Source organism: Hyperoodon ampullatus (genome assembly GCF_949752795.1).
Source record: "Hyperoodon ampullatus genome assembly, chromosome: 6".
Lineage (NCBI taxonomy): Eukaryota > Metazoa > Chordata > Mammalia > Artiodactyla > Ziphiidae > Hyperoodon > Hyperoodon ampullatus.
This window is the reverse complement of record NC_136919.1, coordinates 116601570-116673658: the sequence shown is the minus strand read 5'-3', so window position 1 is coordinate 116673658 and position 72089 is coordinate 116601570. Positions and strand designations below refer to the sequence as shown.

The window sequence follows — 72089 nt, the reverse complement described above, 5'->3', positions numbered from 1 at the left end:
CACCGATTGGCTCTGTCACCATATATTAGTTAGCATTTTCTAGAATTTTATATAAATGTAATCATACAGTATATGCTCTCTTTTCCCTGGCTTTTTTTACCCAGTGTAATTATTTTGAGATTCATCCATGTAACAGCAGTAGTACATCCTTTTTTTATTGTTGAGTAGTATTCTACTGTATGCATATAATACAGTCTGTTTATCCATTTATCTGTTGATGGACATTTGTGTTGTTTCCTGTCTGTATGAGTGTATGCTTTCATTTCTCCTGGGTAAATATGTAGAAGTGCAATGGCCGTATTATATGGCAGCATATGTTCAACTTTTTTAACAAACTGTCAAACTGTTTTCCAAAAGGGGTTGTACCATTTTACACTCTCACCAGTAAAGTATGAGAGTTCCACTTGCTCTACATTCTTGTCAATACTTGGTAGGGTCAATCTTTTTAATTCTAGCCATTGGAATAGGTGTATGATGGTATCTTATTGTGGTTTTAAGCTGCATTTTCCTAATGATTAATGATGCTGAGCATCTTTTCACGTGCTTATTTGCCATCCACACATCTTGTTTGGTGAAGTCTCCAAGAAATTTTAAAAGAAAACAAATTGTAAAAACTAAACCTATTAGGGAAATCTTTTCATGAACGTAATTTCTATTCTTTACTCCACTATTTAAAGTGGAATATCTATAATTTTTCACATTTAAAAATTGTGGTAAAATATACACAACATAAAATTTACCACTTTAACTGTTTTTAAGTGTACAGTTCAGTGGCATTAAGTACATTCACGCTGTTGTGCGACCATCACCACCATCCGTCTCCAGAACTTTTTTCATCATCCCAAATTGAAACTCCCTACCCATTAAAAACTAACTCCTTGTTTCTCCCCACTCCTCCCAGCCCCTGGCAACCAACATTCTGCTTTCTGTCTCTAGGAACTTGACTACCCTGGGCACCTCAAATGAATCAGACAACACTTGTCCTTTTGTGACTGACTTACTTCACTTAGCATAATGTCTTCAAGTTCATCCATTTTGTAGACGTGACAGCATTTCCCCCTTTCTAAGGCTGAATCATCTTCTTTTGTATGTATATACCACATTTTGTTTATCCATTCACCCATCAGTGACCACTTGGGTTGCTTCCACTTTTTGACTATTGCGCATAATGCTGCTATGAACATGGGTATATAGATGTCTGAGTCCCTTACTAATTGCATTTTTAATTTTTAAATATAATTTTAATTAATTGCATTTTAATGGTTGTTTACTACATTGCCTGCAACAGTGCCTGACACATAACAAGCATTTAATAAATATATATGAAATTGACAGCTAGACGAGCGAATGCATGAGCGAATCCCAAATTGGACATCAACTCAGACAGAGCTGTATCATTTGTCCTGTGGGTGCCAGTCACAGTGTCCTAATGTCAGGATGCTGCATCAGTTAAGAAACTGATCTCTTTGGATCCCATCCAAGAAGTGAGGAAAACACTTCCCCTGCTTTAATTTGTCACCCTTGCTTCTGCTTGATGTCCCACGGGAGGCTCAGCTGCCTGAGGTCTCCGGGTTAGTCACAAGATACTCACTCGGGGGAGGCATAGCTGAGGCTAGTCTTTCCTCTGAGACATCTGAGGAACCACTCACTACATTCTGTCCCATGGAATAATAATAACATTAAAAGCTAACATTTTTGTGTGCTTACCCTGGGTCGGTGCTTTAGAAGCATTATCTCATTTAATTGTTAAATACCCCTGAATTAGGCACTGTAAGACTCCTCACTTCACAAAACAAAAAGCGAAAGCACAGAGAAGTTCATTAACTTGCCCATGGTCACCCAGCTAGTAAATGGCAGAGCCAGAGTTTGAATCCAGGCACTCTTGACTCCAGAACCTACCAGGCAGAAGAAAAAGGCACAACCAACCACTCAGGCTGAGAGCAGTTTTCATTTAGTTAGGCTGAAGTTAAGCAGAGGCCTTCTAAAATGTTTCTGTCTAAGTCTGAATAATATTTATTGAATACATTTTGGAAAACACATTAAAAAATGTGAAGTCAGGGCTTCCCTGGTTGGCGCAGTGGTTGAGAGTCCACCTGCCGATGCAGGGGACACGGGTTCGTGCCCTGGTCCGGGAAGATCCCACATGCCGCGGAGCGGCTGGGCCCGTGAGCCATGGCCGCTGAGCCTGCGCACCCGGAGCCTGTGCTCCGCAACGGGAGAGGCCGCAACAGAGAGAGGCCCGCGTACCGCAAAAAGATAACCACTCAACATATTGGATGTTCCCTCCCCGTTTCTTCTCCTTACTTACTTACTTGAACTTAGCTGATATAATGAGTGTCTTCATTCTCTTAAGAAAGAGTCAACAGTCCCCCCGTCTTGATAACATCTGCCATTGGCACCCATTTCTCCTGCTTAATTCTCTTCTATAGGTCTCCACTGTATTCCTGCCAAATGATGCAAAAAAATGGGAACGTTAATTTATAGTAATAATGATGGGCTCTGACACTGAGTGCTGGCAAGCCCTGTGCTGAGGAAGCACTTCTGTATGTTACCTCATGTAGTTCTCACCGTAACAGAACTGTACTAGGTGGGCACCATTATTAAGCTCATTTTACCGATGAGGAATCTGAGACTAAAAATTTAGCATGTGCCTCTTCCTCTTACCTTTTCATTCCTGAATAACTTGGTCCTAAAGCCATTGGGTGAAGACTAGAAAAACAGGTGTCCACATGGGGGTTGGAGGGGTTTAGACTGGGGCCCCCACCTCACCCCAAGCAGGGGGAAAGGACGTCTGCATGAGGGTAGCAGGGCAGCTAAGTTTGATACCGAGCAGGACCCTGCGGCGCTCCTGGGCACAAAAGCCTTTCTTGTCCCCCATTTCTTTGATTACAGGAAATAGGCTTCACTCAGCCTCCATGACTTTCCCTGAGTTCCAACAGGCAGGTTCAAACAGTTGTTGATCAGGGAAGGGAGGGGTTGGGAGACAAGGGAGGAACAGTCAAGAGAAACAATAGTGCAGCCTCGGGGCAGGGTCCTGGTTCCCCATCAAGGGATACACATAACAATGTCTTTGAGCTGTTTTGCAGATACTGAAACCCCAGCTAAGTGGAGAAGTGAACGGTTTACAATGGTATGCTGCCCACAAGCATGTAGACCCCAGACCCGGTTGGAACCAGAAGGTTGATGATGCCGACTCCCACTTACCTCCCCACCAACCAGTCAGAAGATTGTCCATGAGCTGATCATGCCCTCTTTGAACCATTACTGTAAATCTCCTCACTACCCCCTCCAGGTCAGGACACATGGTTTTGAGGGCATTAGCCCACTGTGGCCCCCCTTTGCCTGACAAGCAATAAAGCTATTCTTTTCTACTTCACCCAAAACTCCGAGATTCAACTTGGTGTTGGGGTTCAGAGGCTGGATTTGGCTTCAGGTTCAGGGGGTGACAGTGTAAGGTCTCAGACACTGAGGAGGGTGAGGAGAACCCACGGGGGTATTGAGGAGTGCCCCAGTGTGGGATGTCAAAACCCAAGCATGTGGAGGACAGAGTCCAAGCAGGAAGGAGGGGGTGTGACACAGAGTATCAGATCCTGAAAAGGGTGAGGAAGGCGACTGTGTGTGAGTGAGGTGCTGGAGTTCAAGGGGGTGAGGATGGCATCCATAGAGGGAAGGGGTACCTGTGGCAGTGGGAATCAGTTACATAAAAAGGGGGTGATCAGTAAGTAGCCATATTACAGATAATGTGAGCCAGATTTCTCCCTGTTGGAGAAAAGAGTTACAAATAAAGAAAGGGAGGAAACTAGAATGAATCTTTTGATGCCAGATTGGAACTGGAGGTATTGGTGTGAGCTCCTTCTTTTCACCAGTACATTTCAATATAGAAATAAATATATATGTAAGGATGCAAATATACAAATGTATCCTCGTGTATATCCCTAGCTCTGTCCACTGAGAAGGCATGGGAGTTGCAACACTCCAACTGTAATAAGCACACCTACAACCCTAATCTTGGTTTCTAAATCATTCTCTGCTAAAAAGAATTGGTGTTGCTAGGACAAATGGCTCAGAGTACAAAATGTGCCTAGAATACTCTTATACTATTCTTACAATAAGTAAGGAAATGCTTAAAGGTTGATGGGAACATTTCCAAAGGACATAAACACAGATATATCTGGTAGCATCTCTGCCACCAGGAAACTCACATTTCAGATAAGGAGTTAAGATTCAGAAACATAAAACAGTGGCAGGCACTCATGATCATATATAAACACGTGAAATGATTCTGAATGCTATTTGAGCTCACAGAACAAGGCTGGACCTGTCAGGGAAGGACTGGAGATGGAGGTGGGGCTGCACTAAACCCTGAGGATGAGAAGGATTGACTGCAGTGGGAGAGAATATTCTAGGTGTGTGCATGGGGAGGCGGGTATCCTGAGAGCTGGTATAAAGATATAAATGAGCCTGCTGAAGAGAGGGGCAGAGGTAATGCTAAGAAGGACGGTGGGCAGGAGACAGTGGCCTGGCCACAATGAAGAGGGGCCTCACAAGCCACTACACTCACTCAGAGCTGCCGCTAGGTTTCACTGGGTATTTCAGTGACATCAAGGGCTGACTGCTCAGCCTCCCATTACGTAAATCTCTGCGGAAAAAGCTTACCTCCAAGAATGAGCCTGTCATCAAAGCAGAGCCCACCTGGAGAAGGAAACGAAGGCGAAGGCGGGAGCCAGGTTCAGGAGGGTTGGGTTGACTACTGCTGTAGGAGAGAGGAAAGAAGGTGCACACTTATTTGCATTTATGGCCACATTCTGTGGCTCAGCCCTGACTGTCCCATTACTCAAGCTACTTCCTAAATCACAGTCCCACAAGGGGAAGCTTCACCTGTCCTGGCCATTGTCCAGGGCATATTCACACAGCCCGCCCTGCCCCTGTCATGGGAGTGCATTGACATCTCTCCCTGCCAAGTCCGCCACACCTCTGTGCCTTCCTCCTCCCCTCCCTCTGGGCTCTTCCACCCTCCCCACCAGGCTCTTCCATGCTGCTTCAGCCGTGCCAGAGCACTGATCTCACCAGGAGGCTGCACCCACTCTCATGCCACAAAAATGACCATCCCACCCACCACTGCCTTGTCGTGGGAGGAGCTATTTAAGATTGCACCTAACCTAAGGGAAGCTAAACAGCCAGTTTTCTCACTCCCAGGATACAGGTGGAGAAACTGAGTCATGGAAACTGCTTGCCAAGGCCTTCTCAACTCCTCCGCGACTCAGCGAGGTCCAAATTCCACAAAGCCCAACGCACAAGCTGTGTGACTTCAGGCCAGTCACCCTGCCCTGTGCTTTATCATAGACACCGGGCCTGGCTGGTGCCAGAAGTTTGGCCCAGGGCTCATCAGTGACAGCTCTGGGATCCTGCCTCTCAGACCCATTATGTTGAATCCTGAACCCAGCATAGACTTGCAAATCAAGGAATTCTGGCCAAAGATAATCTGGATGGTTCTATATCCCTTTGAGAGAGAGAAAGTCACCAGCTGTGTGTGTCTGTCCATTCTAATGCAATCAGTGCCAGTAAACTCCCTCTGTTGTGCTAGGTAAGGATCCCCAACAAAGCCTAAACAAGTTGAGACCATAGTCCTAAGGGGTGTGCATCTCAGAAGCAGAGGGTGGGTCAGGCCAGGCGCCTATTCCTTTTGACTCTTAAGACATCTATTCTGTTGAACTCTATTTGGCTCTGAGCTGTGTTTGTAAAATGTCCAGCAAAGCCTCCCAAGTTCACTTTCTTCTCCTTCCAGGAGGGAAAAGGACTAAGTTTATTAAGCAGAGCCATGCTGGGAGCTGCTCCAGTTTCACAAACATTATAAATCTTCACAACAGTGGGTCACTGTCCCACCTACAGATGAGGACTTGAAGGCCCAGAAGGGAAGGGCTACCTCAGCGGGTCACTCTGCAGGCACTGGACGGGCCGGGACCTTTCCAGCTCGCCTCGGACTCTTCCAGCCCTCGACCCCAGCAGGCCTGTGCCCCCATCATCGCATTCTCTCGGCCTGTTGCACCCACATCTCCACTGGCCAGATCGCCCCCATCTTTCAAGGCTCACCCCTCCTCCGCCCTGACCCTCGCAAACCCCGAGGTCAGACCCCCTTCAAGGGGCGTCTGCCCCTTGAGAGGGGGACCCGTCTCCCGGGGTCCTCATGGTGACCTTGTGCTCCAGTTCCACAGCCCACAAACCCGCACCACGCCCACGGGAGGTCCCGCTGTGGGTCACTGAGAGACCCCACCTCTCCGCCCCGCCAACCAGCGCCGGGGACACGACCCCGACGTCCCTCGCCTCCCGCACGGGGCAGCAGCCAAGGGAGGGACGGGCGGCGGCTGTGAGAACAGCCGGTCCGGGAAGAAGCCACATGCCCAGAGATGTGGTGTGACCGGAAACCTCCCGGCGCAGCGACGCGAGGAGCCAAAGCTCTGCGGGCGGCTGCACACCCGCCCCCGGCCTGGCGCCCCCGAGGGCCCTTCCCTCTCCCGCGCCCCCTCCTCCTGCAGCTCAGGCTCTGCCTCTTCCCCTACTGGACCAGAGAGGATTCACCAGGGACACTGTCCTCAGGGGGACGCGGCGACCCGGCCCGGACCAGGTCTCCGCCCCGGCCGCAGGAAGGCGCCCCCCCTCCCCCATACTCCCCTCTCCATCCAGGCCCTCAGCCCTCTTCCCACCCCGCCCCTCCCCTCCTTCCCTCCAACCCCGTCCCTCTCTCCCCTCCTCCCCTCCCCCCTCCCCACCCCGCCCTCTCCCCTCTTCCTTCCGCCCCTCTCCCCCTCCTCTCCATCCTGTCCCTGTCCCCCTCTTCCCCCCCCAACCCCGCCCCGCGACCAGTCCGCTCCCTTTCCGCCCCGCCCTCTCCGCGGCCCCGGCGTCCCGCGCACCCGCGGCGCAGTCTCCCGGGCTCCGCGCGTCACCGCTCGTCCCACCTCCCGCCCAGCCAATCAGTCCTCTCCTCCGCACCAGGCCTGCCCTCCCCGGGAAAACCTGTGGCCGGAGATGCAGAATCGAGTACGTCGTGTGCAATAACCTGGCGAGAGGGCAATTCCAAGTGCAGAAGAAACAGGAAGACGGCTGGGGGAAGGGGAGAGTCCAGACATCAATCATTTAGCCGCAATCCGCGAGCTGAAGTTAGTGCAGTGTGTTTAGCAGCCTGTCACTTCAAAATGCTTTTCTACAAATGCTCTCTCTCGGTCCCCAAACCAACCCGGTGAGGCGGATGTTATCTCCTTCTCACAGCGGAGGAAAGGACAGGGTGGCGAGACCAAGTAACTGCTCCAAGGTCCCAGGCTGGGCGGCGGAGCCCGGCTCGGTCAGACGCGGATCCAGGCCGGACTCCACGTCCTCCTGCTCAGAAACTGAGGGCCAGTGGAGGAACAGGTGATTCTCTCAGTCTGCCCCGTTTGAGATCCACTTGCCTGGACGACTCTTCTAAGAGTTTCGATGGTACAGGCGTGGAAAAACAGGGGAAGATAGCAGGGATGAGAGGAGGAAGTTAGGGCGGGACGTTTAGGTAGAGGAAGCTGAGAGAAAAGGGTAAACTCGAAGGGTTGCCTTGGTATTTCTCCCGTTACTAGCCTGGCTAGTGTAAGGGGAGGGGCGGGGCGGGGTCGCATTTTAAAGAGAAAGTCTTGGGAGCTCTGCTGGAGCGACAGAAACCCTGGGCAAGCAAGCTTTACTCGCCAGTGCCCCCGAGTTAGCACAGCGCACGGCGCTCCTAGCATCCCAGCGCCGGGAGATGTTGCAGCGCCGCCAGGGCACACCCAAGGCCGAGCGAGGATGAGTCGGCTTCTTCGGGAGCCTCCTGCACCTGCTCGCTCTGCCTTACAGTGTGCTGCAGCTTCTTCCTCCGGGTATCTGCGGAGCTCACGTCCTCTGCTCCAAGGCCCCCTTCCCAGCGAGGCCTCCCGACCCCTTTCACTGTCTACTTTTTCTCCCTCGCATGTATCAGGGTGTAAGCAGTGCTTCTCCATCCGGAATGTGCCGGTGGATCCACCTGGGAAACTTGTTCCAACACAGATGCACATTCAGTTGGTCCAAGGTGGGTTCCCACGTTTCTAACCCGTTCCCACCTTGTGCCTCTGGATCTGTGGGCGACCCTTTACATAGGAAGGACCTAAAACACTAGACCATGGTTTTCATATTTATCTCGCTTTACGTTCTTTCTCCCTGCACTAGAATGTAAGTTCCAGGAGGGTAAAGATTTGGTTTATTTTGTTGCCTGCTCTACCTCAGCACCTGGAACCTGACACACAGTGGGGGAACATGGTTATTTATTGAAGGAAGGAAGGAAGGAGTGAATGAAATATAAGCCAAAAGAGAAAGCCAAGATGATAAATCCAGTGTCATACAAAGTGGAATTCAAGGTGAAAACTGTAAACGGAACAAAGGAAATGGGGGAAAAATACATTTTTTTGTATTTATTTTAAAAATGGGAGGAAATAACAGTCACAGACCCTTAGGTCTTGAGTAGTATGATATACTTATTTAAAGTAAAAACCATCCAAAGAACAAGGAAAATCGCAAATATCACGTTGAGATTAGAAATTTTAACTCTGTCTGTCTTGGTCACATCTCATAGGAAAATGGTGACATAGAAGAACTGAAAAAAAACATTAACTTGGTATCAGAGCTCTGTATTTACTTTTTTATTGTGGCAAAATATACATAACATAAAGTTTAGCATTTTAGCCATTTTTATATGTATGGTTTGATGACATTAAGTATGTTCACATTGCTGTGCAACCATCACCACGATCCAGCCACAGAAATTTTTCATCTTCTCCAACTGCAACTCTGTACCCACTAAACCATAACTCCCGTTTCCCCCTTCCCCCCAGCCCCAGGCAACCCATAACCTAATTTCTGCCTCTGAATCTGACTACTCTACCTACCTCACTTAAGTGGAATCTACAATATTTGTCCTGTGTCTGGCTCATTTCACTTAGCATAATGTTCTCAAGGCTCATCCATGTTGTAGCACGTGTCAGAATGTCCTTCCTAGTTAAAATTGAATAATATTCTATTTTATGTATATATCACATTTTATTTATCTATTCATTTGTGGATGGACACTTGGGTTGTTTCTACCTTTTGGCTACCATGATAATGTTATGAATGTGGGTGTACAAATATCTGCTCAAGTCCCTGCTTTCAGTTCTTCTAGGTATATACCCAGAAGTGGAATTGCTGAGTCATATGGACCATTCCTTGTTTAATTTTTTGAGGACCCACCATACTGTTTCCCACAGCAGCTGTATCATTGCCCACATGCAATGTACAAGGATTCCAATTTGTCTATATCCTTGTCTAAATTTGTTATCTTCTTTCTTTCTTTCTTTCTTTCTTTTTTTTTTTTTATAATAGCCATACTTTTGGGTGTGAAGTGGTGTCTCATTGTGGTTTTGATTTGCATTTTCCTAATGATTAGTGATGCTGAGCATTTTTTCACATGCTTATTGGCCATTTGTATATCTTCTGTGGAGAAATGTCTATCAAAGTCCTTTGCCCATTTTTGAATTGTATTGTTTGGTTTTTTTTGTTGAGCTGTAGGAGTCTGTTACATGTTCTAGATATTAATTCCTTATCAGATATATGATTTGCAAATATTTTCTCCCATTTTGTAGGTTGCCTTTTCATCTTGTTGATACTGTCCTTTGAGGCACAGACGTGTGTAATGTTGATGAAGTCCGATTTATCTAAATTTCCTTCAGTTATCTGTGCTTTTGGTGTCATACCCAAGAAATCATAGGCAAATCCCATGTCCTGAAGCTTTTTCCCTATGTTTTCTTCTCAAGAGTTTTATAGTTCATTATTTTTAGGCTCTAATCTAAAATGTTTTTGTACCCACATTTTTATTGAAGTATAGTTGATTTACACTGTTTCAGGTGTATAGCAAAGTGATTCAGTTATAGATACATATATATTTATTCTTTTTCAGATTCTTTTCCATTATAAGTTATTACAACATATTGAATACTGTTCCCTGTCCTGTACAGTAGGTCCTTGTTGCTTATCTATTTTATATTAAGTAATGTGTGTCTGTTAATCCCAAATTCCAAATTTATCCCTCCCCCCTTCCCCTTTGGTACCATAAGTTTGTTTTCTATGTCGAGTTTAATAGTTTTAAGAGCTTTCTATTTACTTTTACAGAGAATATATATTCTTTTTGAAAAGCTTTATGCATTTCAAAAGTAGAAATTGTACAGGTCACAATATCTAACAGCAATGCCATAAAAACTAGTAGTTAATACACTAGTAATTGTATATTTGAAAGTTGCTCAGAGACTAGATCTTAAAAGTTCTCATCACAAGAAAAGATTTGTAACTATGTGAGATGAAGAATGTTAGCTAAAGGTACTGCAGTAATCATTTCACAATACATACATATATCAAACCACGTTATACACCTAAAACTAATACGATGTTATATGTCAATTATATCTCAATTAAAAAAATGGAAACAAAAAGCCTTGGAAGCTGATGCAAGTAACCGAGACTTGATTCTCTATAAGCGTTGCCTTACCTGCCTCTGTGTTTCCTGTGGAGTTCAACATATGCCCTCACACAGCTGATGTCAATTAATGCGGGTCAACTAAACAAGTTTCTCCTAAATACACACAAACACACTTACACAAATAACCTTCCCGCCCACCTCTATCCCACCATCAAAACACACAAACAAAAAAAACTAGTCATTAGTCAGGAAAGGTTAACCATTTGGAAATCTTAAGAGCCCTCTCTAACTCTTGGGTCAAAGAGAAACTCAAGCTGCAATGATAGATTCTTTAGAAAATAACACTGAGAACATTTACATTTGAAAAAGAAACTTAAGGGAATCCAAAGGAAGAAATTAAGGACGAGAAGGCAAAAATTAATATTTCAAAAATTAAAAAGCAGTGAACAAATTTTAAAATAAAGTTTTTTTTTTTTCTAATTAAGAAAAATGCCTATAGGACATGGCCAGGAACAGGGGACAAATGCAGGTGATGCCAAGGAGAAGACAGAAAAGGAGCCATAGTCATATTCACCTCTTTCCCACTGCCTGCGTGGCCTGAGGCCACCCCCTCAGAGTTCAAGTCTGACAGTCCTTTCACACCCTAGGTTTATGCACATGGACCTATTACTCAACCCCTCTCTGAACTTCAGTGTGTTCATCTGAATAGTAGAGATATATTACAGGACTAAATACAGGGCTTGGCACATGGGGATGCATATTATTATTATGATGATTATTTTGTTAATGATGATATTGTTCATGAGAATAGTCGTATTTTGTTTCACCCTATGGGAGGTCCTAAAGAGGAGAACATGAGTAGTATCAACCTTAAAAAAAAAAAATTGACAAATAAGAAAAAGCAAAATGAAGTTCATTCGGGAAGAACGGGAATTGCCATGAAGGACAAGGAAGCTATGGTGACCCACGGGCAAGTCAAAAAAGACAAAGGGAAGGTCAGCTTTTATTAAGGTTACAGGAGGAAACTGGAGAGGATTGTTTTAAGCGAAAGTTTATCTGAGGAGAACGAGAGTTCAAGGCTGTGGCAGTTTCTCATCAGCTGCCCGTGGTGGCTGGAGCGCTCTTGCTGGAGCAGGGAGGGATCTTCCTTCTTATTCTTAAAAACAGGAGATAAAATCCCCGGGTGGAAAATGCCTTCCCTTGTCAGAATAATTCTCATCTTTTGTTCTCCCTGCTGGTGACCTAGGCTAAGTGTGTGAGACCTCCCCTTTCCGAGCTGCCCGATTCCATTTTAAAGGAGGTCTCCTTTATTTATCTTTATGGCGGAAAAGCGAGTGCCAAGTGGCGAGGTGAGGGGAGAAGGGCTGTTCACCTGGGACAAAGGGAAGACAGGCATCCAGGGGGGCCGCGGGTCATCCCGGTCCAGGAGGCCCATGCTGGTCAAGGCACGGCAAGGCTTCCCTTCCTCCATCGCCCCACAGGCGAACGAGGGTGAAAATGAACATCTCACCACCGTCCATACCGGGAGGGGCCTGGACTAGTTGTCCCTGAGGCTTTTCGTAGTTCTGTTGGCCTATGGTCAGGGAACTCTTAGGCTGAGCAACGTAGAAGAAAAGCCAGCTGGAGGGAAGTACGGCAGTTTTCCAGCTCAGATGCTGAGCGCGATGGCGGTGGTGGTAGCAGGATGTTTATGGAGCCATGACCCAGGTATGGACCTCAAGATGTTTTTAGCTTCTTGCTTGCCTGTGCTGAGAGAGGTAGGAGCCGGCCAGTTGGGAGCAGACTAGGTTCCCCGCACCCCCAGGAGGCCTGTGAAGGGAGAATGTGATGGGTGGTGGGCAGTCCCAAAGGACATGATGCAAGGAACAGTGCCCAGTGGCCAGCCACCTCCAGCGTCATGGCCCTAGAGGCACTGACAGCAGACAGCCTCTAGGTACTGAGCTCAGCTCATTCATTAGGCAACCTCTCCCACTGGCTCTTATCTCTTGTGGGCAGGTGAGGAAACGGGGACAAATGCCAGATTCCTGATCAGAAAAAAGGCTGGACAGAGATGCATCCATCAGAACCACATGAACAGAAGTCAACAGATGCAATGACTATCCATCATGTGGGTTGCCCACAAAATCAAGATGGCCAGGAAGCAGCTGGTATTTACAGCTGGGGCTCTCCCCTTGGCCTCACTTGGGCAGAGGCAGAGAAAGAACATTGCCCAACAGCACTTTGGGGAATTCCCCCTCACACACACATTCCATGATAATCCTCTTCAGTTGTTATGATTTGGGCAAGTTGCCTCCAAGGATGGGCGTGTGACCCATGACTCCTGTGGAAAGGTGGCCATGGATTTAGGGGGGAGATCTTTTTTCCGAGATTACCTTTGTAAATCTGGATGTGGTCAGGGTGGGTGGAGGGTAATCTTAGCCACCCACAGGAGAGATTCTTCTGGACAATGAAGCAACACTGAGGACGGCAGAGCCATGCCCTCGTGCTTCAAATTACGCAAGGAGGTCAAGTCCCTCTCTTCCCCTTAAGCCAGAGGGGAAACTCTGAAACTTTCAGCTGAAGTAGGCGTAACACACCTGTGTGGATTGAAGTGTGTCTCCCGGAAGGACGTGTCCAAGTCCCAACCTCTGGTACCTGTGAGTGTGGCCTTATTTGGAATTAGGGTCTTTACAGATGTGATCAGGCTAAGATGAGGCCCCATTAGATTAGGCTGAGGACGAAGACACACACAGGAGGTAACACCGCGTAGCGATGGAGGTAGAGATTGGAGTGATGCATCTACAAGCCAAGGAATGCCAGGAGCCACCGGAAGCTCGGAGAGAGCCGTGGAAATTCCCTCCGATTCTCTCTCAGAAACTCCAGAAGAAGCCAACCCTGCTGACACCTGAATTTTGACCTTCCAGTTTCCAGAACCCTGGGAGAATAAATTTCTGTTGTTTCGAGCCATCCAGTTGGTGGTGCTTTGTTACAGCAGCTCTAGGAACCTAATACAACCCCTCGCTGGTGGTGTTGGCCATGGAATCACCTACCCTTTCCTTCTGAGAAACACATGCAAGAGACTTTGAGGAAGTGCTCTCGGTGGTGCCCCCTATTTGACCTAAAGATGCAGTTTGGGGAGTTGTTTGCATCAGATCCCTGGCTTTTTGGCTCTCCCGCTCAACTCTCTCCCCAGCACCTATGCTGAAAGACATCTTAGTGTAGGCCCTCACCATATCTTGCCTAACTTGCTACAAATCGTCTGCCATCTTTTTCTCTCTTGGTTCATACTCCATACTGCCACTTTCCCCCAAAACCAACCGATTCCATCATTCCTCTTGTTAAAAACCTCCATTGGTTACCCAGGCCCTACAGAAAGCTCTATAACATGTGATCGGAGAATCTGAAGAATCTCATGTCAACTTATCTCTGTCCTGTCTGTGCTCATTCCCTTGCCATGTGCCCCATCCCTTTGTTTTTTTAATGAAATGACCTGCATGTATTTGTTTGTGTTTTTTTCCTTTTTTTTTTTTTTTTTGTCTGTTTGTTTGTTTTTTGCTTTTTGGCCACGCCATTCGTTATGTGGAATCTTAGCTCCCCAACCAGGCATCGAACCCATACCCCCTGCATTGGAAACACAGAGTCTTAACCACCGGACCGCCAGGGAAGTCCCTGTGCCCCATACTTTGATGACACTAAGTGTGCACTAAGGGACTCTCTCCAGGGTTGTCACTCAGCAAATAGTATCTCCGGGAGCGGGGGAAGGTGGGCGGGGCAGACAACATAAGGAGCCGGTCTGAGAAGGCAGCACAGGCAGCAGGCTGTTGGGAAAAGAGCCCCATCCTCAAGTCAGGAGACCTGAATCCCAGCCCTGATTTTGTCACGCATTCGACGCACACCACAAGCATGGCACCCACAAGGTCTGTCCACCTGCAGACCAGATGTTTTCCAACTTCCCTTCCTGCTGCCCCACTCTGATTTTTCACATCTGCAGACTGAACACCAGGCCAGGTGCACGGTGAGTTAGGAACAGAGCAAATGGCCACTGGGAGTTGGTTCCCTAGCAGCCGCCACCTCCCCTGTCTTGCCAACCCCCTCCACGCTTCTGCCTGTGCTGATTTGGTAACTGCTGTGTGACGCACAGGAAGAAGAGGAGGAGGAGGGAAGTTATGGGGAAATGGTGTTGGATGCTGAGCAATCAAACCACATGCGTGAAGCGGAAGCTGTGATGCCCAAGCCGGAACCACCGCTGGCCAGAGCCCCCAGTGTCTGGAGAATGACCCCTTGCTGACACGGAGGGGAGTCCCCCAGGGCCACGAACTGAGTGGTACTGTGTACACAGCTGACCCCTTGCCTCAAGGTGGGTCAGCTCTGCAGTGCGGTTTATATTCTAGAACCTTCGCCCTGGGGATTAAGCCAAACCTACACTTGACTTGAGACTGCATCCTGGCTGGGCCCCAGCCTTTCCCCCTCTCCATCCCGCATCCCTCTCTCCCTTAGGTTTTTTTCTGGAGAGCATTCTCTTAATAAATCACTTTCATAAAAATCTCTCTCTCAGGTCCTGCTTCTGGGGACTTGATCTAAAACAGTGTGCTTTTAGTAAATAAAAGTCAAATACCATTGATGGGTAAAACATGAATGGGGGCAAAACCTATATGGGAATGTGGGACGGAAACTCCAGTTTCATTTTAAAAAGGAAAAAAGAAAAGGCTACGTGAGTCCATTTGTAGGGGAAGGAAGCAGAGCTTCCTGTTTGTCCCTGGAGGGCAGTAAACTGAGTGGTTTCCCTGGTATTGAAACCCTATTTCGCCTGGTTCATTTCCTACATCACAGGGCAGCTGACAGCTTTCAAAATAAGGATCGGTCCCATGTTCTTGAAAAGCAGCAGTGTTGACTCATGCAAGAAAGCATATCCTCTTTTGAAGGTATAGTAAAGGGGCCAGAAATTCCTTTTAATGAAACGCCAATAGCAAATGCGGTCCTTTTCCTTTTAGAGAACAGATTGATCTGTTGAATCCAATTCAAAAAGTTCATAGAGGCCAAAACTGGCCAAACTCACACAGCCCGTGGCGGCCAGTCGAGTTCCAACTGAGATCAGGCCTCATGAAAAGTTTTCCTGGGGGCTTGAGAGTCTGCCTGCCGATGCAGGGGACACGGGTTCGTGCCCCGGTCTGGGAAGATCCCACGTGCCGGAGAGCAGCTGGGCCCGTGAGCCATGGCCGCTGAGCCTGCGCGTCTGGAGCCTGTGCTCCGCAACGGGAGAGGCCACAACAGTGAGAGGCCCGTGTACCGCAAAAAAAAAAAAAAAAAAAAAAAAAGTTTACCTGGACCCATGCACTGCTCTCAGGCAAACCAGTCAGATCTTCTAGCACGGTGGCTAAGGGCACAAGGTCTGGAACCAGAATGCATGTGTTTGATTCCTGGCTCTGACCCTTAGTGGCCCGACCTTAGCACCCCCATTGGTCAAATTCAGGGCTCATGTGTTATTAAATGCATTAATACAGGAGATGAACAGAAAACGGTGTTCAGCCCTCCGTGAGATTCAATATGTGTTAACTTGTTATTATCATAATAAGCAGTGGCTCATTCATTTGAGGGCACCTGGGTCTCCACCACTAAGTAGTTCTACATATCTGAGCAAAGCACTTAAGCACTTCAAGCTCTTAAACACCAGGCTCTTCAGAGGATGCCCTCTGAAGTCCTTTCTGGACCTAAAATTGAGCTCAGCCTGGTTCCCTTTCCAGGTCCTGAACTGTATTTGTAAACCAGAACATTTTTCTTGCTGATTCATGTGAGATTCGTGATGGATGATTTTGTGCGTCCACTTGATTGGGCCACAGGGTGCCCGGATATTTGGTTAAACATGACTCTGAGTGTGTCTGTGATGATCTGATAAACAATACCACTGGGATCCTTACAAGAGGATCTGAGAGCCAGGAAGAGGGGTACCACACAGACCCAGCAGGCCTTGAAGCTGGAGTGTGCCTCCCAGGCTCCGCCCTCTGCAGGCTGGCTGGGATGTGTCCCCTGACATCCGGGGAGACCTGGATGACCCAGCTTCCTTGGACCATACAATAAACAAGTGGCTGGGGCACTTCTAAGTGTTGTCAGCTGTGTCCTGGCTCAAGTTTTGTCAACAAAACGGATGGATTTATAACTAAGGTTAAAAACTGCTGGGATCTAGTTAAACAATTCTGTCCGTTTTCCCGAGAAAAATGAGAGACACTTCAGCAGTATTTACGGTGGCAATTGGAGGGCCACATACGGGTCATGCAGGGGACGTGCCCAGAGGGTGGACTCTTGAGAACAGCTGTCCATAAAGTGATCAACTTTTTTTTTTTTTTTTTTTTGCGGTACGTGGGCCTCTCACTGCTGTGGCCTTTCCCACTGCGGAGCACAGGCTCCGGACACGCAGGCTCAGCAGCCATGGCTCACGGGCCCAGCCACTCCATAGCATGTGGGATCTTCCCAGACTGGGGCAAGAACCCGTGTCCCCTGCATCAGCAGGCGGACTCTCAACCACTGCGCCACCAGGGAAGCCCAGTGATCAACTTTTTAAGGTGAATGTATTCACAAAGTAACAGTAAGTGCCATTCATTGGGCCCTGCTCCATGGTCTTTACGTGCATCAGCTCAGCTAGGCCTCCCAGTAAACCTACCAGGCACATATTATTATCCTCCTTCCTTGTTTTTCCACTGCAGTAAAATAGACATAACAAATTTTACCATTTCAACCATTTTTAAATGTACATGTTAAAGTGTACACATCACCATTTTTGAGTGTACCCATGTGGCATGACGTTCACATTCTATACACATTCTGTTCCCATTAAACGACAAATTCCCTTTTCTCCTGCCCGCAGCCCCTGGCAACCACCATCTACTTTCTGTCTCCATGAGTCTGACTACTCTAGGCCGTCATATCAGTGGAATCATACGGTATTTGTCCTTTCGTGGCTGGCTTATCCCACTTGACATAATGTCGACAAGGTTCATCCATGTTGTACCCCATCTCAGAATTTCCTTTCTTTTCCAGGCTGAACGATATTTTGTTATATGTATATATCACATTTTTTAATTCATTCATCTTTTGATGAATGCTTGGGTGGCTTCTGCCTTTTGGCTATAGGGAATAATGCCGCTGTGAACATGAATGTACAAATATCTCTTTGAGTCCCTTCTTGCAATTCTTTAGGACATATAACCAGAAGTGGAATCGATTGATATTATTCCCTTTTAAAGAAGAATAAATCGGGTGCAGAAAGCTTACTTATCTTGCCTACGTCTACGCAGCTAAGTGTCAGAACAAGGATTCTCCCCAAGCAGCCTGACTCCGGTATCCAAGCTCTTGGCCGCCACGCTGCACTGCCCCTCACCCATGACCCTTACATTCTGATACAACCACACCTAGAAGGTTACAAAGCCTGGCTGTACTGACCAGAGGAAAGATGCCTGGGGCCTCCCATGCCCCCCTTATTCTCTGACTCCACACCCCTCCTACCATAGGCTTCCAGAACCCCAGACTGACATGACAAAATCTCCTCCAGGGGCTGGACATTCCAGGTTCTTCTCTACCCGTATCTGAGTGTAAGTTAAACTATTTGCTTTGACTGGTTCTTGTGTGATTATGAGCGTTCCCCAGGCAGTCCCTCAAACAGGATAGATGTGTGTTGATGACAGTGGTCCATCTCTTTGACTGTTGGCTAAGTTTTGGAACATCTGAGGGTCCAAACCCGGGCCCCCTTCTCTTCTTAAGCCACGTTCTCTTAACGTGGGAGGGAGGGCACCTCATCCAGAGCTACAGCTGTATGTACCATCTATCACAGATGACTCCCAGATTTACATCTCCAGACCTGTATTTTCAGCCACTTGTTGACTTCTCCACTGGATGTCCAATGGGCATTTCAAATTCCAAACAGTCCCAAGAGAACTTCACCCCAATGTTCACAGTATCATTGTGTACAGTTGCCAAGATATGGAAGCAATATAAGTGTCCATCAGATGAACGGATAAAGAAGATGTGGTGTATATATATATACACAATGGAATACTACTCAGCCATAAAAATGAATGAAATAATGCCATTTGCAACAACATGGATGGACTTAGAGGGTATCACGCTAAGTGAAATAAGTCAGACAGAGAAAGACAAATACTATATGATCTCACTTATATGTGGAATTTTAAAAATACAACAAATTAGTGAATATAACAAAAAAGAAACAGACTCACAGATATAGAGAACAAACCAGGGGGGAAAGAGAAGGGGGGAGGGGTAAGATAGGGGTAGGGGAGTAAGAGGTACAAACTATTATGTATAAAATGAGCTACAAGGATATATTGTACAACATGGGAGTATAGCCAATATTTTGTAATAACCTTTAAATATTGTGAATCACTATATTGTACACCTGTAACTTACATAATATACATGTACATGATATACAACACATATTATATAATATATATAATGTACAACATCAACTATACTTACAAATACTCACAAACAAATACTTATAAATAAACAAAATAAATATTAAGAAAAAAAGAACTTCTCTTCCCACAGCCGCCATATTTGTTCTTTGCCCAGACTTCTCCCCCAGTAAATGGAACCACCATGCACTCTGGCTCAAGCTGGAAACCTAGAAGTTATCTTTGATCCCTCCTTCCACTCAACATGCATGTTAAACCCATCAGTATGTCTTGCTGGCTCTGTCTCTAAAGTGCATCCCAAATGACTCCATTCTCCATCTCTATCACTATCTCCTTCCAGGACGACTACAATAACCTCCTAACTCATCTTCCTGCTTCCCATCTTTCCCCTGAGTGATGCATTCTTCCCACAGCAGCTAGGGTGATGGCCTTCAGACTTAAATCGGTTCATTCCCTCCCCAGCGAGAACCTGCCATTGGGTCCCATGGCTCTTACAATAGACATCACTCCCCAGGGCAGAGCAGACCTTCTCCCTTGTCCTCAATCAAGCCATAGTAGGCTGACTAACCACCACCCAAAGATACGAGATCCTAAGCCCTGGAACTTGTCAATGTTACCTACTAAAGGGTCTTTGCAGATGTGGTTAAGAATTTTGAGATGAGGCGCTTGTCTTGGATTATCCAGTGGGCCCTAGAGGCTACCACGAGTGTCCTGATAAGAGAGAATCAGTAATAACTATACTGATTAGGTGCACACATGGAGGAGAGGGCCTGTGAATGCCTGGAACTTCCAGAAACTGGAAGAGGTAAGGAGGGCTCCTCTCCTGCCACTAATGGAGGGCGCACGGCCCTGCCAGCAACGTGATTTCAGACTCCAGAACTGGGAGACAATACGTTTCTGTGGTTTTAAGCCTTTAAACCTGCGGTGAGTTGTTACATCAGCCACAGGAAACTAATGCGCAAGCCAAACTCATGGTGCCTCTGGGCCTTTGCACGGCATGTGCAGACCCTCTCCGTCTGACCTTTGTGTGGCCAGCTCTTTCCCGACTTCAGGTCTCAGCACAGTTTAGGTCTTAGTTCCTCCGAGAGACCTTCTCCGACTCCTACAGCCTTTCCTGATAGGCCCTCATCACTTGCTATTACATCACCCTATTTATTTTCTTTGTAGCACTAAATGTTATTTATTTAGCTTATACGGCAGTTATAACAAGACACATATATAATAAAAGATGATATACAATAAATTATATATCTTATTTATTTCTTCCTGCTCTAATTCATAAGAGCAAGGACTTTGTCTTATTCAAATGCTTAAATGCCAGGGCCCAGAACACGGCTGTGTTAGTTTCCTAGGGCTACCACAACAAAATACGACAGACTGAGGGGCTTAAACAGTGGATATATATTTTCTCACAGTTCTGGAGGCTGGAAGCCCAAGATCAAGGTGTTGGCAGGGTTGGTTTCTTCTGAGGCCTCTTTTCTTTCCTTGTAGATACCACCTTCCCCAGAGTCCTCACATGATCTTCCCTTTGTGTGTGTCTGTGCTCCGGTCCCTTCTTCTTATAAGGATACCAGTGATGTTGGATTAGGGCCCATCCACATGGCCTCATTTTACCTTAATTATTTCTTTAAAGGGCCTATCTTCAAATACAGTCCATTTCTGAGGTACTGGAGGCTTCAACATATGGATTTTAAGAGGACAAAATTCAGCCCATAACATAGAGTAGGCATGCAACAAATGCACTGTTGCGTGAATGATAAAACTATAAGAATAGCAATGAAAAACAAATGAAGGAGATAAATTGGAAAATCGAAAAGAAAAGCTCAAATGGACAGTAAACACATAAAACTATGTCTGATCTCACTAGAATCAAAGAAACACAAATTAAGACAACAAGGAGCTACTATCATTTGCCTATCAAGACAGCCAAGGTTAAAAAGAATGGACAATAGCAAAATGGCTAAGATTAAGAAGAATAGACAATGGCCACCTGTAGATGTGTGGACACAGGGAACTCGCCCTTTGATGTCTGGCTGGTGAGGGTGTACTTGGAACACAGCTTCTGCAAAGCAGCTTAGCATGACGTACTTTGCAGTGTTCTGAAGGATGTGCAGACTTCCTTAAAGAAGCGATCTGAAAGGTACGTCTCAGTCAAGTGAAGGGAGAGAAGGGAGCAAACGAGGCAGAGACAACAGTTTGTTGAAGGCCTAGAAGTCAGGAAACACGGTGCCTTCAAAGACGTGGAAGAGTAGGGAGGGGAGGTGCCCGATTACGTTGTCCCTCATAGACCAAGATCAACACCAATGTCATCTTCCTCCCCAAATCACACCTCTACCAACATCTACGTTCACATCTAGTGCATCACTCTGTTTTATTTTCCTGTTGCGCTTATTGTTATGTAAAATGGCCTTTTTAATACAATTTATTTAAACATCTTTATTTTTTAAATGTATTTACTTTTTTATTTTTTATTTTTTGAATTTTATTTTATTTATTTTTTTATACAGCAGGTTCTTATTAGTCATCAATTTTATACACAGCAGTGTATACATGTCAATCCCAATCTCTCAATTCATCCCACCTCCCCCACCACCACCGCTTTCCCCTCTTGGTGTCCATACGTTTGTTCTCTGCATCTGTGTCTCTATTTCTGCCCTGTAAACCGGTTCATCTGTACCATTTTTCTAGGTTCCACATATATGCGTTAACATACAATATTTGTTTTTCTCTTTCTGACTTACTTCACTCTGTCTGACAATCTCTAGGTCCATCCACCTCTCAACAAATGACCCAATTTCGTTCCTTTCTATGGCTAATATTCCATTGTATATATGTACCACATCTTCTTTATCCATTCGTCTGTCGATGGGCATTTAGGTTGCTTCCATGACCGGGCTCTTGTAAATAGTGCTGCGATGAACATTGGGGTGCATGTGTCTTTCTGAATTATGGTTTTCTCAGGGTATATGCCCAGGAGTGGGATTGCTGGGTCATATGGTAGTTCTATTTTTAGTTTTTTGAGGAACCTCCATACTGTTCTCCATAGTGGCTGTATCAATTTACATTCCCATCAACAGTGCAAGAGGGTTCCCTTTTCTCCACACCCTCTCCAGCATTTGTTGTTTGTAGATTCTCTGATGATGCCCATCCTAACTGGTGTGAGGTGATACCTCATTGTAGTTTTGATTTGCATTTCTCTAATAATTGGTGACGTTGAGCAGCTTTTCATTGCTTCTTGGCCATCTGTATGTCTTCTTTGGAGGAATGTCTGTTTAGGTCTTCTGCCCATTTTTTAATTAATTAATTAATTAAATTTTTTTGCAGTATGCGGGCCTCTCACTTTTGTGGCCTCTCCCATTGCGGAGCACAAGCTCCGGACGCGCAGGCTCAGCGGCCATGGCTCACGGGCCCAGCTGCTCCGCGGCATGTGGGATCTTCCCGGACCAGGGCACGAACCCGTGTCCCCTGAATCGGCAGGCGGACTCTCAACCAGTGCGCCGCCAGGGAAGCCCACGATGTGTTGGATTTGAAGTACTAGGAGATCTCCGCATGGAGAAGTCCCAGGAGGCAGTACATATAAAGATATTATCTACATAAAGTCAAACTGGGAGCCAAAACTTATAGTTGGGATGAGATCACCCAGGTATGGGTGTGAAGACTACCCAGGACTGGGACTTCCCTGGTGTCCAGTGGGTAACACTCCGGGCTCCCAATGCAGGAGGCCCGGGTTCAATCCCTGGTCAGGGAACTAGATCTCGTGTGCATGCCGCAACTAAGAGTCCGAATGCCACGACTAAAAGATCCCGTATGCCGCAATGAAGATCCCTCATGCTGCAACTAAGACCCAGCGTGGCCTAAGTAAATAAATAAATATTATATTAAAAAAAAAAAAAGACTACCCAAGATGTGTCCACCAATCCCCAACCTCTAGGGTCCTCAAGCAAGAAAGCCAGGCAGGGTCAGCGGGCTACCAGAACCTGGGGGATGTTACAGGTTGCATGATGGAGAAACACCATGGAAGTTGAGCACTGTCCCCACAGAAGGCTGATTCTGAGAGAAGGGTTTCACAAAGATTTTGTGAACTACAAACTTTATCATACAGCATCTTCCTTAATGGCCCTTCCCCAATCCTGGTTCCTCCCTTCTCCGCACTGTATCCACTTACGTGTAAATGGGAACAGGGGAGGGGGGCTGCCTTAGAAGAAGAGGCAATTTTTCTCTTTGTCATATTTGTTGAACAGCCTTTTCCAGGTTTATCATTTATCTGCTGACTTTGTTTATGGTATTTTTAATACACAATTTACATGTTTTCGATAATCAACTTTAAGTCATCAAATATTTTCCTTAGGATTTTTGAGGTTAAGACTGGGGCTCCAGAGGTTCAACAGAGCCTTTTTCCTTTGTTTTTTATGAGTCAGTTCTGAAGATTATAAAAAAAACTAAGAGCTCACAAAGACAAGATCAGCAATATCTAAGGAAAGGGCTCTTCGACACAAGCCAGGCTATGGTTTGCTGGTTCATTGATTTTTAAAAAATTCAGTATTGTATTTATTCTGGAGATAACTGTTGAGTATGCAGGCATTGATAGGACACTGTGTCCTTTTTAAAATATTTCTCAGGGGGGAAAAGTCTTTCAGGCATCAGTAATCAGAATTACACAATGGGCTTGTTTTAATTTTTTGGACTGTGCGTGATGTATTGGATTATGTTTCCCCCTTTACACTGGGTGCTAGGATGCTCAGATCCAACTTTTTTTTCACACTTCCTTTAATAAAAAGTATATCTTCACAAAGCATGTGTTTGGGGAATTAATATTTGCTCTGACTTTAAATTTTTCTCCTTTTTTTCTTTCTCTTCCTTCCAATGTATCTTTTAATTTTTTAAAATTAATTAACTAATTTATTTATTTTGGGCCGCATTGGGTCTTCATTGCTGTGTGTGGGCTTTCTCTAGTTGTGGTGAGCAGTGTCTACTCTTCGTTGCAGTGAGCGGGCGTCTCATTGTGGTGGCTTCTCTTGTTGCGGAGCACAGGCTCTAGGCACACGGGCTTCAGTAGTTGTGGCACACGGGCTCAGTGGTTGTGGCACACGGGCTTAGTTGCTCCGCAGCATGTGGAATCTTCCCAGACCAGGGCTCGAACCTGTGTCCCCTGCATTGGCAGGTGGATTCTTAATCACTGTGGCACCAGGGAAGTCCCATCTTTTAATCTTATACTAATCTTTGATATGGTATATCGAGTCCTTTTTGAAAGGGGGTGGGAAAGAAAAGAATGAAGGAGAGAAAGAAATGGAAGAGAGAGAGAGAGACAATTCTCCCAGAACATGTACTTAGCAATCACACTAATTATTTACACTACCAAATTACATTTAACTTCACCATGGGATTCCTTCATGTAGAGTTCTCTGAAAATATTTACATTTTCATTTGCTTTATTAAACAACAATTCCCGATAGGCACAGTATCCCTTCAACAAGTCTGCTGTGTAAAGTGAAGTTTTTTTTTTTTTTTTTGGCCATGCGGCATGCAGGATACTTAGCTCCTCAAACAGAGATCAAACCCCTTCCCCCTGCAGTGGGAGCACAGAGTCTTAACCACTGGACCACCAGGGGAAGTCCCATGCATAAAGTGAATTTTATCTGTATTTCAAAATAGAGAAAACCATCCATTTCCAGCAATATCTATAATGTGAAGAACTCAGCTATGGGCTGCACTTGGCTGTTATCTAGCCCAGTTCCCTTTGGTTGTTTCTCTTTGTTTATTCTAGATGGCCTTGTTGTTAAGTGTTTGATATGTGTCAGCCCCTTTTCTTTTACATGTATATTTCTTTTAATCATCACTATGAAGAGACTGAGACCCAGAGAACTTACATGATCACTCACGAAACCCAAGCCAATGGCAAAAAGACAAGAATTCCTGTCTCCACTGCCTGGGCTTTGGCTACCACATGACACTGAATCCTTCCTTCTCAAATAATTCCAATTGTATTCTCTGTGCTAATTAGCAAAAATAGGCAGTTTATACGTATTCAGTCTGTCTCTCTCTCTGTCACACACACACACATACAAGTGACTGTTAACTATGTTGTATATCTAACTTAACGTAAATCATTTCCAGATAAAAATTGAAAACTTAAGTCATGATCACCTTACACCCATTTAGGACAGCCACTGTCAAACAACAAGAACAATAAACACAGTTTTCACTTGGCAGTGAAAGTGCGGAGTCCTAACCACCGGACTGCCAGGGAATTCTCCGAGATGGGTGTTTTTCAAGTGGATCAGATTGGCCTTTTAATCGCCAAAGCCAGTGTGAAGTTACGGAACCTGCCCAAGATGCTGAGGAATGTGTGGCCCAGTGGAGAAAGAAGAGGCAACAGTGAAAAGAGTCATTTTACTCCCAACACAGTCCCGGGAACCCCTGATGAGAAGGTCGGGAGGTGGGAGCCAGCCTGCAGGACGCATGTCAAGGAGGTCAGCGCGTGTGAGCTGCAGTGAGCACGTGGGAGGGAAGCATTGCATCAAGGGAGCAAGGTAGGACCTGCGAGGTCACAGTCAAGACTTCTAAATTTTATCCAGAAGGAAATAAGAAGTCACTGCTGGAAGGAGGGGGGGCAGTGAGCAGAGCAATGACTGGTTGGAGCCTTGGACTAAGGTGGTAGCGGTGGAAGTTAGATTTGGGATGTATTTTGAACGCAGAGGCTAAGATTTGCTGATGGGTTGAATATGGGGGTGTTACAGAGACATGGGCGGAGAGGGAGGAAGAGGTGACCTAAGCCACTGAACGGACCACGTTGCCATTTAATCAGATGGAGGAAAATGCAGGAGAAATGAGTGGTCTGTGTCTGTGTGTGGAGAGGAAATGTATTTTAGACACAATAAATTTGAGATGCCTGATAGCTGTCCAAGTGGAAGTGGGAAGCAGACGGATGTATGAACCTGGAGTCCAGGGGCCAGATCGCAGCTACAGACATAACTTGGGAGTCTTCAGTAACGAGATGCCATGAGATGCTGGGTGCTCATGTCCAGGGAGCACTCTGGGGTGCGCTGGAATTAGGAGGCAAGAGAGGAGAGGCGTCCAGCAAGGAAGCCTGAGAAGCTGCTCCCGGGATGTAGGAGGGGAAAACACAAGAAGGCAAGATCCTGGAAGCTGAGAGATGAAAGTGTGACCCATGGCATCAAGTGCTGATCGGATGTTACAGGGGACAAGGACTGAGCAGGAACTATTGAATCTGGCACCATGGAGGTCATAGGTGACCTTGACAAAGGATGTTTGGCTGGGTTGATGGAGAAGCCTGACCAAGGGAGTTTAAGAGCAAAAGAGAGGAAGTGAAAAACGGTTCCACTTTTCCAAGGATGTGTGCTGTAAAGAAAGGCTGAAAGGAGATGTGAAGTTCTCCCCGCCTTTAAATAAGAGATACTTGAGCATCACATAGAAAGCTCTCTGACGCTTAGTGACGCATTGTGGTGACTATTATAGCAGCATCTTCCAACTTAGTAATTCTCTCCTTAATTCTAGGTTATCATTCACCCTGTGTCTTTTTTCAGTAACTGTGTAATTCATTCTCAAGGTGTTTTTTTCTCATATCCGTTTGATTTTGTTTCATTTCTCCATATTTTATTTTAGATTTTTAATGGCTGTTATTCCTTCATTTATCTCCTTGGGGATCCTAAACATAAGTAATTCAAGGTAAACTAATAAATACTTACATGGCCCTGTGTGCCAGGCACTGTTCTAAGCATTTTAAGTATATATAAAATCTCATGTAATTACAACAACCTTCTAAGGAAGATACCGTTATCACCCTATTGTACAGGTGAGGGGACCCGGGCACAGGAAGAGAAGTTAAGTAAATCGACCGAAGTCCACAAATAACATGTATCAAACCCAAGCTGTCTGGCTCCAGTCTGGTTTGTAATCATTATGCTATGCTGCCGCTTTAAAAACAAACAAACAAACAAAACCCTGCCGTTTACAGAGATTTGTACACCCACGTTCATAGCAGTGTTATCCAAAGGCGAAAAGGTGGAAGCAACCCAAGTGTCCATCAACGAACAATGGAATACTATTCAGTCTTGAAAAGGAAGGAAATCGACACATGCTACGTCATGGATAAACCTAGAAAACATTATGCTAAGTGAAATATGACAAATATTATCAAATTAATAGAGATAGAAAGTAGAATAGTGGTTGGTAGGGGGAGGGACAGGGAGGTGAGAATGGGAAGTTAGTGTTTGATGGGTACAGAGTTTCAGTTTGGGAAGATGGAAAAGTTCTGGAGACGGATGGTGGTGATGGTTGCACAGCAATGTGAATGCATTTAATGCCACTGAAATGTGCACTTAAAATTAATGAAATGTGCACTTTAAATTAATGTATATTTAACCGCAGTTTTTAAACAACTGTCTTTCATTTGCATTCTCTCTGGAACCCATCATCTGAGGGCTGCTTGTGTTGGCCGCAGCACAGGGGCCTCCACGCCAGCGTAGTATGCGGAGTCTCCTCCACTGTGACCTTGGCGGTGCCCGCTCGGCTCCCTCGGCTGCAGCTTGGCTGTGAGGCTGGCTCCTCCTCCTTCGGCCTCAGCTTCCTACCAGCCAGGGCTGATGCTGCAGTGTCCGCAGGGGCTGTCCTCTGCATTCTCTGCCCCGCAGACACCAGCTTTCCAGAGCTGGCTGACCTTGGCCCTGCACGCACCCCCTGTGAGGGCTGCGACTCCCCATCTCCAGCTCCACTGTCTGCTTTTGAACTAGAGCCCAGAAGTCCCTGCAGCTTCCATCTCTGCGTGGGTCTCTGTATGTTATCCTGTTTTGAGAGTGGATATAGCTTTCCCTTCTTTAAAAAAAAATTTTTTTTTCTATTTGATTTGCTTAGAACAGGTTGGAAAGAGCTCCTTATAATATCACTTAAGCCAATAAATATTGATTGTAAAGTGATTTTTAAAGGCACGTTTGCAACTCCATTCAACACTTGCAATTACCCCAGTATAACTTTTAAATCCGTGTTAACTTTCTTTGCTTGTTCCTATCATTTTTGGGATAAGCAATCAAAACTACCATTGACTGAGGGTGTTTCCAGTTTTCCAATCAGGATTTGTTCTTAACATGAGGGTAATATGAATAGTATGAGGATGTGGGAATTTGGGGGATGGGGGATGGAACTGTTGGGTATCTTGGTTACGGTGAGGGTTACCTAACTCTGTGCATTTGTCAAAACTCGAAGAACCGTATACTAAAATGTTTTACTTTATGTAAATGAAGCCTAATTTTTTTAATGGAGAAAAACAAGTTATCCGGTAAGTAGAGCTTTCTCTGAATTACAATTTTGACCCAGTTGTGAAATACAACATCTCTTTGAGTGCCCCCCAAATAATCCACTTAGTCTCTGGAGCAAGCAGGGCAGACTTCCCTGGAGATTTTGTTTGGGAAAAAGAGATTTACATTCCACAGTCCCTCTCAGCTAGAGAATATCCGTGGGCTCCTTCCTCTTCCTCCACCCCCTAGGGATCTGACCTCTACACTCACCCCAAATTCCTCTGCCTGGATTATGAAGACCAGTTTAGTTTTCTGCCTTGTGCTCTCAAACTTACATACCAGGTGTGATTGCAAGGTTGGATGTAGTTTCACACATGCCTTTAAAAAATCGCTTTAGGGACTTCCCTGGCGGTCCAGTGGTTAGGGCTCCGTGCCCACATGCTGCGAGGTGCGGCCTCCCCCGCCCAAAATCGCTTTACAAGTGATATGTATTGGTTTAATGGTGTTGAAGGTAAGCGCATCACTGCGCTCAGGAAAAGTGCCCCACCCCCCAAGGTGGGGAACGCGTCGGCCTTATGCAATAGGGGCTTGGAGGAGAGGGTCTCAGGGAGGCCTTCCGAGGCAGCTTCCTCCTTCTCAGGGCCATTGATCTTAATGGAGCAAAAAGAGACTAGAGCAAAACCCTGCCCACTTGTATCTCTCCTTCACCTTCTTTTTTTTTTTTTTGCGGTACGTGGGCCTCTCACTGCTGTGGCCTCTCCCGTTGCGGAGCACAGGCTCCGGACGCACAGGCTCAGCGGCCATGGCTCACGGGCCCAGCCGCTCCGCGGCATGTGGTATCTTCCCGGACCGGGGCACGAACCCGTGTCCCCTGCATCGGCAGGCGGACTCTCAACCACTGCGCCACCAGGGAAGCCCCCACCTTCAACTTCTTTTCCTACTCCATCCTTCTCTTACCACTTAAATATGCTCAAACCTGTTCAGCTTAAAAAAAAAAAAACAAAACCTCCCTCAAGTCCCTCTCCCCCAGTCCTCATCCCATCTCTTTCTTCTCCTCCGTGGCCACGTGTCCCTTAAAGGGCCGTCCCCATTCCTCCTGCTGCTCTGCAAAGCTCTCTAGTCCAGCCCCCAACGCCAGCCATCTTCCAGTGGGGCTGTGGATCCAATCAATGTCTCCATGTTGATGAAACCAGCAAATGCTCTGCAGTCCCTCCTGTAAACTGACCTTGAAACAACCTTTGGCATCGCGGCTCTATAAGTACGCTCCTCTCTCGGTTCCCACTCCTGGCTTTCCTCCTCCTCCCTGGCTCTTCCTTTTCAACCTCTTTTTTAGCTTCTCCTCTGTCCAAATCTTTCAGTGTTGCCATTTTCTGGGGCTCTTTCTAGACCTTCCTTCTTCTCTTTTATTCTATCCCTCTAGACCGTAGCACCTACTCCACGGCTTCATCTACCATCCTTTTGCTGTTTAAGACCAAACTCTGTGTCCGCAGCCCAGCTCTTTCCTCTGAGTTCCAGACTCATCTGTCCAGTGACCTGGTGCACATGTCTGCTGGGTTATCTGACAAGCCCTCAATCTCATTCTGAAGCACTAGACTTGCTGTCCCCAAGGAAATGGAACCATCACCTGGTAGCAACCTAAGAGTAACCCTTTTCCTCTTTGGGTGACATAGCCCAGCATTCATTCCATCCTATCAATTTTACTTCCTGGATATTCCTCAAATCCATTTTTCCCCCATCTTCACAACCACAGATTTTGTTTTAAGCCACTATAGGGACTTCCCTGGCGGTCCAGTGGTTAAGACTCCGCGCTTCCACTACACGGGGCGCAGGAGGAATCCCTGGTTGGGGAACTAGGATCCCGCATACCGTGGGGGCGTGGCTGGAAAAAAGAAAAGAAGAAAAAGAAAGAAAAATGTCTCTGCTGTACAACAGAAACTAATACAACATTGTAAACCAACTATACTCCAATAAAAATCTTAAAAAATAAAATAAATGACCATCAGTAAAAAGAAAAAAAAAGAAAAATGCAGTGCCTGGGGTTCAGCAGTTTCATTAGTTCAGAGGAGTGGCTCTCCAGCCCTCTCAATGATTCTGTCACTTGTAATGAACTTTTTAATAGACGCAATGTGCATCAGACTATACCAGCATCCACTAGTCAGAGGTGACTAATGAATGCAGCAGCTATTAATCTGGCGTCCCAGAACAGTCCCTGGCACGGAGCACGTACACCATGAATATCCTCTGGTTAAAAGAATGCATGAAACAAAAGGGCCATAGGTGCCTTTGTGGACTGAAGAGCCCTTATTCTTACAGAGAATGATTTTTAAAATTCACATTCACCTTACATTTAAATGGCAAAAATCACCAAGGTTAAACCAAAGTTTGGAAAACACTGCATTTGTTGATAATGGAAATTCCTTTACGACTGTGCTCACTGCATTAATACCTGATTTTCCCACTAGGAAAAAAAAAAAAATCACATCCACCAAAGGATAAAAAGTTGACTCAGCAACGGGGGAGTGTGCGTTACGGGAAGGACAGTTCACCTGGAGCTAAGGGTCACCAGGCTAGAGACTAAAACCCAAAGGGATTCAGAAGTTGTTCTATGAGCAAAAACATAGGTGAGATCTGGGTCATTTATTGAACCTCGATTTTCTCTTCTGTAAAATCACAAGAGCAACAACACGAGCTGTTGTGAGGACGAAAGAATGTAAGAGCTCAAGATCCCATTTCTGGCCCTTGCTAAGTGCTCCCCCAAAGTTTTCCTATTTCCTTCCAACCTCCTATCCTTCCCTTGCCCCTTACTACTCACCCCAGTGATTCGTGTATGAAATCGCATAGCTAACACGGCAATGTTTCAGAAGCCAGTGATACTGACAGTTCCCTTCTTTCTGTCTTTTGGAGTATAGCTGCTTCACATTGTGTTCGTTTCTGCTGTACCACGAAGTGAATCAGCTCTATGCATACATGTATCCCCTCCCTCTTGCACCTCCCTCCCATCTCCCCCAGCCCACCCATCTTTCTTCACACTGTTCTCAGCCTGAATCACAACCCACCCAAAACATAGATTCTTTGGCAGGAACATTATAACATGGATAAAGGCACAGATGATATGAAAATTAACTTTCAGAAATGGTTGAAATGGGTATGGGTTTCCCGTTTCAGATTTATTCATGAAGCAGAACTTGGTGATGCCCAAATGGATGGCTTGAAGCTTAAAATCTATCTTTGCACAAGGCTTGTTAGTGCTGCCAAACATAACAAAGTATGCCACTCACTCTGACAATACTGCCCCGGGTTTGATCTGATTCTGTTATTTCCTAGATCTACCATTAGAACAGTTGACAAGTATTTTCAAGAAAATTTAATTATTGCAGACGTCTAATGTTTTGGTTAGAAGCTGTGATTTTCAGGATATAAATGGACACTTCAGAATTATTTCAGAAAAACTAAGAAACCCCAGATGCTTGATTTAAAAAGAGCCCTGAAAGTGATTTTGCTTTAAATTGGCATCTCAATGTTGTAATTTATTAATGGTGTGATATGGGCGAATTATCTAAGACCTCTGAGCCCTGGTTCCTTCATCTATAAAATCACCTATTATAGGACTCTATTAAGTAACAGCAACCACAATGCTCATCAAAAAGAAAATCCTTACCAGATGCAGTTTTTCTCAACAGGCAGTGGAGATAACTTGTTAGAAACACTGATTTTTAAAAGTCTTGTGAGGGGCTTCCCTGGTGGCGCAGCAGTTGAGAGTCCACCTGACGATGCAGGGGACACGGGTTCGTGCCCCAGTCCGGGAGGATCCCACATGCCGCAAAACGGCTGGGCCCATGAGCCATGGCCGCTGAGCCTGCGCGTCCGGAGCCTGTGCTCCGCAACGGGAGAGGCCACAACAGTGAGAGGCCCGCGTACCGCAAAAAAAACAAAACAAACAAGCAAAAAAAGTCTTGTGAAATTTTGCCATCTGCAGCAACATGGATGGACTTGAAGGGCATTATGCTAAGTGAAATAAGTCAGACAGAGAGAGACAAATACTGTACGATATCACTCATATGTGGAATCTAAATAATACAACAAACTAGTGAATATAACAGAAAAGAGAGAGACTCACAGAGAGAGAGAGAACAAACTAGTGCGTACCAGTGGCAGGGGAGGGGCAATACAGGGGTAGGGGAGGAAGAGGTACAAACTATTATGTACAAAATAAGCTACAAGGATATACTGTACAACACGGGGAATGTAGAAAATATTTTATAATAACTATAAATGGAGTACCACCTTTACAAAAAAAAGTCTCAAACTTGACACACTGTTTTCTGTAGGCTGAATTTTAGTCCGAACACCTCCAATGGCCAGCCATCTCATTTCAAGCCATCTAATGCAATCCCAAGCCATAAACAATTTACAAGGTGAAAAGTAATCAGTCCCACGTTTAACATTATGCAAGCCAACCCTGTGGTAGCTCTAATCCCATTTTTAAAACCAGCGATGACACAGAGCTGCTTTTGCATGTGACACTTCTCACACAGAACTCACAAGGCACCCTAGGTAGGATACAAGAGAAGATTCTAGGTTTAACCAGATGTTTAAATAATCAGTTTGACCCATGTTGCTTCAGATTTCAGGTTTCCACAAGCTCTGTTCTTTCCCTTGTGTTTTTTAAAACATTTTCCTCTTCTCTCTCCAAAATGAAGTTTTTCAAAAATCTGCTGCCTTTCTATGCAATTTCCCTAGAGTTCAATCCTTCTGAATTATCTCCAAATACTTACTATTCCACCTCAGGTAAATTCAATAAAACTAGCCTGAAACTAGCTGTGTGTGTGTGTTGAAAACAAAATTCAGCAATTTTCACTATGTTTAGCATGCATGCGGTGACAAGAGCCGTCAGTTCTGGGACATGGTGGAAAACAAACCAGATACAGGACTTAACTTAGAGGGCCTCAAGGTCTATGAGGGCAGAAAACATGGAAAAAGACAATCATATTTCAGGGTGAACTGTGCCACAATGGAGGTAAATGCCAACTGTTCTGGGAGGTTACAGGCGAGGCACTCAGTCCACTTGGGTGTGGAGTGTGTGTGACAGGCGTCAAAGAAGATTTCTCAGAGGAAATGAACGCTGAGCTGCCCTGAAAAATGAAGAGTGAGAGGGAGGGGTGGGGAAAGGGCTATCCTGGCAGAGGAAACCATATTCACAAAGGCCGGAGTTAGAAGAGCATGAAGATCTGTTCAGTCTGACCTGTGTTGGGGGAGGGAGTGGAGAACAGCCACGGGAGACGTGAGGCTGAGACGGGCAGAACCTGATAAAGAAGGTCCTGGCAGCAACCTTAGAGAACTTTAACTTTGCCCTCAAGACAACGGGGAACCATTTAAGGGTGACACCGTGGTCTGATCGGATTTGTATTTTATTTATTTATTTTTTTTACAACTTTATTGGAGTATAATTGCTTCACAATGGTGTGTTAGTTTCTGCTTTATAACAAAGTGAATCAGTTATACATATACATATGTTCCCATATCTCCTCCCTCTTGTGTCTCCCTCCCTCCCACCCTCCCTATCCCACCCCTCCAGGCGGTCACAAAGCACTGAGTTGATCTCCCTGTGCTATGCGGCTGCTTCCCACTAGCTATCTACCTTACGTTTGGTAGTGGATATATGCCCATGCCTCTCTTTCGCTTTGTCACAGCTTACCCTTCCCCCTCCCCATATCCTCAAGTCCATTATCAAGTAGGTCTGTGTCTTTATTCCTGTTTTACCCTTATGTTCTTCATGACATTTTTTTCCCTTAAATTCCATATATATGTGTTAGCATACGGTATTTGTCTTTCTCTTTCTGATTTACTTCACTCTGTATGTCAGACTCTAGGTCTATCCACCTCATTACAAATAGCTCAATTTCATTTCTTTTTATGGCTGAGTAATATTCCATTGTATATATGTGCCACATCTTCTTTATCCATTCATCAGATGATGGACACTTAGGTTGTTTCCATCTCTGGGCTATCGTAAATAGAGCTGCAATGAACATTTTGGTACATGACTCTTTTTGAATTATGGTTTTCTCAGGGTATATGCCCAGTAGTGGGATTGCAAATGGGACCTAATGAAACTTCAAAGCTTTTGCACAGCAAAGGAGACCATAAACAAGACCAAAAGACAACCCTCAGAATGGGAGAAAATATTTGCAAATGAAGCAACTGACAAAGGATTAATCTCCAAAATTTATAAGCAGCTCATGCAGCTCAATAGCAATAAAACAAATAACCCAATCCAAAAACAGGCAGAAGACCTAAATAGACATTTCTCCAAAGAAGACATACAGATGGCCAACAAACACATGAAAGAATGCTCAACATCATTAATCATTAGAGAAATGCAAATCAAAACTACAATGAGACATCATCTCACACCAGTCAGAATGGATTTGTATTTTAGAACAATTACTCTGGCTGCCATGGAGACCAGTCAGGAAGCTCTTGCAGTGACCCAACAAAGGGGGTTGGGGGGCGGCCTGGATTAAGGTAGGGGAAGGTGGGGAGGAGTAGGCGGGGCTGTTTTGAAGGTGGAATTAACAGGCCGTGGTGAATGACTGGAGAAGTGGGGAAGGAAAATAATTGGCAAGTTTCTGGTTTGGGCAGCTGAAGGGATACTTGTGTAATTCCCAGACAACATAAGAGATGGGTACACAGCAGGAAAGATGGGCAAGATGAGTTTAGGACGTAAGAAGTTTAAAATGCCCGTGGTAGCTGGATACATGGGCCTGAAGTCCAGTAGAGATCTGCTTTGATTGCAGCTGTGGGCATCCTTCCCATGTACCTGTGGGTCAGTGAGTCCACATCTTGGCTGTGCAGCAGAATCGCTTTTGGAGCTCTTTTTTAAAAAAACCTGTGGTTTCTTTCCTTATTCAATATATCCACAGTTTTTCCATATTCATGCTAGTAGTGAAAGCAGAGGACAGGACATTAAGTAGAAGTCAAATTCAACGAGGTTGAGGAAGTAAAGACGTTTTTGTTTGTTGAGCATTTCGAAAAATGCTAGGAACTGCAGGGGTGTCTCTCTTACTAAGTGGTAAGCAAATGATTTCTTTTTTTTTTTTTTTTTTTTTCAGTATGCGGGCCTCTCACTGTTGTGGCCTCTCCCGTTGCGGAGCACAGGCTCCGGACGCGCAGGCTCAGCGGCCATGGCTCACGGGCCTAGCCGCTCCGCGGCATGTGGGATCTTCCCAGGCCGGGGCACGAACCCGTGTCCCCTGCATTGGCAGGCGGACTCTCAACCACTGCGCCACCAGGGAAGCCCTAAGCAAATGATTTCTGATGTGATTTGTAATCCTTCTCCCCTCGCCCCAAGTTTCCAGCCTCATTTCACTTAGGCAAACTTCAAATTTGCATTTCAAAGTCTAAGAATTGGTCAGCAGCTTCACCATCCATTAGCTCTTATTCAAAACCCTTGGAAACAGCTCAAAAGCTCTTTCCGGTTATTTATAGGACTTGTCATTGTCCACTGACTTTTTTTTTTAATTTATTTAATTTACTTATTTTTGGCTGTGTTGGATCTTTGTTGCTGCGCGCGGGCTTTCTCTAGTTGCAGCGAGTGGGCGTTACTCTTCGTTGCGGTGCTCTGGCTTCTCATCGCGGTGGCTTCTCTTGTTGCAGAGCACAGGCTCTAGGCATGCAGGCTTCAGTAGTTGTGGCTCGCGGACTCAGTAGCTGTGGCTCACAGGCTCTAGAGCGCAGGCTCAGTAGTTGTGATGCACAGGCTTAGTTGCTCCGCAGCATGTGGGATCTTCCCGGACCAGGGCTCGAACCCATGTCCCCTGCATTGGCAGGCAGATTCCTAACCACTGCGCCACCAGGGAAGCCCTGTCCATTGACTTATGACTGAGCGCTTTCTGTCTTAGCTGGAGAAATGAGGCCTTTGTTGGAAACTATTTTTTCCTTGATTTGAATTTATAAACTGGCTAATTTCATGACCTTTATATTTGTGTTTCTAAGTGAGAAATAATAATAAATGAAGTAGATGACATGGTAATCTTTACAAATTTTTCTCCCCACTCCAAAGATTTCATTAAATTTTATAATTAATCTAGAAGAGTGATTATGACTTTGAACTTCATACCCCTCGTAGAGCAGGGGTACAATACATCATCCCAGGGCTAAAACATGTAAAAGTTTAAATGTCAGGAATGGGGCTTACTAACTGATTAAAGATTTAAACCATTTGTGATTTGGAATCCTCACTCATCTGCACCCAGAATTTATAGCTTTTCCTCTGCATTCTGGTTTGTTATCTTGTCCATTTACCAAGAGACATAAAGGAGACGCTCAGAAAAACACACTCTCTTGTTCCACTAACAAATATAAAGTAATACTTATAAGATGTTCCTAATGCCTATTCATCATTCAGCCATTCTCAATCCTGCTTTTTAGACTGAACTGTAATTTACTGACAGCAATTATAGGATTAAAAAGTCCCAAGAGATCGTTTCGTTTAATCCAAGACGGCTGAAATCTCAAAAGCACTGACTAGGCTGGAAGATGGCAGAGCCCGGTCTGGGCTTCGAGCCCGCTCAACAGCAAGGTACACTGGGGAAAGATGCCAAGAGCAATTAAAAGGTTCCAAGAGTCTCAGCTTTAGTTCCGGCTCCTTTTAGGTCAGGAGATACTGACGGAAAACAGTTCCCTCCTCCTTCAGCCTCCACCACCATCCTCATCTTCAGAGACCTAGTGTTCACGGAGCAAACGGAGCCCGTCACATGTGGATTTCCTCAACTGACTGCTCCTTCACCTCTTCACAGATCTCCACCTCTTCTCACCTACCTCTTTATTTCCTATTCTAAGTATTTGGGTTTTGAGTGATTCCAAAAGTCCCTCTCCCCCTTTCCAAGGTCAATCTCCCCTCTGAGTCCTTAGTATATCCTGCCTACTCCCTCCAGGACTTCATCTGGTTATTTATCGGCTCCCCCGCATCTTCAATATTTCCCTTTGCAGAGGCATGGACATATACACACTACCAAATGTAAAATAGCTAGCTAGTGGGAAGCAGCCGCATAGCACAGGGAGATCAGCTCGGTGCTTTGTGACCGCCTGGAGGGGTGGGATAGGGAGGGTGGGTGGGAGACGCAAGAGGGAGGGGATATGGGAACATATGTATATGTATAACTGATTCATTTTGTTATAAAGCAGAAACTAACACACCATTGTTGAGCAATTATACTCCAATAAAGATGTAAAAAAAAAAAAAAACTTCCCTTTGCACTCCCTCCTTAGCCTACAAACTCGTTCCTCCTCTCTCTATCCCAACCTAAGCAAACAATCCTACCATCCGCTCTCCTCTGGGAAATCTCCCCCTTCACTTTCTTCATCTCCCAATTGACCAAGAAAAGTCAACACTTCTTAGTTGCTATTCATTCGTTGACTCAATTCAGTTTAACCTGGGACCCCTCTTTTGCTCCGACAGAAATGCTCTTGCAAAGATCAGCAGTGATGCAACTGCCCAGTTCAAAAGCTACCCTTCAATTCACCCTCTTTAACCACTGAATTGGACAGGACTGGTTACCACCTCTTTTTGGGGAGGAGGGGTTCTCCTACCGCACTATTTACATCGCTCACCTTTTCGAGCTCCTCGTCTGCTCGATCTTCAAATGCTGCCCTACCCCACTACTTTGCCGACTTCTCTCATCTGCCCTCATGGCCAAATCTTCAAATACAACGTGTTTCCATCTCCACTCCAGACTTTCCTCCCGAGTTCTAGTTCTGTTTAAGAAGTGTCTGCTGGTTATGTTCAAACCAGGTCAAATGTATTCAAAGCTGAAATCATCTTTCTCTCCCCCTACCACTCCATTCCTCCTCTGGTCCTCACCTTCTCAGTTAATGGCATCGTCACATTAATGTCACATGCCTTCTTCCTTTCTCAACCATCTCCTTACCACTGACTCGGCTTTGTCTTCCGAATCTACCCCGGTCCACCTTTCCCATCCCTAGGGTTACAGCTGAGGAAAGGCTCCTATTCCTTCCTCAGAGAACTCACGGGTCTCCTGGCCTCTGGTTCTCTTTGCTTCCCTGTTTCATAACCATCTACAACTTAAGTCTTCAAGCGTTTCCCTGCTTTAAATAAACCCCTCAAAAGTAACCCAATGACTATCCAAATAAGTTCAACCACCGAGGCCATGTAAACTTCAGTTTGGTTCAACACTTCACTACATTTTCGGTGTCCTCTCTACCCACCGTGTTTTCCAGCCACAGTGAGCTTCGTTATTTCCGGAATGTATTTTCACGTGTGTCAGCCACAGGCATGCTTGTAATTCCCTTGGCTGAACACTTAACTCATCCTACAACAGACCCCCTCCTCTGTGAGCCCTGACGCCCTCTGGCAGAACAAATGCTCTGACGGTCATGGCCCCACTGTGCCTCATACATGATAATTACATCGCGTGGTGGCTGTCTCCTGAGTGTGGCAGCCTCAGGAGGGCAGGAATATCATCCACTCCTATGTGACTGGCGCACTGGCAGTCCCTCTAGGATTGGAGGAACTCAACTATGGAAAACGTGTGTGCAGACAGGTGAGGTCTCCTTTCCCCCTAACTCCCAGGCAACACACGGGACGTAAAATAACGTACTGACAGAAAGAGTTCTGTGAGAGCTTTAATGGCACAAAATGTTTGTAGCTACAAGTTATACATGGATTGTAAACTGTATATAATGATACAAAGTGCTAACTAAATAGATGAAGAATGCACAATCACTTTGGCTCAGTTAATTCCGATAATTTCAACAACTGGTTCACTTGAAAATTCATCTAAGTCTTCAGTTTTCATTTTTTAGAACAGTAGATGTTTTCACTGCAATCAAAGTAACTTGCTGCACTTTTCCATGTGCAAGTTTGTGCAGTTTTGCTCTTGATTATATTTACAAATATCTTAAGCCAGTTTTCATCAAACGTAAGAAAAATGAAGACTGCCTTTTCGTCCTCAAATTGTAAACAGGTGTAAAGCTTTCTAAACATTAATCTTAAAAATGTCAACTGTTAACTGTCGAATTCTCCTTTTCAATCACACAATCTGTTTCCATTCAACACAGATCTGGGTAGGAGCATAAACATTTACCCCAGATGTTAGGGTTATCAATAAATACTGCACGATTTCATCTTATGATTAAGTTCTACTGTGATCATGTATTCATGTTTTAAGTAATAGTCCAAAATTTCAGAGCTATTTTAAGAAAAAGGGCAGGACTAAATTTATTTTCAATGTTGGAAAAAAACCACAAATATACCCAAATTCAGCCACACACCTGACAAGATCACTACTGAATTTCAAAAGAGAGTAATGTGTTGCCTGTAAAAAGCTGCTTTTCTTTAAGTATAATTTTACTTTTTCCTCCCATGATACCAACTGTAATACAAATTGTATATTAGAACGGTTTAGCTCTTCAGTTCTCCTAACTTTACCGGCCTTTCCAATTTTATTCAGACTTTTCAAAGTCAGCGGGCCAGCAGATTTACTTTCTTCCCAAAGAAATATGAAGACTTGAAATAAATAGGTTACAGAAGGCAAGTCAAGTGTTATCAGATTTGTGAATAAGATAGAAACAAGGAATAATTTTAAAATGTCCAAAATTATTTAGACACCAAAATCTAGAAAGAAAAACAAAGTCAAAGAATTCAGAAGACTATCTGGATATCTCATCTTTCTTAAAGACAGCCAGCTACATTCTTGAAAAAAGAGAGTCAGCAATTAATTTTTTTGTTTAATCTGTATGTTATTTTCCACTATAACATATCAACTTTACAAAACTTCATGTGAGAGAGAAAAGACTCAGGTAGTTTCTGCAAACTAGCAAACCTGGTGGTCAGAGTGCTTTTATTCAAGTCAACCTGATGCTCCTTATTTACTGAATAGATTGCTAGCCTTCAAATTAACAATGGTTCTCTAAATATTCAATGCCTATACCATAAACAGTAATTATTTATATATAAAACATATAATAGTATCCTTCAGAATCATGCTGTGTGTTCAGAAAGTCAATAAACCTACTTGAAATGACTGGTAAATCTGTTGCTTTCTAACAATTTGGTCCTAAAGCTTCACATGTGAGAAATGAACCAAAACGTATATCATTAGAGGAAGCTGTTGAGTGTTCTGGAACTTCAGGAGTTGAACATAACTGAAAAGATGGCTACAGGAGAAGGAAATGGCTAGCGCCTGCACAATCACAGGAATCGCCTTGGGCAGGTTGTACAGTAAACATAAGAAAGGGAGAGAGCAGAAGAAAACCAATGGCATCTCTTCAGAACTCTGTCAACTGTTCCCACAACCCAAGTCTGGTTTTCAAAGTTGCCCAAGTGCTTGAAATAACTCTGAAACAATTATCTTCAGAGTTTAAAGGCTTCAGAGTGTAAGTGATGCTTCCTAAAACAAGAAGCCTGTATTTATACCACAAATTGGAACTCATTCCAAAGCCTCTTAGGAAAAAAGAAAAAAAGAAAAAAAAACCCTCAAAGTCATGAAAAATTCACATGCAGCTAATAAACATAAAAATACCAAACACACACACAGAAGTCCCCAAAGCAATTTCATAGATTTCTAGGCCTGAGACATTCCTTACCAGAAATAAAGATTCTACACCATAGAAAAGACAGCATTATAACATACTAGTATTAAAATCTGCTGATGTATTCTAGTTCTTCTATTTTATACCTATCATTTATATAGCTTGCCTCCTACAAATTAAAAGGCGCCATTAAGAGGCTTAGACAAAAAGTGGCTCCAAAGCTGGTTTAAAATAATTTTTTATTGCCCAGGATATTTTTTTTCTTGTGTCCTATTTTGTTTGTTTTTGTTTTATTTTTTAATAACTATAAATTCAAGCTTAGGGAAGCTTGCCTTTGTCTTGAAAAAAAAAAACAACAAAGCTTTTAATCATTTGCTAACCTGGTCTTGCTTTAAGAGAAAGATGGGAGTTATCTTGCAAGAGTAAAATTTATACCATGAATGATGCAGGTCTAAGTCTGGTGGTACTAAAAGGAGACAACAGCATTGTTGACAAAATTATAATCTGCTGGTGGCATTTGCAGAAAAGAAGCCCTTGCAAATTTCTAAACAACAGGAAACTCTGTTAGGAAATTCTAAAGTGTTTTACAGGCCAAAAAGGGAATGAGGTTAGTAAAATGCCTCAACAGAGTTTGAATAAAATATTGGATTTGAGAGTTACTGGAACTTGGATATGTAAAAATAGGGTGTAGGTTGGGTCATGCTTACAATGGTCTCAAGTTCAAATAAACTACTGTGACAATACACCACTTCACAAGTCACACACTTTCCCAGGGGCTCTTCTTTTCCCTCAGTAGGTGCTGGCAGAAGGTGTGCTGAGTCGTTTTCCAATGTAGATGCTGAAAGGAAACACAGTATATCATGCTTCATCTGTTTCAACAGCTCTATACCAACTTGCCCACAGGTTGAACTGTACTTACAAATGAAAATTTTCAGCCATTGTATAAGGCTCTAAAGGTCCATGTGTACAGTTCCCTAACACCCTGTAATCATCACTGACTTACTTAAAGCTAGTCATCAGCCAGCTAAACTGGTTTTATATGATTATGTTTACTTATTGGGCAGGACTGGACATCACTGGGGCGATGATTAGACAAAACAAAGCCAGAGAGAACAGAGCCCTTCAAAGAGTAAAGCAGAGCCAACCTCCTGTGAGACGGTCCGCTGTGGTGGACAAAAAATTCTACTGATATTTCAGACACAAAATACATTAATATACCAAATTACAAAGCTGCCAGTGCTTTAAAATGCTCTTACTAACAGTTTAACTCTTAAGGATTAGGGCCTTATATTACTTTCCCATGCCAAGCAAGGGTCTGACCCTTATATAACAGAAGCAGAAGGGAAGTTAAGGAAAAGATGGAACTAGCCCCACATCCCAACGTAATAAAACCAACTTTACTTTTTAGAATCCTTTTGTTTTCTACATTCATCTATAATAACAGTTACACTTACACCAGCAAGAGAAACAGTCTGAAGAGTCATAAAAGGAAGAGATCCTCCAAGGTACAAAAGCCGACCAACCTCTTGAGGGCAAATGAACTACTGTGCAGTCAATGCTGCAGGGGAATGTGAATGCCTACCCCACGCAGCATTCTCACATACTCCCTGTTTTGTTGCGTGCCATCACTGTCCTCACCCTCACAAAAGCAGATCAGGCACCCAGAAAGACAGGAGGTGTGTGTGGCAAAGTCACGTATGTTTCCGAGTTCATTACTGTGAACATCTCTCCCATATGCTGAGCTCCTTAAAGGAGAGATAAGAGATGCTGTACTTCTTCTGCTCATTATATACAGAAAAGGACCCATTGGGCATGCTCAAAGAGAATAGCAGGTATGTCTTAAAAATATTTAACCACAAGTGTTTAACTCCTAAAATATTTCAAAAGTATATTTCCTCAATTGTTCAAATCAAGAAAAAAAGAAGAATTTAAAAGACATCCCTGGAGGAGTCAAGATGGCGGTGTGGGAAGATGCGGAGTTGGAGTCTCCCCACAACTAGGGCGCCTGCCGGCAGCTGGTGGGGGACTCTGATGCCCAAGGAGACAGGAGAAGCCCAAAGTGAACCGGCGGCTTGCGGGATCTTGGTTCACGAGCCTGGGGTCAGGCCGAAGCTCCTGTGGTGGGAGATCCAAGTCCCAACCACTGGACTAACACAGAACCTCAGACCCCAGGGAATATTCATCAGAGTGAGGTCTCATGGAGTTCCTCATCTCAGCACCAAGAACCAGCTCTACCCAACAGCCTACAAACTCCAGTGTTGGAAGCCTCAGGCCAAACAACCAGTAAGACAGGAACACAATCCCACTCATTTAAAAAAAAAAAAAAAAAAAATGGGATGGCAAAAAAAATATGTCACAGATGAAGGAGTAAGGTAAAAACCTACAAGACCAAATAAATGAAGAGGAAATAGACCATCTACCTGAAAAAGAATTCTGAGTAATGATAGTTAAGATCATCCAGAATCTCAGAAATAGAATGGAGGCATGGATTGAGAAAAATTCAAGAAATGTTTAACAAAGATCTAGAAGAACTAAAGAACAAACAAAAAGAGATAAACAACACAGTAACTGAAAAGAAAAATACACAAGAAGGAATCAATAACAGAATAACTGAGGCAGAAGAACGAATAAGAGAGCTAGGAGACAAAATGGTAGAAATAACTGCCGAGGAGCAGAATAAAGAAAAAAGAACGAAAAGAATTGAAGACAATCTCAGAGACCTCTGGAACAACACTAAACACACCAATGTTTGAATTACAGGGGTCCCAGAAGAAGAAAAGAAAAAGAGAGGGTCTGCGAAAATATTTGAAGAGATTATAGTTGAAAACTTCCCTAACATGGGAAAGGAAATAGTCACCCAAGTCAAGGAAACACAGAGAGTCCCATACAGGATAAACCCTAGGAAAAACACAACAAGACACATATTAATCAAACTAACAAAAATTAAATCCAAAGAAAAAAATATTAAAAGCAGCAAGGGAAAAAAAAATTACAAAGGAATCCCCATAATGTTATCAGCTGATTTTTCAGCGGAAACTCTGCAGGCCAGAAGGTAGTGGCAGGATATACTTAAAACGATGAAAGAGAAAAACCTACAACCAAGATTACTCTACCCAGCAAGGATCTCATTCAGATTCAATGGAGAAGTCAAAAGCTTTTCAGATAAGCAAAAGCTAAGAGGATTCAGCACCACCAAACCAGCTTCACAACAAATGCTAAAGAAACTTCTCTAAGCAGGAAACACACAAAAAAGAAAAAGACCCACAAAAACAAACCCAAAGCAATTAAGAAGATGGTAAGAGGAACATACATATCGATAATAACCTTGAATGTAAATGGATTAAATGGCCCAACCAAAAGACACAGACTGGCTGAATGGATACAAAAACAAGACCCATATATATGCTGTCTACAAGAGACCCACTTCAGACCTAGGGACACATACAGACTGAAAGTGAAGGGATGGAAAAAGATATTCCATGCAAATGGAAATCAAAAGAAAGCTGGAGTAGCAACACTCGTACCAGATAAAATAAGACTTTAAAATAAAGACTGTTACAAGAGATAAGGAGGGACACTACATAATGATCAAAGGATCAGTCCAAGAAGAAGATATAACAATTATAAATGTTTATGCACGCAACATAGGAGCACCTCAATACATAGGGCAAATGCTAACAACCATGAAAGGAGAAACTGACAGTAACACAATAATAGTAGGGGACTTTAACACCCCACTTACACCAATGGACAGATCATCCAAGCAGAAAATAAATACGGAAACACAAGCTTTAAATGACACAATAGACCAGACAGGTCTAATTGATATTTATATAACATTCCACCCAAAAGTGGCAGAATACACTTTCTTCTCAAGTGCACATGGAACATTCTCCAGGATAGATCACACCTTGGGTCACTAATCAAGCCTCAGAAAATTTAAGAAAATTGAAATCATATCAAGCATCTTTTCTGACTACAACGCTATGAGACTGGTAATCAATTACAGGGAAAAAACTGTAAAAAATACAAATACATGGAGGCTAAACAGTGTGCTGGTAAATAACCAAGAGACCACTGTAGAAATCAAAGAGAAAATAAAAAAATACATAGAAACAAATGACAATGAAAACACAACGACCCAAAACCTATGGGAAGCAGCAAAAGCAGTTCTAAGAGGGAAGTTTATAGCAATACAATCTCACCTCAAGAAACAAGAAAAATCTCAAATAAACAACCTAACACTACACTTAAAACAACTAGTGAAAGAACACAGAAAACCCGAAGTCTGTAGAAGGAAAAAAATCATAAAGATCAGAGCAGAAATAAATAGAAATGAAGAAAACAATAGCAAAGATCAATAAAATGAAAAGCTGGTTCTTTGAGAAGATGAACGAAATTGATAAACCCTTAGCCAGACTCATCAAGAAAAAAAGGGAGAAGACTCAAATCAATAGAATTAGAAATGAAAAAGGAGAGGTAACAACTGACACTGCAGAAATACAAAAGATCATGAGCGATTACTACAAGAAACTCTATGCCAATAAAATGGACAACCATAAAGAAATGGACAAATTCTTGGAAAGGTACAATTTTCCAAGACTGAATCAGGAAGAAACAGAAAATATGAACAGACCTATCACAAGTAATGACATTGAAACCATAATTAAAAATCTTCCAACAAACAAAAGTCCAGGACCAGATGGCTTCACAGGTGAATTCTATCAAACATTTAGAGAAGAGCTAACACCCATCCTTCTCAAACTCTTACAAAAAATTGCAGAGGAAGGAACACTCCCAAACTCATTCTATGAGGCAACCATCACCCTGATACCAAAACCAGAAAAAGATACCACAAAAAAAGAAAATTACAGACCAATATCACTGATGAACATAGATGCAAAAATCCTGAACAAAATACTAGCAAACAGAATCCAACAGCACATTAAAAGGATCATACACCATGATCAAGTGGGATTTATCCCAGAAATGCAAGGATTCTTCAGTATATGCAAATCAATCAATGTGATACACCACATTAACAAGGAATAAAAACCATATGATCATCTCAATAGATGCAGAAAAAGCTTTTGACAAAATTCAACACCCTTTTATGATAGAAGCTCTTCAGAAAATGGGCAAAGAGGGAACCTACCTCAACATAATAAAGGCCATATATGACAAACCCACAGCAAGCATCATACTCAATGGTGAAAAACTGAAAGCATTTCCACTAAGATCAGAAACAAGAGAAGGATATCCCTCTCTTCAACATAGTTTTGGAAGTCCTAGCCACAGCAATCAAACAAGAAAAAGAAATAAAAGGAATACAAAATTGGAAAAGAAGTAAAGCTGTCACTGTTTGCTGATGACATGATACTATACACAGAAGATCCTAAAGATGCCACCAGAAAACTACCAGAACTAATCAATTAATTTGGTAAGGCTGCAGAATACAAAATTAATGCACAGAAGTCTCTGACTTTCCTATACAACAACAACAAAAAATCAGAAAGAGAAATTAAGGAAACACTCCCATTTACCACTGCAACAAAAAGAATAAAATACTTAGGAATAAACCTGCCTAAGGAGGTGAAAGACTTGTACTCAGAAATCTATAAAACACTGATGAAAGAAATCAAAGATGACATAAACAGATGGAGAAATATACCATGTTCTTGGATTGGAAGAATCAATATTGTGAAAATGACTATACTACCCAAAGCAATCTACAGATTCAATGCAATCCCTATCAAACTACCAGTGGCATTCTTCACAGAATTGGAACAAAAAAATCTTACAATTTGTATGGAAACACAAAAGACCCTGAATAGCCAAAGTAATCTTAAAAAAGAAAAATGAAGTTGGAGGAATGAGGCTCCCTAACTTCAAACTATACCACAAAGCTACAGTAATCAAGACACTATGGTACTGGCACAAAAACAGAAAGATAGATCAATGGTACAGGATAGAATGCCCAGAGATAAACCCACACACGTATGGGCACCTTATTTACGACAAAGGAAGCAAGAACATACAATGGAGAAAAGATAGCCTCTTCAGTGCTGGGAAAACTGGACAGCTACATGCAAAAGAATGAAATTAGAACCCTACCTAACACCATACACAAAAGTAAACTCCAAATGGATTAAAGACCTAAATGTAAGACCAGACACTATAAAACCCTTAAGAGGAAAACATAGGAAAAACACTCTTAGACATAAACCACAGCAAGATTTTTCTTGACCCACCTCCTAGAGTAACAGAAATAAAAACAAAAATAAACAAATGGGACTTACTTAAACTTAAAAGCTTCTGCACAGCAAAGGAAACCATAAACAAGACAAAAAGACAACCCTCGAAATGGGAGAAAATATTTGCAAATGAAACAACAGACAAGGATTAATCTCTAAAACATACAAACAGCTCATGGAGCTCAATATCAAAAAAACAAACAATCCAGTTAAAAAATGGGTGGAAGACCTAAACAGACATTTCACCAAGGAAGACAAACAGATAGCCAAGAGGCACATGAAAAGATGCTCAACATCACTAATTATTAGAGAAATGCAAATCAAAACTACAATGAGGTATCACCTCACGCCAGTCAGAATAGCCATCATCAAAAAATTTACAAACAATAAATGCTGGAGAGAGTGTGGAGAAAAGGGAACCCTCCTGCACTGTTGGTGGGAATGTAAATTGATACAATCACTATGGAAAACAGTATGGAGGTTCCTTAAAAAAACTAAAAATAGAACTACCATATGACCCAGCAATCTCACTGCTGGACATATACCCTGAGAAAACCATAATTCAAAAAGAGACATGTACTACAATGTTCACTGCAGCACTATTTACGATAGCCAGGATATGGAACCAACCTAAATGTCCATCGACAGATGAATGGATAAAGAAGATGTGGCACATATATACAATGGAATATTAATCAGTCATAAAAAGAAACGAAATTGAGTTATTTGTAATGAGGTGGATGGACCTGAGAGTCTGTCATACAGAGTGAAGTACGTCAGAAAGAGAAAAACAAATACCGTATGCTAATGCATGTATATGGAATGAAAAAAAAAAAAAGAAAATGTTACTGATGAACCTAGTTGCAGGGCAGGAATAAAGAGGGAGACATAGAAAATGGACTTGAGGACATGGGGTGGGAGGGTGAAGCTGGGGCAAAGTGAGAGTGGCGTCGACATATATACACCACCGAATGTAAAATAGTTGGCTGGTGGGAAGTAGCAGCATAGCACAGGGAGACGGGATCGGTGCTTTGCGATGACCTAGAGGCGTGGGATAGGGAGGGTGGGAGGGAGGCTCAAGAGGGAGGGGATATGGGGACATATGTATGCATATGGCTGATGTGCTTTGTTGTGCAACCAAAACTAACACAGTACTATGAAGCAATTATACTCCAATAAAGATCTATTAAAAAATAAAAGAAACCCCTGAAAATTTAATGAATTGCAGGTAAACGTGGGGTCAATTTTAGAAGAAAAGAAAAATGCTGTCAATACAAAGAGAAAACAGTAGTAACCCCAACCAGCTTTCCAGTTGCACTCAAGGACTACTCGACAAAATGGTATATTTTCCCATTTGGGAAAGAGAAATGCTCACATCAACGCCAACTTTATACACTAAAGATTGATTTACTTTAAAACTCAGCTTATCTTGAGTAATTTATAAACAACAACAACAAAACCCAGAAAGAAAAATCAAATATAGAAGAGCTCACTTTAAAATGAACATTTAGGGTAGTAAATCATATGAACAACTTATTTTCAAATAAGAAAAAACTCTACTCTTAAAAAATGCTTATTGGATAGGTATCCCCCGCTTTTCGAAAGTTTGCTTTTCATTACTTCGCTATGTAGGTTAGACCTATGTTAGTACCTGTTTTCGATAACTGAAAGAAATTCGACGAGGATTTTCACTTTCATAAAAAAAGGCAAAAAGTGAACAGTGTTCAGCAGTGGTTCTGCAGTGAGCTGTTACAGAGGAAACACACTCCGAGCAGTGAGAGCGCCTCCTTCCCAGGAACCACACTCAGCACCTCAGCATCCAGCTCCCATAGCTTTGAACTGCACCTGTGAGCATCTGTGCTTTATCTCGATGTATGCTGTGCATCGGTTAGCAAGATGTGTCCTAAGGTAATTGCTTCTTCACTTTACACCATTTCAGCTTACGGAAGGTTTCATAGACATGCTCTACTTTCAGAGAGCGGGGGAACCCTATATACCAAAAGTGAATTGACTTCAATAATTCTTCTAAGTTCACCCCACTTGCGCTGAAACATTAAAAGGACAACACAAACTGCTTTCACGTATATTTCTTACAGCTGGAAATAAAATCTGTGAATAAACGAATGGACGAAACTTCAGGCACTGACCAGTACTTACCCTAGCCCCAAAGCCAAAACATGGGAAAGGAAGAGAGATGGAATGAACACCTTAAGAAATTCTGCAGAGAAAATCCCCCCTTTCTTCATGGCTCCACTTTTTCTCATGCTTAAGGAAACGGAACGTTTAGGGTGTCTGAAGTGGAACTCCCTGGGGGAAGAAATGCAGAGGCAGGTGTCAGAAATGCATTTGCTGAAAATATCTTGGGAATTAGCAAGCCCACACTACATGCACTGTGTCCACTGAAAAGAACCATGTACTGACTTACTTAGGTGGAATGTTTTCAGGTCTACTGGACCAGTCGGACACCCAGTCTACACTTTTCTTCAAAGCATCCACTTCTTTCTCTCCTTCTGCAACTTCTTCTTCTGACTGTAAAGGCGAATTCACATTTTAAAAAAGGAGAAAAGGAAGAATGATCCTTCCTACTACAGAAGACAAATCTAGACAGAAAATATACAAAAATCATAAGCTTGGGCATCAATAAATTTTATGTAAGAAAGATGTCATTTTTCCAAAAAGGCTGACAAAATGATCTAAGATCAGAGTATTTAACATCTTAAAAAAAAACTTGGGAGAGAGACGCAAGAGCGAAGGGATGTGGGAACAGATGTATATGTATGACTGATTCACTTTGTTATAAAGCAGAAACTAAAAAAACAAAAAAAAAACAAAAAAAAAACTTGAGTGAGTTTCACTGTTATGTCTAAACACAGAATATGAACCTGAGATTTGAATTATTCCTCAATTAAAAAAAAAGAATATGAATCTGAAAAAAGTATATTTGGGGATATAGTGTAACTAAAGTGTGGAAAACACTGATAATCGTTGAATCTGGGTGATACGTGTATGAAGGGCCATTGTAATATCCTCTTTACTTTTGTATGCATTCAAAATTTTTCATAATTAGAAACAAAGGGGAACATCAAAAAGTATATGCTAACAAATACAAAGTAATGAGAAAATAAATAACTGGAAGTTGGGCTGAGGAAGTAAACAATTTATAATAACTTAAAATAACTAGTATTTATTAAGCATTTATCAAGAGACAAGCATCAGTCTAAGCACTTTACATGCATTAACCTTTACCTTACAACAATCCTGTAAAAAAAAGGAACTATTACTATTCCATTCTACAGATGAGGAATCCGAGACATAAATTAAGTGACTGCCCAAGTTTCTATAAGCGGTAAGTAGCAGGGCCAGTATTCAAACACAGGCAAATGGTCTCTATAGCCCCCACTCTTAGGCATTAGGTTTTACTCCCTAGAAGGAGATTTTTAGACAAATTGCTATCCAAACATTTTCAAAGGTTTATTCAAAACTATTTAAGCCAAAAGTTTTAAGAGTAATTTATTTAATACAGAGTAAGAGCTGGACATCTTCCACATCAAATAAATAAAAAAAGTCCTTTTCCTTGCTAATGATAATAACCTAAAGTTTCAGGTTAAGAACAATCAAAATTTCCAATAGCTTCTCTTTCCACAGACCCCACAAGGACGAGAAATTCCTAAAAAATGACACAGCATTATTTATTCAGTTTTAAGGAATATAATGCTATGACCTCAAACCAAAGGGTCTCAAAGCTAAGAATTATTTTGATTTGTTATTTTGTTTGGATAGAATTAAAACTTTTATTCTCTTTTGTAGGTAGTTATGAAAATTCTCTGAAACAGCTGCTCCAGGAAGGTAGCTTCAGAGAATCTCTAGATATAGATGGTCCCTTTTGCTACCAAACAGAAAGTAAAATCCCTGTGGATTTTTGCTACCCTGGTACTATCATTCTTATTTAGTTCTGCTGGACTTGGCAAATACCACTGAATGACATAATGTAGGCTTTAGGATTAAACTTGTTCCACTGAGTATTGAGATTACTCAGAATCATGAGTTGGCTCTCTGGAGTAAATCTGAAAATACCCTAAATCAAAAACGATAAATTGTTACAATTTACTTATAGATCAGCCTGTGCCACACCATACCTCATTCAACACACTGCAGGTCACTTCTGTTCAGTTTCCAACATTGGTCTTAAATATCGCTTCTAAAACTGCTCAAAGATTCAGGTTTAAATGTGTGAACAAGCTAGTATTTCATACTTCCCAAAAGAATGAAAATATAATAAGATTTTATTCTAATTTTTAAAGATGATGATCTTTGGGCTATTATTAAAAAAACAAAAACAAAAAAACCAAAAACTTCCCAGATCAGTTTAGAATGCTTACCTTAAGAATAAGAACTGTAAGCTCTCCTCATTCACTACTGCCCTGTGCTTCCTTTTATTAATCTTAAATTTGCCAGCTTTAGGCTTTAAATTGCCTTCTGATTCTTGGAATTTCAGAATATGGTAAAAATGCACTTAGTCTAATGAAGTAATATTCATGCCTTTATCCAAATCAATAACCCTCGCTCCACACCTATATCTATTCAGACAGAAGATTCTGATCATTTCAGCCTATTATCATGGGCAGTCCCTTATCTTCTAATCACTTACATTTTCCTTCTCTGGCCCACCTCAAGCTCTCTTAGGTCTCTAAATGTGGCTATTAAACTACATAGCACAGAACAGATAAACCACAGTTTTACAGGAGGGAAAAGGAAGACATTTTCAGTTTGTATCACCTTCCAATGCCACCCGACCCTGTGCTGGCCTATTTGGTCCCAGAAACACACTGAAAAACGCCTCTGAGAGACAATCTACCATCTATTTTCTGCTACAAAACTGACTCTTGAGGACCATCATCCTAAAAGTCCAGTTTGAACAACTTTTTCCTAAATGCATTACACCTTAGGCTTCCTTGTACCACGACTCACCAGACATGTTTTAGTTCATTCTCACGACCTTGTGAGCTCTTCTGAAATCAATCCCATTCATTGACTTATTTTAGTAGAACAGGGGCCACAGGCCCAGGCAGCCCCAGTTTCAGTCCTGACTCTATCACTTACTTGCTTCTGATCTTAGGTAAGTAACTTAATTAAGACAATGCTTCATTTTTTCCAATTCATTCATGGGCATTATGTCACCTCTTTCACTGGACTGAGAACACTACAGTGGGAAAAAATTAAAAAAAAAAAAATTTCACACCTGGAATATATCTAGTAAATATTAGCTCCTTTCCTTCCTCCTCCTAAAAAAGCTAAAAATGTCATATATTCCTCATATAGACGATCTAAAAAATTCAATAAGAGCAAGTACCATTAAGTCCTTTATTAACTGTTTTTAACTGTTTCCTAACCCTAAGCTTCCTTCTAATTCATGAAAAAAAAAATACACCTTCCCAAACCCTAAAGTAACTAATTTTTGAATTATCATTTCCTCAATTAAAAACAAGCAATGTAAAAGGCTTTTTGAAAGTTCAAGTATATTATTCCTATTGATTTCTCTCTTACTAGAAGTCTTACTCTAAAGGATATAATGTTTTTCTTATAGGAGTTAGATTGCTTTTTCAAAAATGTAACCTGGTTTAAATTGACTGATCTGGACTTCCCTGGTGGCTCAGTGGTTAAGAATCTGCCTGCCAATGCAGGGGACACAGGTTTGAGCCCTGGCCCGGGAAGATCCCACATGCCGCGGAGCAACTAAGCCCGTGCGCCACAACTACTGAGCCTGAGCTCTAGAGCCCGCAAGCCACAACTACTGAGCCTATGTGCCACAACGACTGAAGCCCGCATGCCTAGAGCCCATACGGGCTCCACAACAAGAGAAACCACTGCAATGAGAAGCCCGCGCACCGCAACGAAGAGTAGCCCCCGCTCGCCACAACTAGAGAAAGCCCAAGCGCAGCAACGAAGACCCAACACAGCCAAAAATAAATAAATAAAAAAAATTTATTAAAAAAAAATTGCACTCTGACACTTGCAGGTGATCTGACACATCAATAAAGTCAATGAACATTCTAAATCATTAATGACAATTATTTATTTATCCCAAGTTTTACAATAAAAACCTTTGTAAGCTTTCAATACTATATCCATCTATATTTCCAACAATGTCAACTCCTAGTGAAACTATATTTAACTTCTTTACCTTAAGGAATCCTGCGTAATTTAGGTGAATTTTGTCTCTAGCTTGATTTGATTTCAGACGCAAAAAAGTTTTCACACCTGGTTCTACAACCACCTTCTGTTTCATTTATTCTGTGACCTTAAATAAGACATGTGCCTCAGTTTTCTATGTATAAACTCAAGAAACTAGCCTGGAATATTGGAATGACCCATTACAGACAAGAATTTCCCAATTCTTTTAGGACCCAAAATTCTTAGCTGTAAAGGAGCACGACGACGACCACAGCAGCATAAATTCCAACATCAGAAACTGAATAACTTAAAATGGCTTTGAAGTATTTTTCTAAAATTTTTATTGGAGTATAGTTGATTTAAAATGTTGTGAATGTTGTTAGTTTCAGGTGTACAGCAAAATGAATCAGTTAGTTATACATAAACATTTATCCACTTTTTTAGATTCTTTTTCCATATAGGTCATTGTAGAGTACTGAGCAGAGTTCCCTGTGCTCTACAGTAGGTCCTTATTAGTGATCTATTTTATATATAGTTCTGTGTATATGTCAATCCCAATCTCCCAATTTATCCCTCCCTCCCTTTCCCCCCTGGTAACCATAAGTTTGTTTTCTATATTTGTGACTCTATTTCTGTTTTGTAAATAAGTTCATTTATACCATTTTTTTAGATTCCACAAATAAACAATATCATATGATATTTGTCTTTCTCTGGCTTACTTCACTCAGTATGACAATGTCTAGGTCCATCTACGTTGCTACAAATGACATTATTTCGTTCTTTTTTATGGCTGAGTAATATTCCATTGTTCAAACTATTTTTTAAAGTCTTCACATTCTTTACTATATTTCAGCAAAACAGACTTAGAGATTTGCATTTTTCCTAACTATCTAATGCAAATCAGAAAAATAAACAAACATACACACACACCTGAGAGCTATGGTCCCTGCTGGTGTGCATTTCCACATCAAACATGATCTGCCCATCTTCTTGTGGGGAAGGGCTAGAAGAGAAAGACACATTTATAGCCATTAGTTTTAATTCTCATTTTGTCAAATAAATTAGCCTCTACTGGAAATTAGAAAATTAAAAGTTATAGTGGTATGTTTTGAAAAAGCAGCAAATCAGAAAGTATACCATAACCCCATGTAAGAAAAAATGAAATTGAGCACCCTTACTCCCAAATGTTCTAGAATTTTTCAGTGGTGATAAATTCCTTTGCAATAATAAATCTGCAACGGAAATACTACCTAAAGATACAAGAATGTCACATTTTCTTATTTTTACTCTTTTTCCAATAAAAGTAAAATGATCTTCAAATTCAGAAACTCTAGTTTGGGGTTCTTTTTCTCAAAGTTCTTTCATCGTTAAACAATTCACCAGCTATTCTCAAAGTGTGAAAGCAGCTCTTAACGACTCTTTCAAAGGGTCTTTGAGGTTAAAATTGTTTTCATAATACTATCAGGATTTATTTGCCTTTTTCATTCTCATTTTGCCATGCGTGTACAGTGAAAATTTCCAAAGGCTAAATTATGTGTAATAGCACAACAGAAAGAATGTAAAAGCAGGTGAGAATCCAGCTGTTTTCTATTAAGCCAGATATTAAAGAGATTTGCATAAATGTAAGACAATGCCACTATTCTTACTAATTTTTTGGTTATGGAAAACAGGTAATTTTTGTTTAAAAAAGTTACTTATGTTAACATGTAATAGGCTTATTGTTGAATGAGTGAATACATATTTTTTAATGTTCTCAGTTTTAATTTCTAATATAGTAAATATCAAAATATATAACCCACATAAACAAAAGATCTTTGGGGTCCCCAACAGTTATTACAAGTGTAAAGGAGTACTGAGACCAAACAGTTTGAGAACCACTATTTTACCTATTTTTGAAATACTGACTTTGAGATATTTCAGAGTGAATTATATAAACTTATAGCAAGTGATAACTTTTACCAAGTACAAGATATATTCCCAGAACTATAAAAATTTACAGATACATTTTTAGACAAAGATACATGGTCACAAGCTGTACTTGATACAAGAGATGAATACAATGTGCTAAGTGCTATTCTTAGCTTTATCAATGATTCCTTGTGTAACCACAGCGAGTCACTAGATCTTTCACTACACACCCCACCTCCCCAAATGTAAACTCAAGTGGGCCTGAAGGATGCTCCAGGCTTAACTTGCTCAAAGGAATAGATATTAACTATCAACGCTGTCAAGAGCATGAGTACAATGGTAATATATACAGATGCTGGTGAGACTGACTGGGAAGTAAGTAAGATCACCAGTCTTTGACTATTATAAACTGATGTAATAGTCTTTGACTATTGTAACTGATGTAGGAGATTCTTAAACGGGGGAAGGAAAAGTGAAAAACTGATTCCATACCAAACCACCGTATTATTGTATTTAGAAAAGTTTTGTCTTGAACAAGAAATCTCAGGCTATAGCACAGGAACCATGTAGAACGAGGGACTCTTGTTGTCCTCAGTGTACTGTTATTATGCTCATAACACTGCTGGATTCACAGCCAGAGATCAAGTTAAGGACCAGCCTTACAGAGCCATGACCAGGTCAAGGTAGCAGAATGACCAAGTCAAAAAGACAAGAGAAGCACAGCTCTACTTTACACTCTTCTTACCACTGGCACCAAGCTCACTTAGACAAACAACGTTTCACTGGCAGACTGATCCATTTGCGATGCATTATTATCCTGGCTCATGTTAGGGTCAGCTGGGGAGCTTTTAAAATTTTCTCATGTCGGGCTTCCCTGGTGGCGCAGTGGTTGAGAATCTGCCTGCTAATGCAGGGCACACGGGTTCGAGCCCTGGTCTGGGAGGATCCCACATGCTGCGGAGCAAGTGGGCCCGTGAGCCACAACTACTGAGCCTGCGCGTCTGGAGCCTATGCTCCGCAACAAGAGAGGCCGCGACAGTGAGAGGCCCGCGCACCACGATGAAGAGTGGCCCCCACTTGCCACAACTAGAGAAAGCCCTCGCACAGAAACAAAGACCCAACACAGCAAAAATAAATTAAAAAATTAATAAAAACTCCTACCCCAACATCTTAAAAAAAAAATTTTTTTCTCATGTCTTGACAACAGAACAAGATTCTCTAGGGATGGGGTCTGTGCACTGGTATTTTAAAAAGCTCCCTGGGCTTCCCTGGTGGCGCAGTGGTTGAGAGTCCGCCTGCCGATGCAGGGGACATGGGTTCGTGCCCCGGTCTGGGAAGATCCCACATGCCGCGGAGCGGCTAGGCCCATGAGCCATGGCCGCTGAGCCTGCGCATCCGGAGCCTGTGCTCCGCAACGGGAGAGGCCACAGCAGTGAGAGGCCTGCGTACCGCAAAAAAAATAAAATAAAATAAAAATAAAAAGCTCCCTGTGGGAATATAGTGTGTAGGTTGGAAACTCCTACAATAGGCTGGAGCACAAAGCAAAACACATGGGGGTCTCTTCTAACAACCACCACAGTGACAAAAATATACCAATGGAATAATTTTTAAATTTTTAAATATGTACGAAAATATACATAAATTAGCTTGGGGACGAATAGCCAACAATCCTAAAACATTTCCGCCTACAAGAAGCACTGCTTAACAGCCTCAAATCTAGAGATGCTGGCAATTCAGATGACATGAACTGTGAAGACATCCTTAAATGTTCAAGTGTTAGATATCCCAGGAGAGCATTACTGAGCTAGAGTTGTAGGCCTCCCCTGAGACGTGACCAGTGACCCAGAGCCTGAAGATGTGTAAGCGGAGAACAGGAAAGTGTCCAAGTGCACCAGCCACATCTCGATTTACATGTTCAGAAACCTAACTGAAACACGATCACGGGAAGATGAATTTGTATTTAATCACAAGTATAACTGCAATCAGAAATGACGTTAAGATGACCAGAAGGCCGGGCAGGTGATCTTATCTCTGCTCCATGACAGCACCAAGTGAACAGCACGTTAAGGGACTCACCAGTACTTGAACATATAATAAAAGGCTTATCAACAAGCCCATAAGCAGCAGAAAACTTCAGAAAACCCATCGGTGAGTCTCACAACATAAATGTAACATAATATAAACGTGATTCTCAAAAACAGACTAATGTCGTAGCTCCCAGAATTGGTGGCAAGCTGCTCAGAGAAGAGCCATCTGCTCTGCTTCTGCTCATGACAAGAGCCATCCCGGCTCTTCAGAAGCACAGGGACACGTGAGGGATGTGACTGGGAGGTGGGCGTGCCAGAGAGCCGTCAGACCAGTCCTCTGCGGCCTTGGTGACATCAGTGGATCGTAAGTCATGGAGGCACTTCGAACATGATTTAACTCTTGATTCTCCTTTTCTACTTTTTCTGATGGGAAATAATATGTACCACACACACAATTTTTACCAAGTATGAAAATTTGGAAGAAGAAAAATGGCCATCATTCCATCCCCTAGAGATAATCACTGTTTACATTTTTAGACGTCCCCTTAGTCTATTTCCTGTGTATCTGCATTTTCTACATGGCCAATAACAGTGAACTCTTAATTAGCCAGAAGATCATCCAGTACCCCAGAATGCTAATACTATGGCTGTCACTGGTCTAAGAATGTTCAATATACCACTATGTCATGTAATACCTAGCCCCTCTGGAAAAAAGAGAAGCTTGTACTGAAAAATAAACTAACAACTCAGTTTCACTCTCCTCATACGTGTCTGTATTCTTAACTCTTTCACCACATGCAGTCCTTAATTGAAGAATGTCTCCCCAAGCCAAATAGAGAAAAACAAGGTCTGAAACAAAACTTCCTCAGAGCTCTAAGGAAACGCAATGGCCGCCTTCAAAAGTAACTATCTTTACAGACCTTAGTTGGTGCTTCCACCGTGCAAATACTGCTATACAACAAGCTGAATCAACCTGTACTTCCTGCGACTCAAACATTTCCTGAATGTCTACTATATACCAGCATCGTTGACTGTCAAGGGTACAGAGGAGATGAAACAGGATCCCTGCCTTTTAAAGCCTCACAATTTAGAAGGGAGGGCAGAGATTACAGAGGTAACTGTATTTGAGGCAGAAAGAGCTGTGAAAGGACAAAGGAAAACGGGAGAAAGTTAGGTTAATTCTGTAAGTAAACACTTACACCGCTGATTTTTAAACTAGTAAACATCTGAAAACGACACGATCTAAGGAAACGGATTTAAGCTGAGGAAAAAGTGGGCACTCCTGTCCTTGTCAGTGGGCTATGTGATTTAAATACACATGCTGCAAGGAATCGGGAGTTGTAAATTTTGTCAAAGGAAGATGTAAGCGACTCATTTTTTCTAGTGGGAGGTAACCCTGCAACCCATCCGTTTCCAGAATTCCACCAAAACGTGGATCGATCTCACTTACCTGTCGCAGTGAGAACTGCCTCGTGAACTGCTCTGTCCGGATTCATGTTGTGCATCCAAAAGAATCTTCTCCATGTCTCCATTGTGGATAGAGGAGGAGGAGGGTACGTGCTCTAGACCCCCGTTTTTCCCGTTGCCATTATCACTGCCATTGCTGCTGTCCATGGGGAGCTCCACCCAGGAACCTGTTGGACGAGTCAGATAACCGCAGTCAACCACAGCAGGACAGGAGTCTCTCGAGTGCACACAGCGTGTGAACATGGTGAATTCAGATAAGAATTCTGGCTCGCCTCAAACCAAATGCCAAAGCATTCTGAAGAAAATAAACAAGGAGCAATAAAAGTCTGAAAATCTATATAGTTCTGCTTCTGAAGGAGCTCGTGCAATCAACTGATTTAGAAGAAGCTGGACTTCTAAAATGGGTATCTTAGAAGATGTGTCTTTCAGCCAGTTTTCTCTCTGGTTAAAACTTAATTTACATACAATACATACTTGACTGAAAATTTTTAGGTTGCTTTTCAAAAAATAAACAGCTACTTTATTACCAGACAGGGTACTTACGTTTAATATTTTAATTACATATGTATTCTTTCCACAGTCTGCCTCAGCTATTTAGTTGTATCTTCTCCCCCGTATTTAGAAACTTCATAAAGGTCATCTAAGTATGTTAACAACGGTGCCTTAATTAGCACAAACAATTGAGACCTTCCTGGAGAGGGAACCTAAATCCAATCATCAACATTTCAATTTGTGTGCAAGTCTGCGGCATAAAATGAATGCAGCTGGCTCTTACCTAAATCAGGTGAGAACGCTTAAAAACCCTAAAAAAAAAGCTTTATCCCTGTCCCACACATTACCTTCTTCCCTTGCTTTATGCCTCACTCTTTCTGCTTCTCCTTTCTCTATGCACTAAACATACCTTGCAAGCTTGCCTTTTCTCTCTTCTCTCCCACCAGTTCCCACTTTCTAGGGTTTTCATGAAGCCTCGTTGGTTTGGGGCAGAAAACCAGGCATCTGCTACAGGGCAACACTGACGCTGCCTCAGGCGAACAGTCAAAGGGGGTGGAGCCACAGGAAAGGATGGGGCCCTGGTAATTTGGACTGGTCTTGAAAATATTGGCTCCATGAGTTTGCTGACTACATGAAGGTCCTTGAATTCTAATAAGCATTGACAACAGTCGCCAATAAAACAACTTCATAACAAAAAGAGAGTGGTGTATTTTTTTTTCTGATTTCCATTCCTTACAACAAATTTTGTTTTAGAAAACATAACCAAGCAGGTTGGTGGAGCCATTTCTCTAAACTCCAAGCACAAGTGTTAGAGAGAGCTCTGTGGCAGAACAGTCTTCCATCCGTAAATCAGAATAAGAGGCTCAAACCCTAAAATGCACTCTACATGAGATGACCGCTAATCCAGGCCCAGAAGTGAACTCAACATCACCCGTCTACAAAGGAAAAGCTCAAAGGTAGCCCTGGTTGGAAATCTGACTCTCCCACTTACTATGACTTCCTGAGCTTCAGTTTCCTCATTTGTAAAACAGAGATGATTACATAGTACCTTCCCCCCAGGGTTGCTGTGAGCATTAAACAGAGCAACACAGGTAAAGTGCCTAGTAAACAGGAGATACTCATCAATACACTAGTTAAAAGAGCTGATATTTGTAATATACTTAGAACAGCGTTTGCTCCATAGAAGTGAAGGTACCCTTTCCCTCCTTCCCCTCCAAGGTGGTCCCAGTGGCTGTCAGAGTCCCATCATCACCCCCGATTCTTCGGGACTGTACTGCCAAACAACACGACTCCATGACATCTCCATGGTCTCATTCTGTGCACACACAAAAATGGACACAGACTAGGCAGTACTCAAAATGGATGAAGAAATTCAACTAGCAAAGCTAGTAAGACAGATCTAACACTGAAGGTCATTTAACTAAATACGTGTGGAGCGCCTCTGGAATGCATAAGAAATATACCATGAGCATCCCTAGATGTAGAGCTCTACAAAATATTTTAACTGAACAGAGCGACAGAGAGAGAGGTATATGATGAACAAACTGTTTCTTTTCTACTCCCACTCTTTCTAGGACTGTCCAATTTATTCTATACCAATGGGACCAGTTCTTGTACAGAAGCCCAATGTGAAAAAAATAAAAGGCTGGAGGTGCTCTGGCAGAAGCAGAACTAAGGAACCAGGAGTTCTAGATGGGTCTCCGTGGAAGCCAGTCTTCTCTAAAATACAATTAACGTTCACTTGAAGCAGCTGATCAGAGAGAAAAAAGGCTGTAACGATATCAGGTTTTCAAAACCTTGCTTTTTTGAAGGACTTCCACACCCATATCTAAATTCTACCTTCTACATTAAATATATGTAAGTAATCATAATGTAGGAACTTGAGGAGACTCACCCAGAAAAGCTTAGTGAAAAGGACCTGTAATTGCCTTAACACTCTGTAACGTAACTGAAGGCATCTCTACTCAAGGCAGACAATACCTATCGGGCATGTATTAGCATAGTGGCTCGGAGCACAGACTGAAGCCAGACTCTCCTTCTACCTTCTATCACGTCCAGTTGTCCCAGACTCCCCTTCTCTCACATCAAATTGTCACAGCCTAGACAGGTCACTTAACCTCTCTGTGTTCCAGTTACCTCTCTATGTTCCAGTTTTCTCATCTGTAAAATAGGGATAATAACTGTGTCTACCTGAAGGTGATCAAAAGGTAGAAACTTCCAGTCAGGAGAGAAGTCAGTCCTGGGGATGTAATGTACAGCATGGTGACTATAGTTAATAGCTGTATTGTATATTTGAAAGAAAAGAGAGTAGATCTTAAAAGTTCTCATCATAAGGAAAAAATTTTTCGTAACTCTGTGTGGTGATGAATGTTAACTAGGCTTACTGCGGTGGTCATTTCAAAATGAATGAATAAATAAATCATTATTTTGTACACCTGAAACTAATATAATGTTATATGTCACTTACACCTCAATTTAAGAAAAACACACCGAATGGTTGCCTGCACATAGTGGAAAAAAAACAAAACAAAACACCGCATCTACCTAAAGGGCTGTTGGGAGGATGACAGGAATAAAACACAACGAAAAGTTCCGAGTACATAACAAGTGCTAGGTGTTAGTTACTATTATAATTATACTCAGTATCTTTTAAAAACATTTCTTACTACAAAATTAATGCATTCCTTGAAAATGTAAACATCAGTACGTGAAGGAAAAAAACTGATACCTCTCCTCCCAACCTCTCATTCCTACTCCTAAAGGAAACTACTTTTAACAGTTTCATATGTAGACTTCCAGAGAATACTTTTGTTTTCTGTGTTTTGCTTTTGTTATTACAAATAAAAACAATGGAATTGTACTGTATATATTTTTCTGTAAATAGTGTTTCTTACCTAACAACTTGTTGATGTCTTTCAATGTCAATATATATTGCCTTACCTTATTCTTTGGAACTGCACTGCATCCCATCATAAAGATATACCATGCTTTAAACCATTATCCAAATGGCAATGGTTAATCATCACCCAAATGATTGTTTCTAATATTTTGTTATTACAACCAGGACTTCCATGAACATTCTGCTGGGTAATCTGGCAATACCCATTAAAAGCCTTAAAATGGCAGATTTCCTTTAACTCTTAATTCTGTTCCAGTAATATCATCTATGGAAATAATCAGTTCTGCAGAGAAAGTTAGGACATAGATATCCATTAAATGTTTACATACTTAAAGCAATTATACTCCAGTAAAGAAAAAAAAAATTTAGATCTGAAAAAAAATGTTTACATACTAGCTTTATCTTTTGAGTAAAGTGGAAAAAATCAAACTTATCTTTCTCAATAGATGAACTACACATACCTTTTTCTCATCTCTTAGTTCATTCCCGATTTATAGCCTCCGAATTTCTTGACGTTCTAACACTACCAATCCTCACAAAGTCCCTTTTTAGTTGGAAAGGAAATAAGACATGAGGACTGTGCTGTCCAAGCAATGCAATGCAGAAAAAAAATCTCAGAGTGAATTCCCTTCCTAATAAATAAGCTTTAAAATTAAAAACTGGAGGCTCTATTATATTAAAAGACTACTTACAAACTAACAATGGTTCTCTTACGCCAGGTGGTACATATACACACTACAGGAGCTATTTTCTAGTTTAAGTCTGAGAACTGCTAAGAGGATTCAGAGATGCACGCTTCTACATTCTGTAATACAGTTCCTCATGAAGGCTGGTCCAGTAATTGTGATTTGCATTCATGACTGTATGCTGTATTTACTCTTTATAATTTTATAATCACCAGTTTAATCCTCTTGCAAGGACAGTGAGCGAATGGGGGAAGGGAGAAAAGGAAAAAGAATATTTCTCATTCTTTCCTCAACTTTTCAATTCCATGTGTAACTCATCCTAACCAGGGCTAACACATTTCATCATGTCTTATTTTCTTTCCTCAAAACATGTATTTTATTTCAAGTACCTGATGCTGGGATCCAGACTGAGAACATTTACTAACATTTTTCTAAAAAAACACAGTATTATAAGGCATTGGAGTTTCACGTGTCATAGCCTTAAAAGCCTTCTTGCCATACTGAGGAAGCAAGTGCATCATAACTGTAAATATTTAAAAAAGGCTGTACTAAAAAAAAAAAAAAAGAAGAAGAAGAAAAAGGCTGCACTTCCTACGTGAGACAATAACAAGAATTTTATTACTACCATAATTTTCCTCATATTACCTACTGAATTTTATGACATAAATGTCCAATATTCTTAAGTAACTTGATAGTTTTCTCTAGAATAAAACTATCAACTGGAAAATAGCCTTTTAACTTTGGAAGTAGTTCAGATATTTGTCCACTAATTTGTAATGAAAGCGAACAGTCCCCATACAAGGATAAAATTAAAAAAAAAAAAAATCAGAGAACGGTTTCATTATTCCAAATATTTCAATAATTTTCTATTAAAACTTTGATCCCTGAACTAAAGATAATATCCCAAGCCAGAGATAATCTGTACAATGAGTTCATCTCCTGTTTTTCAGAGTTGTGCGACTTTATGCAACAAACAACTTCAACTTATCAGCAATTCGGATAGTATTAGATGCCTGAATAAGTTGTTTTGCTCAGTGCCCAAAAATCACTTGAAGGAATCAATAAGGCTTCTTGTTTTGTTCAGTCCAGTATTGTATAATGAGCTAAAAAATAGTAAAAGGCGAGAGGAGTGTAATGAAACATGGCACTTATCTGAAAGCTTTTCAGTAACATTTAAAAGCAGCTCACCCTAGCTCAAATAAAATACTTTCTATCTAGCAGATTTCCCAAAGCAACATTTTGATATCGCACACAGGCGGAGCATTCTTGCACTTCTGTAAGAGCTAATACAAACGTAGCAGTACCTGATTGGCCAAGGACATCAAAGACCTCAGAGGTCTGTCAGGACACGGAGGAAAACCATCACATAGAGCTCAACCCCATTTTTCTGTTACATGGTCAAAGGAAAAGAAAAATTCCTTTGCTTTCTGTGAAGTCGGGTACACGTACTAACCAAACAGCTAACTTGTAAGTATCACAGGAAAACTGGAGTACAATTAAGAAACAGTACACTAAAAAGAGATCGATAGGCAGGTCACCTCTATACATTAGGTGGCATAACACTGAGAGAATAAGAAACACACATAATCAGGGGATTGTGGGCCAATGAAAAGAAGTGTCCTGAAAGCAACACTAGATCGGGTGAAAGTAAAACCTCAGCTCTAGGACCTAGCCTGCCGTGAACTTGGACAACACACTTTACTCTAGACCTGTTTGTTTTTTCTATTGAAGTAGAGTTAATTTACAATGTTGTGCTAATTCCTGCTGCAGAGCAAAGTGACTCAGTTATACATATATACCCATCCTTTTTTTCTGTATCTTTTCCATTATGGTTTATCCCAGGAGACTGGATATAGTTCCCTGTGCTATACAGTAGAACCTTGTTTTTTATCCATTCTAAATAGACCTGTTTCTCTACCAGTAAGTAAAACTGGACAGTTATCGCTAAAGTTTCTTCCCGTTCTAAAATCACACGGTTCTAAATACAGGTAATTAATTTAAAAATGCATATTAATATGTGAAGCAAAGAACATTAAAACACACAGAAATTAATCTTAATTTACTGTGGGAAATATCTAAATCTTACATTCTAGAACATAAGACACTTAAAAAGTTTTTAAAAGTCAACATTTAAAGAATCACCTAATCAAAAGATGGAGCAAAAAGAATAAGCAATGAAAACATCTTGTGAGGACAGGAACTCTCTTCCCTAAAATAGTTGTTAGGCCACGCTGGAACACCTCCCTCTGATGAAAGATCTTAGAGTGCCTTTAAGTGTCATTTAAGCATCCAACTGATTTTCAAACGACTTCATCTGGCCATACGCTAAATGTCCCAACCACCTCTTTCAAAAGGTAAATTACAGGAAGGTTAAGGCAAGAACCTTTCCAAGACTTCCAGCGAGCTTTAAAGACAACAGGGAATCACCTTAGAACAAGATGTCTAAGCACCAGAATGTTAGCAAAAGCAACTGTAGTTGGTCGTAATTCGATACTGCCATTAACTTTCAACCGCCCCAGTGTACCAATGTATTTTTAATCCCGTTTCTGAAAATTCATTGCCCCAGACTCCGTGATCTGTGTAATCTTGGATGGTTCAAGAAGCTGTTCGTAAGCAGGTTTACAGGACACACAACCCCAGTGTTTAAAAAAAAAAAAAAAAAATTACTTGAGCAACTCTGAAACATCTTTTAAAAAAAGTAGTATAGCCTCCTCACCCCCCCCCGTCACGTGATACAAGTAACCACTAAATTACCAAATAATTCTCCTGGCCAGCTTGTGCTAACAAAGGAACGCAACGAGAGGGCTCGCATTTTGAGCCCTGGGGGAAGGCCGACCCAGTGAGGTGGGGTCAGCCGGGCTTGGCCCAAGGCCTGCCGCACACTTTACCTCCCGCCCGTCCCTCGCCCGCCCCCTCCTCTCAGTCCGCCGCCCGCGTCCATCCCCTGGCGTCCCCGCCGCACGTCCCCATCCCTGCCCACGTCCACTTGGCGGCCCGCTCCGCCCACCCTCCCTCCCCGCGCCCCAAGGCCCGCCCCTCCACGCCCCGATTGGCTCCGCTCAGGGGCCCACCACAGGTGGGATCCGCTCGACCCCCTCGTCTTCCCACCCACCTACCCTTCCCAACGGCGAACCCAAGCAGCCCCCCACCCAAGACCCCAGGAGGGAGCTGAGCCAGGTCTGGAGGAAGACAGGAGCAACTCCTCCTGACAGGTGATGGGAGCTGTCAGTCACCCGCACATCCTAGGCCTTGACCAATGGTCTGCCTCCTCCTCCCGCTCCCCGCGCGGAGCTGGCGGCTGCGGCCCGAGCAGCTCCTCCTCCCCCATCCCCTTTACCGAGCCCGCCGGCCCAGCACTCACTGTTGAGGCCTGCTGGTGGGGGCAGAGACTGTTCACCTTCCTCCCAGTTGTTGTTGTTGTTGTGCGGGGGCGGTGGCTGCTCTACTAAGTGAGACGACATTGTCGGGCGGCTGGAAGAGCTGCGACCGCAGCAGGACCGTCTCTGGTTCTTGGGCAGCAACACAACAAGCCGAGTCCCCCGCCCCCTTTTCTGCGCCTGCGCAGTCCCTCCCCTGGCCCTGACGTCAGGACCCGCCCCGGCCACGTGATGACAACACAACAAGCGACGGGGAGGGCCGGGGGCGTTCCCAGGCGAGCTACAGACGTGGAGACGCGGGAGTCACGCTGACGCGCGCGCCAGGAATGAATTCCTGCGTGTCATTTGTACCGGCCGGATGGAGTGAGGTATGCGGCTGGAAGTGGGGTAGAGGATGGGGAGACGTGTGTAATGAGGAAGTGCAAGGCCCTCAGGTGCTGGCACGCAGGTCTCCCACACCTACAGGACCAACGTTATTTATCCAATACGTGAGCATTTCTTTTTTAATATCTGTAAGGACTCAGGCTGTAATAGGTATCGTGGTGACACAAAATAAGCAAAAGTCCCCGTGCCTCCCCGTCATAAATCTAAAATAAAGCTGGTGGAACACTGACACGCCAGTGGGCAATGTAAGGCAGGCCAGACTTTTTCGCTGTTAAACAATTTTTAAAAAAAAATTAATTACAAACAATACGCAATCATTCTAAAAAAAAAAAAAAGAAAAGGAAAATTTCAGGAAAACATAGAGAAGAAAATAATCAACCACATCCCATCACTTAACCCATTTCTGGGACTTGACATGGCAAGCCATGTTTCGTTTACGTGGGTGACAGTAAACTATGTTCCTAAACGTTCCACCTCCTTCCTCTCTCCATGTCTTGATCGTTTCCTTGGTTTCATTTATGTGTGACATCTATTTTTCTCGTTTGTCTTTTTTTTTTTTTCAGTGCGCGGGCCTCTGACCGTTGTGGCCTCTCCCGTTGCGGAGCACAGGCTCCGGACGCGCAGGCTCAACGGTCATGGCTCACGGGCCCAGCCGCTCCGCAGCATGTGGGATCTTCCCGGGCCGGGGCACGAACCCGTGTCTCCTGCATCGGCAGGTGGACTCTCAACCACTGTGCCACCAGGGAAGCCCTTTCTCATTTGTCTTTTAACCTTGTTTCACTTTGCTGAAGTTAAAATTTTCAGGCAATGAGATCTATTGTTTGTATATGGCTTGGGAATACCCTCACACCTCGATTTAGAACCTACTCCCTATAATTTTTTTCTAATTTTCTTATAGGTTTAATTTTTATATCTATACCCCTAATCCATCTGAAACTTATTCTTGTATGTGTAGACTGCTTAACTCCAACTCTTCCCAACTGACCCAACAGTATTTATTAATTTTTAAGTCGTCCTTCCACCCTGATTTGAAATTGCACCCTTGTCGCATTCTAAATTCCCACAAAAACGGGAGTTCATTTCAGGTTTCTCTACAGTAGCTCTATTAGATAACTATTAGAGAAAGTTTGTTAAAAATTTTTCTTTGACTGTTTAATTACTCTTCAGATGAATTTGGAGGGGATAACTGACATACAAAGTTGTCTTCCATTCAGACATATCCCTCCTTATTCTATTTTTATTAAAAATGTTAAAAGGTGTTCTTTAAAAAGATCTTAAACATTTCATAAACTTTTTTGAGTTTTAGTATAATCTTACACTCATTTTTTAAAAAAACATAGAAAGTTTCCTTTTTTATGTTTTTAAGTAGGCAAAATTGAAATTACTTTTCTGTTTCCCTTAGGAAACATCCAGACCTAGTGGGGTTTTTTTTTTTTTTTGCGGGAGTGGGTAGCTCTGTTTCTGTAGGATGTTACCTTTATTTCTTATGTTGTGTTATTTGGACTTTATTTTCTCATGATTATATTACCTAATGGTTAATCTATTTTATTGGCTCTTTTAAACCCAGTTCCTTCTTCCTAATTGTATGATTCTTAAATCCTTTTTTATCAGCTTAAATGAGATATAATTCACATACTATACAGTTAATCCATTTAAAGTTCACAGTTCACTGTTTTTTGTTATATTCAGAGTTGTGCAGCCATCACCACAGTCTAATTTTGGACTTTTGTCGCCCCCAAAAGAAACCCTATGCTCATTAGTTATGTCTCATTTTTCCCAACTTCTTACATTTGATGCTTATTTCATTCATTCTTTCTTTATTTGGGTATTTAAGAATTTTTCCCTGGTCAGCGTATGTTTTTGTACTATTTCTAGTTTGGAGGTTTTTCTTAGGTTTTCTTTGAAGCGTAATACATTGTTCCTTTTGGGGAATGTTCCATGAGTATTTGAAAAGAAGGTGTGGTTTCTGTGTTCAGGGCAGCAGGTCTGATGTATCTATTGTACTACCTTAGTAATAATGTCATTTAAGCTTTTTATATTTCCACCCTCTCTATGTCATATGGATTTCAAGAGGTCAATTAATATTTCCCACTCCTGATATGTTTCTGTTTCTTCTATCTCTTTTGTCGTTGAGGCTTCATTATTTGATGCATAGATGCTCATAATTGTGTCTTTATCATTATGAATTGGTCGTAATTGTGTCCTCAGGCCAACCTTGTCTGTTATTGAAATCATGATTCTGGTTTTTATTATTGTTATTATTGTTTTTGTTCAGTTGCAACATTTTGATGTACTTCTACCCACTCTTTTAATTTCCTACTTTCCTGAATCACTTTCTATTAGGTGTGTCACCTGATAACTGCAGAAAAGCAGTCTTTGCATTAGGATGTAATCAGAATTTCTTTTTCTTTTAATAGGGCCGTTTAACACATTTACATTTATTGATAGTTTACATGTATTTGGATTTAATATTGTTATTTTACATCGTGCTTTCCAGTTAACATCTTAAAATATCTTTCACTATGGCCCTATTTGTTTTCCAGTGTATTTCATCGTATAACCTAGAAATTTTAATTTTTGTTCAATTAGTAGCCTTTATAACTGTATATTTATATAATTTTGCCATTTCTTTAGATGGTTTCATTTAATGCTCAGAAAGGAACAACAGTGAAATTAGTATAATGCCTCTTCTTCCTCCTTTCCCTCTCCTACCCACTTTTTTAGAAGATCATGTTCTCTCTTAATATTTACCTGCATGTCCATAGCCTAACTTTATGAGTTAAGGAACTGAAAAAAAGACCAAACTAAACCAAAGGCTAGCAGAAGGAAATAAATATTATAGCAGAGATAAACATAATAGGCAAATAGTAAAACGACAGAGAGAATCAACAAAACCAAAAGTTGGCTCTTTGAAAATATCAACAGAATTGACCAGCCTTTAGCTAGACTGACAAGAAAAAGAGAAGAAGCAAATAGCTACAATCAAAAGTGAAAGTGGGCACCTTACTACCGACTTGACAGACTATGAATAAGAGAATACTGTGAAGAATTATATGGCAACAAATTATAATTTCTCAGTGGTTACCATGAAGGTTACATTTAGCAGCCTAAGTTTATAGCAATGTACAGTTGACCCTTGAACAACGTGGGATTGAACTACACGGGTCCATTTGTATGTGTTTTGTTTTTTTTTTCAATAAGCACGACTATAATAATACATGATCTGTGGTTGGTTGAATCCGCAGGTGTGCAACCTCAGATACAGAGGGCCCATTGTAAAGTTATACATGGATTTTCACCTGTGCCCATAACCCCCATGTTGTTGAAGGGTCAAGTGAAGTTGGAATTGATACCGACATAGCTTCACTGACATAGAAAAACTCTGTTCCTGTATAGCTTCGCTCCCTTTTATGTTGTTATTGCTGCAACTTATGTCTTGATACATTGTATGCCCTTTAACCTAAACTTATAATTACTATTTTATGCATTATTCTTTTAAATCATATAGGAAACAAAAAGAGGAGTTAACAGACCAAAGCCATGGTAACAGTGGTTTTATGTTTACCTATGTACTTACCTTTACTGGGGTTCATAAGTCTTTGAGTTACTGTCTAGTATCCTTTCATTTCAGCCTGAGGATTTTTTTTTTTTTTAAGCATTTCATGTACTGAAAGTCTACTAGTGATGAACTCCCTCATTCCTTAGCTGGGAATGTCTTAATTCCATCTTCATCTTTGAAGGATAGTTTTGCCAGATATAGAATTCTTGGTTGGTAGTTCTTTCTTTCAGCACTTTAAATGTATTTTCCTACTATCTTCTTACCTTTGTAGTTTCTGATGAGAAATCAGCTCTTCAGAAATTCGTTTGTTTTATCTTTTAGATTCCACATATAAGTGATAACATACAGTAATATAACATACAGTATTTGTCTTTCTCTGTCTGACTTATTTCACTAAGCATAAATACTCTCTAGGTCCATCCACACTGTTGCGAATGGCAGAATTTCATTCTCTTTTATGGCTGAGTAATATATGTGTGTATATTACATATTCTTTATCCATTCATCTATTGATGAACACTTAGGTTGCTTCCATATCTTGGCTATTGTAAGTAATTCTACTGTGAACATTGGGGTCATGTATCTTTGCAAATTAGTGTTTTTGTTTTCTTCAGATACATACCCAGGAGCAGAATTACTGGATCATATGGTAGTTCTATTTTCTGTTTTTTGAGGAACCTTCATATTGTTTTCAGTAGTGGCTGCACCAATTTACAATCCCACTGACAGTGTACTAAGGTTCCCTTTTCTCTACATCCTTGCCAACATTTGTTCTTTGTAGACTTTTTGATGACAGCCATTTTGATAGGTGTGAGGTGATATCTCACTGTGGTTTTGATTTGCACTTCTCTGATGATTAGCAGTGTTGAACATTTTTTCATGTGCCTGTTGGCCGTCTGTATATCTTCTTTGGAAAAAATGTCTATTCAGGTCTTCTGCCCATTTTTTAATTAGGTTGTTTGGTTTTTTGTTTGTTTTTTGATGCTAAGTTGTATGAGCTGTTTATGTATTTTGGATATTAACCCCTTATTGGTCATATCATTTGCAAATATTTTCTTCCATTCAGGAGGTTTTCTTTTTGTTTTGTCTATGATTTCCTTTGCTGTGAAAAAGCTTTTAAGCTTAATTAGGTGCCATTTGTTTAATTTGCTTTGTTTCTTTTGCCTTAGGAGACAGGTCCAAAAAAATATTGCTGCCATTTATGTCAAATAGTGTTCTGCCTATGTTTTCTTCTAGGAGTTGTATGATTTATTTAGTAACGTATTGTTTAGCCTCCATGTGTTTGTGTTTTTTACGTTTTTTTCCCCTGTAATTCATTTCTAATCTCATAGCATTGTGGTCAGAGAAGATGCTTGATATGATTTCAATTTTCTTAAATTTACTGAGGCTTGATTTGTGACCCAAGATATGATGTATTCTGGAGAATGTTCCGTGTGCACTTGAGAAGAAATGTAATCTGTTCTTTTTGGATGAAATGTCCTATAAATATCAATTAAATCTATCTGGTCTATTGTGTCATTTAAATCTTGTGTTTACTTATTAATTTTCTGTTTGGATGATCTGTCCATTGGTGTAAGTGAGGTGTTAAAGTCCCCCACTATTATTGTGTTACTGTCGGTTTCCTCTTTTATAGGTATTAGCAGTTGCCTTATGTATTGAGGTGCTCCTATGTTGCGTGCATATATATTTATAATTGTTATATCTTCTTCTTGGATTGATCCCTTGATCATTATGTAGTGTCCTTTTTGTCTCTTGTAACATTCTTTATTTTAAAGTCTATTTTATCTGATATGAGTATTGCTACTCCAGCTTTCTTTTGATTTCCATTTGCATGGAATATCTTTTTCCATCCCCTCACTTTCAGTCTGAATGTGTCCCTAGGTCTGTGAAGTGGGTCTCTTGTAGACAGCATATATATGGGTCTTGTTTTTGGATCCATTCAGCAAGCCTGTGTCTTTTGGTTGGAGGATTTATTCCATTCAGGTTTAAGGTAATTATTGATATGTATGTTCCTATTACCATTTTTTAAACTGTTTTGGGTTTGTTTTTGTAGGTCTTTTTCTTCTCTTGTGTTTCCCACTTAGAGGAGCTCCTTTAGCATTTGTTGTAGAGCTGGTTTGATGGTGCTGAATTCTCTTAGCTTTTGCTTGTCTGTAAAGCTTTTGATTTCT

General features: G+C 42.1%; 1 protein-coding gene across 1 annotated transcript; it reads right to left on the bottom strand.

Moving 5' to 3' along the window:
* Positions 1–40916: 40916 nt before the first annotated feature.
* On the bottom strand, positions 40917–66059 carry BNIP3L (BCL2 interacting protein 3 like; the record flags this gene model as incomplete). The annotated part of the gene is made up of 6 exons (XM_079706424.1): positions 40917–41532; positions 49106–49255; positions 49374–49477; positions 54050–54122; positions 58505–58688; positions 65960–66059. 6 exons carry the CDS (start codon positions 66057–66059, stop codon positions 41484–41486), a joined length of 660 nt encoding a protein of 219 aa, XP_079562550.1. The 3' UTR covers positions 40917–41483.
* Between the last annotated feature and the right edge of the window lie 6030 nt (positions 66060–72089).